At 37.6% G+C, this 70,743-nt stretch overlaps 2 protein-coding genes and 1 long non-coding RNA gene across 3 annotated transcripts; 2 read left to right on the top strand and 1 right to left on the bottom strand.

Moving 5' to 3' along the window:
• Positions 1-23,712: 23,712 nt before the first annotated feature.
• On the bottom strand, positions 23,713-27,146 carry LOC115921222. Its single transcript, XM_030978481.1, has 3 exons — positions 26,755-27,146; positions 25,384-25,531; positions 23,713-24,475 (listed from the first exon to the last, which is right to left on the bottom strand). The coding sequence occupies exons 1-3, from the start codon at positions 26,936-26,938 to the stop codon at positions 24,448-24,450; spliced, it is 360 nt and encodes a 119-aa protein (XP_030834341.1). The 5' UTR covers positions 26,939-27,146; the 3' UTR covers positions 23,713-24,447.
• Positions 27,147-55,802: 28,656 nt separating this feature from the next.
• On the top strand, positions 55,803-57,771 carry LOC115921525. The gene is made up of 3 exons (XM_030979016.1): positions 55,803-55,917; positions 56,258-56,497; positions 57,277-57,771. Exons 1-3 carry the CDS (start codon positions 55,827-55,829, stop codon positions 57,564-57,566), a joined length of 621 nt encoding a protein of 206 aa, XP_030834876.1. The 5' UTR covers positions 55,803-55,826; the 3' UTR covers positions 57,567-57,771.
• A 1,321-nt stretch (positions 57,772-59,092) lies between these two features.
• On the top strand, positions 59,093-62,582 carry LOC105441004. The gene is made up of 3 exons (XR_004062931.1): positions 59,093-59,552; positions 61,720-61,800; positions 62,500-62,582. It is a non-coding gene; the product is annotated as an uncharacterized LOC105441004 (long non-coding RNA).
• Positions 62,583-70,743: the final 8,161 nt, after the last annotated feature.

The following is a 70,743-nucleotide window of genomic DNA, read 5'->3' as shown; positions in this document are numbered from 1 at the left end:
ATTATTATTATTAGAAATAGCGTATTACCGCTAAAATCTTTGAATGCATGTTAGGTATTATCATTCTCTTCAATAATACATTTATGTTAAAAATAACAAATTTTTATCATATGATAATAGGTGGAAAAACATTTTGTTGCTTTAAGTTTTGCTTTTTCTGTATACCACCATGTCCTGTATGATCAGTTATATTTTTCTTTTTGATTCTATTGTTTATATTATGTATGTATATATATATATATATATATTGTTACCGGTATGTCTTTGCAAAGTCGAGAGCAATAATATTGAATAACGCGATGAGTTTATTTATTTTAAAAAGAAAAAAAATCCAAAATCAAATGTAAAGAAAGGATTGTTTTGAGCCTGATATAATTTGTTTAAATTGGTAATACGTTTGTCAGTTTATCTAAAGTTCTTGGTGAGTTTGTCAAGCGATATGGAACTCGGGAACGTGTGCCCCTTTAACTCTCTGCCCTTACTAGCGTATATACTGCGCAGTTCGGGAAGCAGTGAGTTATGGTATTACAGCTGACCTGAGATAGCTCTAGAGGGAATTTGGCAGTAGTGCTTCTAGTACAATATGGCTTTATAATGTACTGTTATAAATACCCTTCGCTGAAGGGCTTTATTTGCCGAGTGTATTCATAATTTTTCAATTTTGGCCATGCAATTCCTAACAAAAGACATTGAATTTTCATTGATAGCAATTAGAAGCGATGTAGGTCTATACAGGCCTAAGTGACATAAAACCTGTCAAATATTAAAGCCTACATGATTAATGATTTGACGTGCAAATAGAAATAAATTTACATGTACATTTATATTCATAGAGACATTGCCAAACATCAATTATTTTGCCTGTATTAATTAAGTCCATATTTTGGGTCTACATCTACATTCTAGGACAACACCTGGGGCAAGCCTCCCTGCTCCCCCCCCCCCCCCTGGTTAAAAAAGAAAATTGGACCCCCCCCCCCCAAAAAAAAAAGTGCCTCTTACACCCCCCCCCCCCCCCCCCTTATTCACCGGCTGGCTGAGTCGCAACTAAATATTTTCTCACGGATTGCCCCCCCCCTCTTGCCGCCGACTGGATCCGCCACTGCCCACCCCCCCCCCCCCCCCAACCAAAAAAGTGGGGGGAAAGGAGGTAGAAATTAGAGTACTAGAACTGCTGATAAGTTCACGTGCCAAATGTACATACGACTTCATATAAACGTACAGTAATGTAGTGGACCTTGCTAATGGAGTACTATGTCTCGCGAAATACGTGAATTGAATTTAAATACAAAAGTAAATACAAAAAATATTTGATGGACCTACATGTATATTGATGTTTTCTAAAGACTTCAATGGTTGTTAAATTCATTATGATATTGTACATGCCATTATTTGTTTACTTTTGATTACAGCTTAAATTAAATTATAAGGCTGTTTATGTTTGGTCAGCCGCATATAAGGAACACCTACATTCTGACTGCTACGAGCCTAGCTAAGCGATCTGTTTTTAACGATTTGTATTCATGTTTTTTAAATTGATTCTGTGTTTTCCTGTGGTTATCTATGTTAGTAATTGTAATTGTGTGATACTTTTATTCTGCTGCTTTTTTTTTACCCTGCATGTTTTTTATTGCTTGGCAAAATAAATTGAATTGAATTGCAAAAATGAAAAAATTCCCCCTCTTTTTGGTTGTCATACTTCATTAAGACTTAGTAATGTTCCTTAAATTACCTTCAATTTACTTACAATCGTGTACCAATGTATGTATTTTGTCCTAATGTATTAATTGTATTTTGTTCGTGTCTGATGACAATCCGACCTTGTGGATTTGTTTCAATAAACTTGAAACGTAGAATGTTGTAGGCGGACTGTTTACCAAAATAGACTTGTGACGGCTATGGGGCACACCCCTCCCCGGTCCCCTTTTCCCGGCGGCTCTACTGAATCTTACGTCACTAAAAAACATCACATCAGACTCGGATTATAATTATGCAGTTATGCTTCAAGGAATGACAGGCTTCAGTATTATCATCCAAATGAATACAAGCATGAAGTACTAAGTTGGGTATGACGCCTTCAAAGTAGAACACATCATCCCTTATATAGCCCCTGTCAAATAGTATAATAATAATAATACACAATATTTATTAGGCGCTTAATACTGGTGTCCCTAAGCGCACCATAGTCTGACTAAAAAATGATTTACCAAAACTTATAATATAGTATAAGTGAAATTGACGGTATTTTCAAACGTTTTGGGACATTTTGGAATGTTTTCCATCAGCTTCAAGTTATAGTCAAAATGTTGGATACACAATAATGACATTAAAGTAGGTAGTCTTAAAAACACCTTCAAAAATGATATGCCTTTCATTCTATATCCCGATTATCATAGTCATGAGGGCCTGCCTGCATGTGCTAAAACTTATTAGTGAGTACTTCTATGTAAGTTATCAATATCTTGAAAAAGATATTTAAAGATAGAAATAAGTTGACCATCATGATTTTGGACCTTCGATATTAAATCGGGAAAAATGATTACACAGCAATGCGATTGATTACACTTCAATTTTTCATCTAGGTTTCTACAAAATGCACAACTAGTACGGTACGATCGTATTAATAAAAACATGTGTGCCATCTTACGTGCCTCTTGATCTGAAATAATAATATTTATGAATAAAAGGTATTATATCCCTTATCGTAAGATTGTTGCATTAGGAGTGTACACAACAAGAAAAAGAATAGTTTTACTATAAAAGACGTATAGTCCGAGGGCGAAAAAGGAATTCAGACAAGGATTAAGAGTCGAAAACGGTACAACGAATCTTCTTCTTTCTCTAATGATTTAATGAAACGTTATAGCTTCTGCGCTTTGCGCGGGAGGGGCGAAACAAGAATTAGAGTCGGGAACGGTATACAACGAATTGTCATTTTTCTCTAATAATTTAATGAAGTGCCAAAGCTTCCGCGCTTCGCGCGGAGGATGGAAACTGCATGAAAAATAACTTAGTTCCTAGCCCCTAGGTTTATAGGGTTGAATTTGTAGACATTGGGACATTGGCATTATATATTTGTCGGTAATTGGTGGCTAGTTCTGTCGGTAATCGGTGGCCTCTATATACACCCCCCCCCCCCCCCCCCACTGAAAAGGTTTATAAAGCGACGCCCCTGGTAACAACAAAGTTTATACTACTGAAGTGAAGTACCAGACCACTCTCTTTGTGCATTGTGCAGCAATGAAGCACAGCGTCTCGCGACGTGACAGATCACTTTTCTCTAACCATCAAAAGGCCTTATTTTTGTCCACGAAGTGCATGCCGGTGGACATTAATGCGCCAAATGTGGTTCTCAAATTGCAAAAGATCCCTTCTCTTGGAGGGGTTAGGAGAAAGCAATTTTACGTCATATTATTCCAGGAAGTGCCTGAAAATGCTCCTTATGTGGTTCTAAAGGTGCAAATATTTCCTACTTTAGGTGGGGGTTGTTTGGGAGAGTGCATGCAAAAATCGACTTGCGCCACCTACTCGCTGTACACAGTATCAAAGTGAGAGAACTAATTGAATGTATCAAAATGATATAGATGCATTGCATATGCTTTTTGCAGAAGCAAAGTCACACACACACACGCGCGCGCGCGCACAATGCTAGCTGATATTTTGTATTTGATATTTGTTATGCGTGGCATAATTTATTTTGTTAGGGATGATATTTGGATCTGCAAAGACCGATTTAATACCCAAATCCCAATTGTTTTATTCAAACATCACATAAGCAACTTTGGCGCAAGTCGATTTTGACACTCTCGCAACCAGGACCAAAATCCAGTTGAAACCAAGTGGAGCAAAACCATTGAAACCAGTTGCCAACTGGTTTCAATAGGGAAATTGGAACAACTGGTTCCAATTGAAACCAGTTGAAACCAATTGCCAACTGGATCCAATTGAAACCAGTTGAAACCAATTGCCAACTGGTTCCAGTTGCCTAATAGGTTTCAACTGGAACCAGTTGTTCCAATTTCCCTATTGAAACCAGTTGGCTTCGACTGGTTTCAATTGGTTTCAACTGGTTTCAATTGTTGGATCCAATTGAAACTTACAGTTGGCATAAACTTAATTAGTTATAAGTTAATTAGCTCTTGCACTAATTATCGCTCATGTCACACAGAAGCATTGTTATATGTGTCTACATTAAGTACAATGTAAAGGGAATTATAATATGCAGATCATATAATATACTTAACAAGGAAGGCATTGGTTATATATGTTTGTATTTGATGTATTTTGTACATGGTTAGTGTTTTACTAATCAACTTTTAATCTGTGTAATTAAAAAAATATGTTACTAATGAACATGCTCATCATTGCTAATTAATCTTTATATTTATCTAAAACAAATGCATTACTTGCAAATGAAAATTAATTAATAAATACATTGTAAATAAAAATAATAACATAAAACATTGATCTGCACACAAGCAGATAATATGCAAATTAACTGGTTTCAATTGGATCCAGTTGGGTAACTGGAAATATTTTCCAATTGGAACCAGTTGGGTAACTGGAAATGACTTCTAACTGGAACAATTGGGTAACTGGAACTGGAACCAGTTGGGTAACTGGAAATTACTTCTAACTGGAAATGAATGCTAACTGGAACCAGTTGGGTAACTGGAAATGAATTCTAACTGGAACCAGTTGGGTAACTGGAAATGAGTTCTAACTGGAACCAGTTGGGTAACTGGAAATGAATTCTAACTGGAACCAACTGGGTAACTGGAAATGACTTCTAACTGGAAATGAATACTAACTGGAACCAGTTGGGTAACTGGAAATGAATTCTAACTGGAACCAATTGGGTAACTAGAAATGAATTCTAACTGGAACCAGTTGGGTCACTGGAAATGAATTCTAACTGGAACCAGTTGGGTAACTGGAAATATGAGTTCTAACTGGAAATGAATGCTTACTGGAACCAATTGGGTAACTGGAAATTAATTCTAACTGGAACCAGTTGGTTAAATGGAAATGACTTCTAACTGGAAATGAATGCTAACTGGAACCAGTTGGGTAACTGGAAATGACTTCTAACTGGAACCAATTGAGTAACTGGAAAAATTATCTTACTGGTTCCAGTTGCACTTCTTATTGGTTTGAACTGGAAATGAGTGCCCATAAAAAAAAATTCCAGTTCGGCAATCGGTTTCAACTGGAAATTTTCTATTCCAATTGAAACCAATTGAAACCAATTGAAACCAGTTGAAACCAATTGAAACCATTTGGAGGTTTCAACTGGTTTCAATTGGATTTTGGTCCTGGGATATAATTAAAATGCCTTTTGTTCATCCAAGCGTGAACACATATATACCAAACAAAAATAATACTAAATGACTGATTTCGGGTAAAACAGTCTTTCATGAGATGAATAATAATTTACTATTCATAGTCGATTTTTAAAATAATTAGCAATTGTCTAGGTGTAAACTTTTGTTTGACTCGCACTGTTCATATAGACCTCGTGGGTCCACTATCTCCTTCTGAAGGTAATAGCTATCTCTTGACTTGTGTTGATCGCTTTACCAGATGGCCAGTAGCCTATATATAGTGCGTTCCGCGGAGCTTCACTGCACTAAATAGGCATGCTTCAGATGTGTAAGTTGTCCAAGAAAAAAGTTGGGGACGCGATTATTTTTTCCGTACCACTAACGCGTCACATCGGCCAATTTTATTCCGCAGAGCGACTTGGTCAAAGACCACTTTCGAAAATCCCTCTCACTGTACTGGTAGTTCCTGGGTCTCAATATTACCTTACAAAGCTACTGCGCATGCGCTGTATGCGTGAACCACTTTTGTGCAGGACAGAGCTTGCCAAAGAAAGAGATATTTTCCAACTTTTCCTTCATTTCTTTCTTTCTCTCCTTTCTAATTCGATATTGTTTCATTCTTTCTTTCTTTCTATCTTTCTCAATTTGTTTGTTTGTTAGTGTGTTCGTTTGTTTGTTTCTTCCTTTCTAGTTCTTCTTTCCTTTTCTGCAATGCCGTATGCGAGAAAAAACTAATTGCAAGCATAGTCACTTCATGATGGTTTTATACTTCAAATCGTCTTCAACTCCCCTTATACTAGGCATTTGATTCCCTCCCCTTAACCCACCTCTATTCACTTTTCAAAACATACCTATATTGCGGTTTTTTAAATTATTTCAAAACATATTTTATATTGCTTGTTTTATTATTTGAAGGTAATATTGAGACCCAGGAACTATCCTCTACCCACTGTACTCTACCAACAACTTTGACAATAACACTTCTATAGCCTCAACACAGGCTTTTGCTAGTTTTCTTTTTTTCGTAAGAGGCAGCAGAAAAACTTTTACGAACATATAAATGATTAGTCCTGTAGAAGTCCTAAATTATTCCTTACTCCTCCCTAAGAAAGGGTCTGAGATTGCTGTTTACCCTTATTAAACGAATGGGATGATTTAGCACTACAAGGTAATGATTGTGCGAGTACAGAATACCCTGATACCTCCTTGTAGCTAAACTAGTACCACCCACCCAAACGGTAGCATATATTGGCACCAAGATTAGTGGCGATATGAATATTCATTATTCCCTACGTCACAGACGTGCGGCGTGCGTACTCTGTCTATGGATCTGTCTTATACACAGGTACATGTACTGTACTAGTACAAGAGTACGTTCGTAAGCATTAGTACATACATTGCTCCGGAATGAAGAGAATCATTATAAAGGACGAATTACTCCGTGAAGCCAAGTACAAGCAGGGAATTGAAATAGCAAACGTTCCTCGGAGCGGCTATACAATCCCTAATCTAGCTAGTTTTGTAATGACAGTTTATAGGAAAATGGACATTTAGTAGGCCTACTGTTTAGTTGTTCAATAAAATCACTCAGTTTGATTTAATTCGAGATCTATCTCATTAATAAAACGGTATAAAGGCTGTATGAGTCTCGAACGAACCATCCCCACTAATCTTGGTGCCAACACCGTTAATCTATGCTCCAAATTTAGTAATACATTTTGTGTGCCCTATAATGACCCGGGGTTGGATTATTTAGGAGAACAGAAGATTGATATTGTTAAGTTGTTTCATAACATCGCTCAGTTTGATTTGATTCGAGATCTATCTCATTAATAAAACAGTATAAAGGCTGTATGAGTCTCACACGAACGATCGCCACCAATCTTGGTGCCAACACCGTTAAACTATGCTCCAAATTTAGTACTACCTTTTTTTGTGCCCTATAATGACCCGGGGTTGGATTATTTAGGAGAACAGAAGATTGATATTGTTAAGTTGTTTCATAACATCGCTCAGTTTGATTTGATTCGAGATCTATCTCAATAATAAAACAGTATAAAGGCTGTATGAGTCTCACACGAACGATCGCCACTAATCTTGGTGCCAACACCGTTAAACTATGCTCCAAATTTAGTACTAACTTTTTTTGTGCCCTATAGGCTAAAGACCCAGGGTTGGATTCTTTAGGAGAATGGAAGATTGATATTGTTAAATTGTTCCATATCATCATTCAGTTTGATTTGATTCGAGATATATCTCATTAATACAAAAGTATAAAGGCTCTATGAGTCTCCAAGAACGATCGCCACTAATCTTGGTGCCAACACCGTTAATCTATGCTCCAAATTTAGTAATACATTTTTTGTGCCCTATAATGACCCGGGGTTGGATTATTTAGGAGAACAGAAGATTGATATTGTTAAGTTGTTTCATAACATCACTCAGTTTGATTTGATTCGAGATATATCTCATTAATAAAACAATATAAGGCTGTATGAGTCTCGAATGAACCATCGCCACTAATCTTGGTGCCAACACCGTTAATCTATGCTCCAAATTTAGTACTACATTTTGTGTGCCCTATAATGACCCGGGTTTGGATTATTTAGGAGAACAGAAGATTGATATTGTAAAGTTGTTCCATAACATCACTCAGTTCGATTTAATTAGAGATATATCTCATTAATAAAATTTATATATATAAAAGCTATAGTCTCAAACTAACTTACCTGTACACCATTAAACTTGGTGCCAACACCATTAAACCATGCTCCAAATGTAGTAATACGTTTTGTGTGTCTGCAAAGACCCGGGGTTGGATTATTTAGGAGAACGGAAGATTGCTATATTGTAATATTGTTCTACAACACAGGCGTGGTTCCAGGGGGCAGCGCCCCCCCCCCCCCCCCGCAAAAATAAAGAGAGAGAGAGAGAGAGAGAGAGAAAGGAAAAGAAGGACAGGGAAAGAGGAGAGAAGGGAAAGAAAGAAGAGGAAGAAGACAAGAAAAGGGGGAAGAAGGAGATTGGGGTGGGGGGACCGAAATGGCCTTGCCTTCCAGGCTGTTGCCTCCCCGCCCCCCCCCCCCCCCCAAAAAAAAAAATCAAAAGAAATATGAGCGAAGGAAGGAAAGGGAAGGGAAAAAAGGAAAAGAGGAGATAAAGGGAAGGGAAATAAAAGAGGAAGAAGAAAAGAAAAGAAGGAGGATATCAGTTTTTCCTGCCAATACGTTGTGGTTCGGGGGGGGGGGTTATTTCTAATTCCATAACGGTGACTTACAAATGTTGCTAAAATGACATCATTTTCCGAGATTGTTCCTCACTTTTTATTCAATTATACTTTTTTATGCGTTTGTTGGAAATGACATATTCCGAAATTTACAGTCAGGCAAGAAATATGCTTATTGAGATGCCTACATGTCGGGGCCCGCGGAACGGTCGGGATCGGGAGCCTCGAGCTCCCTCGCTATCCCCCTCTTTTTTGAAAAAGTATATTAAAGAGAGCAAGAAATAAAGAATAGTAAACTGCCAGTGTCACAGAAAAAAATGAGGTATCAAAATATGCTCTGACCGTGATTAAATGCCTAAACCCCTCGAGCTTTCGGGGTCTCTACCCTCTGGATTCCACCTAGGGCCCAAAGGTCGGCCCTTAGATGCTCATCTGACGGTAATTTAATGCCTAAAACCCCTGGAATTCTTGGGGCTTCGCCCCCTGTACCCCAAGCCAAATAGTATCCTGCAAATGTCACAAAATAATAAGGTATCAAACATTGCTAACCTGACCGTAATAAAACACCTAAAACCCCTGAGCCTCCGGGGGCTCTGCCCCTGAACCAAACCAAGGGCCGTAAGGCGGGCCCCTGAATGCTTATCTGACCGTAATTAAACACCTAAAACCCCTGAGCTTCCGAGGGCTCTGCCCCTAGACCCAACCAAGGGCCTTAAGGCGGGCCCCTTGATACTCATTTAATTTAATGCCTAAAACCCTTGAGCTTCCGGGGGCCTCGCCCCCTGAACTCCACGACAATTGGTGATCTGCCAGTGTCACAATAAGGTCCCCCCCCCCAAGAAAAAAGAGAAGAGAGTCATTATAAAATGACTCAAATCCCTGAGTTTCATGGGGCTCAGCAAGTAAGTTTTGAAAAAGAACAAAAACGAGTAATCCAATTGTATCGGCAATTGTGGTATTGCGAATGTCATCAAATATGTTTTTTCCTTTTAACACAGTAATTGTTTTGCAACTCAATTTAGGCCTGACTAAATATATACATTTTCGTGAGGCCCCAGACAAGTTATTTTATCATATAACTGATTAACATTTGAAGTTTTCCTACACTAGTGCCTGGCCGCAGTGGCGGATCCAGGGGGGGCAGGGGGCCCGGGCGCCCTCCCCTGGGGGAAAAAGAAAGAAAAAAAAAGAAGGGGGAAAAAAAGAAGGGAAAAAAAAGGGACAAAAAAAGGAGGACAAAAAAAGAAAGAGAAAGAGAAAAGGAAAAGAAGGGAAAGAGGAGAGAAAGGGAAAGAAAGAAGAGGAAGAAGAAAAGAAAAGGGGAAGAAGTGATCGAGGGGGGGGGGCGAAAGAGCCTCGCCTCCCCCTCCCCCCCCCCCCCAATCAAAAAAATAAGAGAGAAGGAAGGAAATAGAAAGAAGGGGGTATCAGTTGCAATTTTTCCGCCAACAAGTTGTGGATCGGGGCGGGGATGGGGCAAAATGCCCTTGCCTCCCCTGCCCCGCTAAAAAAAAGAGAGAAAGAAGGAAAAGGAAATAAGGAGAGCTAAAAGGGACCGAAAAAAAGCTGAAAAGAAGGGGAAATAGATCATTTGCAGTTAATCCCGCCAACAACATGTGGAGAAGGGTGGGGGCCGAAATGACCTTACCTACCCCTCGCCCCCCCCCCCCCCCATTAAATCTTACCGAGAGAGAAGGAAGGGAAGGGAAAGGGAAAGAAAAAAGAGAAATAAGAAAGGTAGGGGAGATCAGTTGCGATTTTTCCGCCAACAAAGAGTAGATCGGGGGGGGGGGGGGGAACTGGCGTATTGATCGGGTTGGGGGCTCGGGGGAAATAAAATTTAAACGTGGTTTATTTCTAATTCCATAACGGTGGTTTACAAATAATGCTAAAATTACATAATTATCCGAGATTTGTCATCATTCTTTAGTAAATTATACTTTTGTATGCGTTTGTAAATTAACAGCCAGGCAAGAAATATGCTTGTTGAGATGCCTACATGTCAGGGCCCGCTGAACGGCGGGGATCAGGAGCCTCCAGCTCCCCCCCCCCCCCCAATTTTTTTTTTTGGAAAAGCATTTTAAAGAGAAATAGAAAGAAAGAGAGCAAGAAAGAAAGAATAGTTAACTACCAGTGTCACAACAAAATAAGGTATTAAAAAAATTGCTCATCTGACCGTAATTAGACGCCTAAAACCCCTGAGCTTCCGGGGGCTCTGTCCCCGGGACCCAACCAAGGGCCCTTGGGCAGGCCCCTTGATACTCATCTGACCACAATTTAGTGCCTAAAACCCTTGATCTTCTGGGGGCTCCGCCACTGGACCTCACGCCAATCAGTGTCCTGCCAGTGTCACAAATAAAGTATAAAAATATGTTCATCTGACCGTAATCAAATGCCTAAACCCCCGAGCTTCCGGGGGCTCTGCCCCCTAGACCCTACTGGATGCTAATCTGACGGTAATGTAATGCCTAAAACCCCTGAGCTTCTTGGGGCTCCGCTCGCTGGACCTCACGCAAATCAGTGTCACAAATAAAGTATAAAAATATGTTCATCTGACCGTAATCATATGCCTGAAACCCCTGAGATTCAGGGGTTTCCGCACCCTCCACCCCACCAGGGACCCTGAGGCGGGCCCCTGAATACTTATCTGACCGTAATTTGCCTTCAACCCATGAGTTTCCGGGGGCGGACAAGGTATCAAAAGATGTTCATCTGACCGCAGGCACGTAGCCAGGGGGCAGTGTGGGCGGCCCCCCTCCCAAAAAACAAACCAAAATAGAGAGGAGAGGAAGAGGACGTATGAAAAAAAGGAGCAGACAAAAAACATTTTCGAACTTCAGACAAGGATTAAGAGTCGAAAAAACGGTAAAACGAATCGTCTTGTTTCTCTAATGATTTAATGAAACTTAAAAGCTTCCGCGCTTTGCGCGGGAGGGGAAAAACTGTATTCAGACAAGGATTGATTTCGAGAACGGTACAACGAATCGTCTTGTTTCTCTAATAATTGAATTAAATGTCAAAGCTTCCGCGCTTGGCGCAGGAGTTGTGGATTAAGAGTCGGGAACGGTACAACAAATCGTCTTCCGCGCTTCGTGCGCGCGGATAGGAGGGGGGGGGGGACTGAATTCAGACGAGGATTAAGAGTCGAGAACGGTACAACGAATCGTCTTCTTTCTCTAATGATTTAATGAAATGTACAAGCTTCCGCGCTTCGCGCGGGAGGGGGGGGGGGGGACTGAAAACAAACGAGGATTAAGAGTCGAAAACTGTAATCAGAAGAGCAGGCGCGTACGAAGGGGGGGGGGGGATTTGGGGTTGAACCTCCCCCTGTTCGGTTTTTTGTTATGTGTGTATCTTTGAGCAACCCCCCCCCCCCTTTTTAATTATTTTTTTTAAAATTATGCCAATGGCTGTCCTAAAAAAGGTGACCTCAACCCCCCCCCCCCCCCTACGGAACTAAATGTCAAATTTTCAAATTTCGAGACCAAAAAAAAAGTGTCCTCTTACCCCCACCCCCCCCCCCCCCCGCTTCCTCTTTTTTGTTCCCTTTTAGCTCTCCTCTTTCCCCTCCCCTTTTTCCCCTTCTTTTTGGGCGGTGGGGGAGGGGGGGGAAGAGGCAAGGGCCTTTTGCCCCCCCCCCCCCGGATCCACAACTTGTTGGCGGAAAAAAATTGTAACTGATATTCCCCTTCTTTTCTTATCTTCTTCCTCTTTTTTTTCCTTTCCGTTATCTCCTCTTTTCCTTTTTGCTTTCCCTTTCCTTCTTCTCTCTTTTTGTTTTGCTGGGAGGGGGAAGTGGAAGCAACATCATGGGAGGCAAGGCCCATTTCGGCCCCCTCCCCCTTTTTCTTTTCTTTTTCCTCTTCTTTCTTTTCCTTTCTCTCCTCTTTCCCTTTTACATCTTTTCTCTCTCTCTCTCTCTCTCTCTCTCTCTCTCTCTCTTCTCTGTTTATTTTCTTCTCTTTAGAGACTTTTACACCATTATTAAGAGACATAATGCGCAATCAAATCAAACTGAGTGATGTTATCGAACAACTTCTCAATATCAATCTTCCATTCTCCTAAATGATCCTGGGAAGCCTCGGTCTTTATAGACACACAAAATGTATAACCAAATTTGGAGCATAGTTTAATGGTGTTGGCACAAAGTTTAGTGGCGATGGTTCGTTTGAGACTCGTACAGCGTTTATACTGTTTTATTAATGAGATAGATCTCGAATCAAATCAAACTGAGTGATGTTATGAAACATCTTAACAATATCAATCTTCCATTCTCCTAAATAATCCAACCCCGGGTCTTTATAGGGCACACAAAATGTAGTACTAAATTTGGAGCATAGATTAACGGTGTTGGCACCAAGATTAGTGGCGATGGTTCGTTCGAGACTCATACAGCCTTTATACTGTTTTATTAATGAGTGTCACTACATCAGGATGTAGTGAAGAAATGTGCATTTCTTATATAGTTTGAAGAGTCTTATTATGAGACTACCAGTGTCTTAATATGCCTACCAGCATATCTTGGGGGCTATTGTTTACTTTAAGATTATACTACTAGTCACAGAGACAGGAAGTTCTTTGTTCTTCTCCACCTATGTTCTGGGAGAAGCAAACCCCAGTCATTCTGAATGTTGAAGTGATGCAGTAAGGTCCGAGTTACATAACATTGCAGCAGAAAGTTTTTAGTGATTTTGTGGAACAAACTACAGGCCCAATTCGGTAAGAATACGATATCTATTTCTATATATGTTATTTGATATATACTAGAATGCTAAGATGTATCTTAATATAATCTCAGTTGAGTTTGGTAGAATTTTATAGGAGCTTCGTAAAGATGATGTTAGATGTTGTACCTAGCTTTTAGGAGTAGACAAAGAGATGAGTGTGTATAATGTATAGTGTAGAGAGCCGAGTTCTTTGTCTTTGTCAGCAGAACTTACAGTACATTTAGTGTTTCAAAGTAGCATATATTCTGCTACTATGTAGATGATAACTTGTTTATTATATATAGTTCATGTCGAATTTAGAGCAAAACTAAGTGTTTAGGAAAGAAACAATTTTCTTTGTTAGTTATTTAGCATAGGAACTTAAGTGACGAACCACGTCTGAATGCGGCCCTGTTCACACTCATGTACGTTTGCTTGGGTGTACTGTTAATAGTTTACTGCATAGTTTCAATGCAGGGTGTGTTCACATAGATATTTAATCCAGTTTAACTTTAATCTTGTGTCATATATTAATGTGTTGTAATCAGTATCTTTAATTTAGCTATAGGGTTTTTACATGCTTACATGCTGAAACATTTATTCATTATTTGTTTGTTTGTTTATTATCATTACAGATTGTTATCTGAAGGTTTACCGGAGATAGTAATTAACCTGAAGGTACGTTGTACCGAAGATATGAAAGTGAAGTTACGAGTTGCTGAATAAAACAGAAGTTGGTTGGACTTTAGCAAATTGTTTCCAGTGTTAATTTTCATCGGTGTGCCTTGTGAATAACAACAGTTGGATTTATTGTTAGACGAAACTCCTTCATATAAAGATTTATGAAGGCAGCCACAATGAGATAACTATATCTCGAATCAAATGAAACTGAGTGATTTTATGGAACAACTTAACAATATCAATCTTCCGTTCTTCTAAATAATCCAACCCTGGGTCTTTAGCCTATATAGGGCACAAAAAAGGTATTACTAAATATGGAGCATAGTTTAACGGTGTTGGCACCAAGATTAGTGGCGATGGTTCGTTCGAGACTCGTACAGCTTTTATACTCTTTCATTAATGAGATATATCTCGAATCAAATCAAACTGAGTGATGTTATGGAACAACTTAACAATATCAATCTTCCGTTCTCCCAGATAATCTAACCCCGGGTCTTTTATAGGGCATGTATTACTAAATTTGGAGCATTGTTTAACGGTGTTGGCACCAAGTTTAGGGTTCATTTGCACTCATACAGCCTTTATACTGTTTTATTAATGAGATATATTATCTCGAATCAAATCAAACTGAGTGATTTTATTGAACAACTAAACAGTAGGCCTACTAAATGTCCATTTTCCTATAAACTGTCATTACAAAACTAGCTAGATTAGGGATTGTATAGCCGCTCCGAGGAACGTTTGCTATTTCAATTCCCTGCTTGTACTTGGCTTCACGGAGTAATTCGTCCTTTATAATGATTCCCTTCACTCCGGAGCAATGTATGTACTAATGCTTACGAACGTACTCTTGTACTAGTACAGTACATGTACCTGTGTATAAGACAGATCCATAGACAGAGTAACGCACGCCGCACGTCTGTGACGTAGGGAATAATGAATATTCATATCGCCACTAATCTTGGTGCCAATATTTTTTTGTTTTCAATGATATTTTATTTTCTGCTTTTCACAAACAAGAACAAAATTTATAATAACAAACAATAACAAAATCAATACATAAAATAATCTGCATGTTCATATTATTCCATAGAATATGATTTTACATTCACAGCTAAATAATACAAAAGAACTTTTACTATTTACATCGATACTTACACCAATGTTCAAGACACTCCTATAATGTTTTAAACAAAAGATGGCGCTAGACCGCATTTGACAAGTTTTTTTCCTTTTCTTCCTTTCCCAATAATATTTCATTTTCTCCATTGCTTTTCACAAACAATAACAAAATCAATACATAAAAAAATCTGCATGTTAATATTATTATATAGAATATGATGTGAATATCATTCACATCTAAATAATACAAATGAACTTTTGCTATTTACATCAAATAAAGGATGAAACATGCATGCATGAAAAAGGCATGAACATAAAAAGACATTTAAGAGAAGAAAAAAAATGAAAAAATGAAAAATACTTACATACACACATACACACACGTGCACAGACACCCACTTAAAACATGCCTACATTTTGTGGGAATCTCGACCATTATATCAGCCATGTCCATTCCATTGCTTCTATTCGCTTTCCTTATTTTATCTATTCTGCACGAAGCTATTCTAAATTGTCCCACTTTCTAAAATGATATGTGAGTGTACCTCGGTCCCCAGCTAATTTCTTCTCCTCCTTTCTATTTTCTAATAATCTTTTCTTAATCTCCAAATAAGTTGGTGGTTTTTGTCTATTTTTACTATCTATAAATATCATATATTTTATCAAAATTATGATATGATTTAATAACTGTTCCTTCCCTATGTTAAACTCAACTACCCCTACATGGATACCTTTCCAATTTATATTTGTAATCTCTACTAAATTAAATAAATTCCCACACTCTTCCCAAATTGGTTTTACTTTCTCACAAAGACAAAATAAATGCTCATAAGTTTCTTCATATTTACCACAAAAAGAACATAAATTACTATCAACCATTTTAAATGTATATAAATGTAATTTAGTATATATAATATTATAAAGCATTTTAAATTGAAATTCTCTAAGCTTACTATTCAATGTGCACTTTCTAAGTCTTAAAAATATTAGTTGTATATCTTTTCCATGAATATTATAAGTCTGTTCTAAATGTCGTTCTGCATACGATTTTTCTACTCTCTTATTTAATAAAAAAGCGTATATAATTTTTGAGGTTATTTGATCTAACATATATACCTTTTCAAACATAATAATATCCATATCTAATTCCCTATCTATATTTGAGTGAGTATTTTTATTTAAAAATTGTTTCCATGAAGACGGGATGCCAAGAAAAATATGTTGTATTTTACTAATTTCTAAACTATTTAAACCTTTTCTTTGAAATTCCTCATTAGATTTTATATTACCTTCCTTATCAACAATATGATGCAACTTATACACATTTTTGTTAAATAATCCCTCATCAAAAGGAACATGACCATCGATAAAAACAAATCTATTACTATAGATAATCTCATTCCTCCTAGAAACACTTTCCTTTAACAAAAATATTCTCGTAGCCATCCAAACATCCAACATGTCTCTATAAAATGCTGGTAATACTAATTCAGATATACCTACGGTTGCATTATTATAAAATATCAAAATTCCTCCAGCATCTTTAGTTAAATAATTAAAATATTGTTTCCATCCCATGTTTGCATCCCCCGTTAAAAGCCTCTTTACCCACATAATCCTCTGCACTAAAATAAATAAATGAAAGTCCGTTAATCTTAGTCCACCTCTACAATAATCCAAGAACATTACATTTCGCTTTATCTTATCATTTCCTTTCCACAAAAAGTCAAAAACCAGTTTATCCAAATCTGTAAATACCCAATTTGGTACTGGTGTCAGCGCCGATACATAAATCAATTTTGACAAAATAAATGTTTTTATCAATTGAATTTTCCCCATTAAAGTTAAATCTCTTTGTTTCCACCAAGACAACAACTTTTTTATTTTACTCAAAATTTCCTTATAATTTGTCCTTTCCTGAATTTCAACATCTAAAGAAAAATATATACCCAAAATCTTGACCATTTGTACTACTTTACCAAATGGAAGAGCAATATTTTCATTTTGAGAAGGGCCCAACAATAATATAAAAGTTTTTTCTTTATTAATTTTTAATCCAGAATTTCTAGCAAAATTTTCAAACAGTTCCCCCACCTTTTTAAATGAATTTGAGTCCCGAATAAAGAGAGTCATATCATCTGCATAAAGAATTTGTTTTACATGTACGTTATTAAAAGTAAATCCTTGAATTTCAGGGTCTTTATATATTGAACGAGCTAAAATTTCAATACAAAGTATAAACAAATATGCGGACAGGGGGTCCCCCTGTCTAACACCTCTCTTAATATCAAAGTACCCAGTAGATGAGCCCCCATTAAAGACACAACTTTGAGCATTATTATATATAGTCTCCACCCATCTACAAAATGATGGTCCAAAACCAAATGTAAACAAAACCTTCTGCAAAAAAGTATGTGAAACTGAATCGAAAGCCTTTTCAAAATCAATTATCATCATATATCCAGGTATTTCATTGACTGATGTATGATGAATTATATCATCTATCATTCTAATTGCTTCACCTATATTTCGATCCTTTAGATAACCCACCTGGTCGACAGAAATTAAATCATTTAAAACTTTTTTAATCCTTATAGAAAGCACTTTAGTCAAAATTTTGTAGTCTACATTCAATAAAGATATTGGTCTATAATTTTTTATAAATAAGGGATCTTTTCCTTCTTTATGAATCAAACTAATGACCGCCTGCTTTTGTGATGAGGAAAGTTCCTTCTTTCCAAAAGCTGAATTTACAGAATCTACAACTAAATTTCCTATCAATGGCCAAAAGAGTATATAAAATTCAACACTTAATCCATCATTCCCCGGGGATTTATTTAATGCCATTTCTTTCATGGCTGCAATACATTCACCGTTTGTTATTTTACCTTCACATAATGCACGCAAATCTGAATTTAATTTTGGTAAGTCCTGAAAAAAATCATCCACAAAATCAATTTCCTCTTCTGATTGAGCATAAAGCTTACTATAAAATGTATATATTTCTTGCATAATATTTTTTTGATCAAAACTTATATCTTCATCAATATAAAGTTTATTTATCAATGTTTTCTTTTTATTAGACTTCATTAATTGGGTAAAATACCCAGTGTCTCTTTCTCCGCATTCATAGTGTGATGCTCTAGAACGAATTTTAATACCTTCATTTATATAATTATAACAATCCTGTAAGTCTTTTTTGTTTCGTTCTAAGTCATCAACTTTTTGCTGGTCTATTCCATTCAGCAATTCATTTTCCAGCTTCAAAATATCTTCTTCCAAATTTTCAATTCTTTGTTTTCGTTGTTTCGCCTTTTCTTTTGAATATTTTCTACTAACATTCCTAATTTTCATTTTCAAAAAATCCCATAAAACTCTTTTATCTTCTATCTCTATTCGAAATTCTTCTTTTAATTTAATAATTTCCTCTTTAATACAATTGATGTATTCATTATCTTGACATAAACTATTATTTAATTTCCAATAGGATCCCTGAAATTTAAATGAATACATTAACTTATCGTAAAATTGCAATTGAATGGCTGAATGATCCGGAGCCGTAGAAGGTATTATATCACATTTTAATACTACATGTTCTATTTGCTTAGAAACAAACCAATAATCTAATCTACTTTGTATACATGAATTTACTTGCCTATACGTAAACTGTTTCTTCAATCCATTCCTTACCCTCCAAACATCCAGCAACTCAAATCTATCTAAAAATTGTTCAAATAAAATATGAAATCGAGACTGAACATGGTGTTTACTACTTCCAAAATAATCTAAATCATTGTTTAAAATAATATTAAAATCTCCCCCAATAATGATTGCATTATTTTCTTTATTAATTTCTTTTACTATTTTTTCAAAATTGACCAAAAAATCAATCCTTTCTGATTCCCTTCCTCTTACTGGCAAATAAACATTAGCCATTATCAATTTCATCCCCTGAATAATACATTCCATTATAACATATCTACCATTATTATCTGAAATAACATTTAACATCTGAATATCTAATTTATTATCTATTAAAATAAGCACCCCTTTACTATGGTTTGTCCCATGACTAAAATATGAACTCCCATTCCAAAGCAATTTCCAAGTCTCCTCCACTTCATTTGTACTATATGTTTCTTGTAAAAAAACAATATCAGCACCTTTATCTTTACACCACGTACAAATTTTTGCCCTCTTTGACTTTTCTCGAATTCCTTTGACATTTAAAGAAAGAAGATTACATTTGATAAAAATATCTTTACCTTCCATAGCTATATATGAATATGAACATGTATTCTTTCCTCCCTATATAAGGTTCTAATACACAGGATGGCAGAAGCAGGCTCAATAATATATAATTACTAACAAAATCAACATACTGGTCGAGATCCCCAACTACGTAGGCAATGCAATTAACACTCACATACAGCTCACACAACACACATACTAACTTAACTAAACGAAATTGTAAGATGTATACATTCCTTTCTCGTAACTTACAGTGTAATTGTATATTACAAAGCTGGCTTACATTCTTAATTCCTGGCCAAGAGGCAAACAATTTCTGCTCCTTGTCATTAGCGTACTGTATAGTGACCTTACATAGATATTCAAATAAGTTAAATCTTGAACTGAAATGTAGTCTAGTGCAAAACACAATATGCATCATGGCAAAAGAGGACAATGACCTGTCATTCGAACAAATGCTTTCTTGTATTAATATGATTAGGTGTTTAATACCTATGTAAAAACTAAAGACACATAAGAAATGTTTATATAAATTGCGTTCAGATAGAGCTCTCCTATTAATATTCTGACAAGAATAATTTATATTCATCATAAAGCCATACAAACAAAAGTTATAAAATATCCTACGAGAGACAGACATTATGCTGAAAAAAGATTGTATCAAAATCATCCATCCTGCAACACATGCTTGCAAAACAAGTCCTTTAAGAACTCTTCTGAAACATCGAATATGGTCAATATACTTGATAAAATTTGTGTCAAGTAGTTGGAAATATAAGAACATGCATAGTGTATACCTTTGGAATCTATCCTTTTCATTTTGTCTCTTGCCTTTATAAAAAATTTCAAGTAGATTGAATCTTAAGCCAATCTGTGCTCTGGTGCTAAAACCTGTATGCATCATGAAAGAAGACGAAAATTGCTTTATATTTGAACAAATTAATTCTTGCATTAATGAAATTAGATGTATAACTCCTATGCATAAAGACAAAACACATAACAACTCGTTATTTGTACTATGTAATAACACTCTCTTAAATACACAAAATAAATGTTTACTCATCATTAAGCAAAATATTATCTTACAAGAGATAAACATCATGTTGACGAAAAATTGTATAAAAACCATCCAACTTGCAACACATGTATGCAAAATAAAAAGTCCTGTAAGAGCTTCTATGAAACATTTTTCCTCCATATGGTCAAAATACATGAATATTGGTTCAATAACTTCAATCTGTAATAAATCATGAAAATAAAATATATATAGGCATATCACTTGATAACTTGATGATATATGCTTCAAAATGAAAAAAATCTTGTTGTTTCGTACACATTGCTGCAACAAAATCACATATAATTCAAAAATAAACAAAGCGAAGCAAAAGAACATGGTGCTGAGCGATTTCTCAGATCATCTGTGGGAGCTCAATCCTTGAACTGCGCTATAATTAGACCCAAAGTGTTGTGATAAGAAATATGCTAGCAAGTTAGGGACCATCATTGGTGTTCGCATGATCTTCTGAGTGGACTTGAGCAGTAACTACGCGAGTCGAACTTCTTGAAGAGTGATCTTGGACAAACGTTTGTTGGCTCACAATATCGTCGGTAGCTGCAAGGGCCTGGGCCAGGTTGCTGCTCAAATCCAGGTCAGCGGGTGGGCTCTGCGTGGTGTCGGTAGCTAGACTTCGGTCGTGAAGAGGAGATGCGTGTTGTGTAGACGTGCCTTCATGGAAGGGTGTTGCAACTGGGGCCGGGGTTGGGGATCCGGTATAGAAAGGGGCAAGCATTCCACGGCTATCTCTCCATTTACCAGCAGAAAAATGGTAACGCACTTTGTTGAGAAATGCTCTTTGTACTGTATCCTTCCATTTCTTTTTCTCATCTCGATCTGACTTGGTAAGATCATCAATCACAAACATGCTAACCTTCTGTAACTTCAACCTTTGTTGAGAAAGGACGTATCGCTTATCCTGGTATGACAGCATTTTCACCAGCATATGTCGAGGAAAATCTCTTATCTTAGGACCATCTCGATGAGCCCTCTCTATCCCTCCTTCCAGACCAAAGTGAAGCTTAAGGAAGTTTCTAGTAACCTCCATTGGATTTTCATTTGCATTTTGGTGTAGCCCAACTATACGAAAGTTGTTTCTGCGCGAAAACCGCTCTAACCTGTTTTCAGCAACAACAGCTTGCATCAAACGTTGATCATGCTGCTCAATTTTGGACTCCAACATTGCAACTTTCTTCTCAAGTGGGTCCATCCCAGATAACAATATGACGTTACGCCAACGTGGGGCCAACGTAAGCTGTTACGTTGGTCCAACGTCGCCAACATGATGTTGGGCCCACGGCTTTCTTGCCGGCGGGCCAACGTTGGCCCGACAGTGACAAAATGACATTAAGCCAACATCGGGCCAACGTTATGCCGACCCCTATCCGACCATATGTGCCGATGTCCTCCCGACATTGAACCAACGTTATGCCAACCTCTTTCCCACCGTATGCCGACGTCTTTCCGACATTGGACCAACGTCGTCCCAACCCTTTTTTAACCATGTGCCGACGTACGACCAACGTTATGCCAACCCCTATCCCACCATGTGCCGACGTTGTTCCGACATTGGATAAACGTTATGCCAACCCTTATCCCACCATGTGCCGACGTCTCCTCGACATTGGCCCAACGTTATACCAACCCCTTTTCAACCATGTGCCGACGTCTCCACGACGTAGGGCCAACGTTATTCCAACCCCTATCCCACCATGTGCCGACGTAGTTCCGACATTGGACCAACGTTATGCCAACCCCTATCCCACCATGTGCCGACGTCGTGGGCTGTTACGTTGCGCCATCGTCGCCAATGTGATGTTGGGCCAACGACTTTCTTGCCGGCGGGCCAACGTTGGCTCGACAGCGACGAAATGACATTAAGCCAACATCGGGCCAACGTCCCCCCGACGTATGACCAACGTCATGTCAACCCCTATCCCACCATATGCCGACATAGGAAAAACGTAATGCCAACCCCTTTTCCACCATGTGCCGACGTCTCCCTGACGTAGGACCAACGTAATGCCAACCCCTTTTACACTATGTGCCGACGTCTCCCTGACGTAGGACCAACGTAATGCCAACCCCTTTTACACTATGTGCCGACGTCTCCCCGACGTTGTCCTAACATAATGCCAACCCTTTTCCCACCAAGTGCCGACCCCTCCTCCACCATGTGCCAATGCTAGACCAACGTTATGCCAACCTCTTCTCCACCATTTGCCGACGTAGAAGCAACGTTATGTCAACCCGTATCCCACCATGTGCCGACGTTGTACCTCCCCTTTCCAGTTCATGCCAACATCCTTCTGACATTACCAACACCAACTCAAAAACATATTCACACCAACATCAGTCGTCCGTTCATAAGAACATCGTCAAGTTCATACTACATCGGACATGTACAATCATTCAAACACATGCATCACAACGTGACAAGGAAAAGCCAAGTAGTTTAAGATTGGATTAAATAAATAAACAGAGCAAAATCCACAAAATGAAGATAGTAACAATTTCATCAAAATTAGACTGAATTTGAGAAAAGTTCATTATAGAACTCGACTTAGATCCCTCTGGAAGATATGTATAATAACAATATTGAAGCAAGAGGGACATGTTATTTTAATTTCGTCATGTCTATTATCTTGTACATTTTAATCACTATCAAAACTTGATAACAACTTTATTTGTCCCATTTTAATGAATGTTCACCATCTTGCTTCTTAGAATTTGCTCTGAATACACCCCCCCCCCTCCCTCCAAAACAAAAGAACAAGGAAAATAAACTGATTTTGTGATAAAACATACTTTATTTTATGTGTAATAAACAAACTGTTGTAAATGTGAATACAATTATTGTACATCTTTCTTTTGTATTTTCGTTTGAATTCGAAAAAGATGTAAACATAGTTTCAAGTTCAAGGTATCTCAATGTGTCACAATATAGGCCTACTATCAATGAATGCTAGGACGATAGGAGCTGTTATAAAAATGAATTGTCGTTTACACGTAACACAACATAACATACTGAAATTCATTGTACGAATATAATAAACAATCCTCACAACTTCCCGAGTAAAACAAAACAAACTTTCTGGCAGACTAACACGATTGCTTATGACAAGATTCCTCTACATATGTACAGCACAAAAATATAAAGAAATTAATAAAGTGTCCACCATTTGCATACCAAGAACTAGGCAATTAATGTAAACAATGTTCCATAAAAAATAAAAAATAAAAATTCAGAGAAATTGCCAACATTTTTTATGCTTAAGCATTTCAGAGATGCTGATACATTTCGTCGCCATATCTATTGTTAACACATCTACAAACTGTTTTTTTTTAGGAGGGATAGTATACATTGCTTGAATGTGTGAAGTAAAGCAATCGCTAAATGTTTATATAACAAGAGAGGAAATTTGAAAGTGAAGTAAGAAAGAGCAGAGATTGTAAAGGGAAAAACACAAGTTTCTTCACTCTGATATACCACTTTCAATATTTCTTTAAATTGAGAAGAAGGTAATGCGAAAAACATTCAGTCACTTAGATATATGAAACATTTTTTTCTTACCTTTGAAATTCTTTATAGCATGCATTTATAGTTGACACGTTATACAGGCATTCAAATCAATTACGACCTTCTTCGACTCATGGTATAGCTCTCTTTTTAAAATTGGGCCATTAGTGAAATTTCACCACAATAAATAACAAGTAAAGATGCATAGCACACTATTTAATAACAAAAGTTATTGTTTATGTTTGTGTACAAAACATAATGCCTGCAGAGCTGGCTAGCAAGCACCGTAGCTTGCCTAAGCGGAGATCGTTCTTGATATAACATCACTAATCCTTTGGTCAATCATTCCGAGGAACTCTGAGAATTGTAAGGGGCGGGGTCCACCATTAGACGAGCAACTTGGAGAGGTTTTCAAAAAATTGTAAAAAATATAAGGAGGCATTTATTTATGAAACAATTGTTATTATGTTGCTTTAAAAGGGTCTTGATACAAGACATAAAAGTTTTAATTTCCTAAGGCAATGGACCTTTCAAGAATGGGTTAGTCGGAATCAAAATCTTGTCTAGCTTGTGGTGGTACAGCTTCGACATCTGCGGCAAAAAAAAAGAAGAAGAAAGAAACCAAACAAGATTTAAAAGCAGATCACGGAAACATCACCTTGAAATAGTACGGATATTAATCAAATAGTACGGCATTCAAGGGAAGTAGTCCTGAGTGGCACATCCTCCCTAGTTTTGATGACATTTCATGGATAGAAGTACTTTGTCATGAAAATAACTTCGTTCAAACTTTAGAGCGAATGACCCAGACGTATGGAAATTAGAAAGGAATGTATTTCTTTTATTTTTGTCTTGTTTAATTAGAGTAGCATCAAACACTCTTCTTAACAAAGGAAATATACATTTGAGGTAAAATGGCAGTAATATTCTTCAATAGAAAGAACCAATTTATAGTATCTGTTTGCTCAGTGTTGAGATGCTTGATTGATAACAGTTTAAAGCCCCTCTTAAGTGTTGGATCCCAAAATTAGCCAAAGAATAGATGGCACAATCTCACTTAAATGGTATGATGTAAAAGAGGATGTCATTAACACCTGGACACTTCTGCAAATAGAATATTGCCCTAACAAATGTGTTTGAAGTAGAATATGGATGAAAGAATACAAAATTTGCGTTTTCTGCATACAACACAAAACCCTTAGTTAGTAAGTTTGTATTCTTTCTAATTTTAGGACAAATGTTTGAAGAAGAGTGGCATTTTCTTTCACATCATTATAACATTGAAGTGAATAGTTTTGTAAGTGATCACAATGCAGTTTCTCAATATAATCAGGAAAAAGATTCTAGCATCCGTTAGCAGCTATGTCCTACACAAACGTACATTAATCCAGTACATTTGTACTTTGTGTGCAGGGCACAACTATAACGAATACTAAGAAGTGCTATCCTGTCTACATGTATAACTAAATACAAAATGAATAAAATGCCAAATGACATACCCATATTTCTGAATGTTGAGGTCAATGGGGTCGTTGGGGTCGACAGTGTTCTGGAGGTTGATGGGGTCGATGTCGAAGGGGTCCTTGGTGCTGTTGATGCTGTTCTGGATGATCGAGGTAGTAGCTGGATCTGAACGGGTAGAGGAATCTGGAATTTGTTGTGAAGTTGACGATATGGAATGCAGGATTTAATATTTAAATTTCAGAATTGTAGGGATTATGGGAGAAAAAAGTATTGGGATTTGGAAGAGCTATATAGAATTGAATGTATTAATAAAGAACGTCAGAATTTTAAAAATAAATAATTAGAATATTTACCTTCAGTTCAAATTATAGCAATTTAATATACATGTGCATAAACAATAAAAACTAATTTGAAAATGAGAATAAAAATGCAGCAATAATCAAATTTGCGAATGAAAATTGTGAATGAAAATTATGGGATCGATCAGTGTTACCCCCGCCCCCAATAGTTTTTCCTATTTACTATTTGATCAAATTGAGGTTGGCCAATTGCGACTTTAAATGATTGCAAATGCTAAAATGAGGGTAATTCCCACCAGCTACCTCTTTCACATCACACTCACAATCCACTAAATGTGTTGATACAAAGTTCTTGCATATTTTGGCAGACTTGGCACCCTTGTAAGATTTCAGGAGGCTACAAGCCTACAAACATGTACTAGCGGGATATCTTAATTCACAGCTCAATCTCGTAATTATTCCTTTTCGAACTGAATCATCATCAGCATATATTGAGCTACTACAGAGTATAATATAGACCTACTTCTAAATCTGAAAGTATCAGAGACTATAATATCATTTAGATATGCATACAAAAATGATGCGTCTTCCCATTCAGCTCTATTTGATTCAATTGGTCTTTCCAACAATGCATCAGCACCTTCAACACTTGTAACACCAACAGATTCACAATCATTTGATTCATGGTCGATATTGCATATTGGGATGAACATCATCACTGTCACGGACGCTGCAACATGATGCATCAATACATCACCTAGGTCTAACTCTAAGTCAGGAACATATTAACATTTATCACGGCAAACACTCAATGCATCTGATGCCGACACTTCGGCCCCCATCATAGCCATCATAGCCATCATAGCCATCACTCACACTTCAATTGCACGCAGCGGGTGTGCATGCTAAGCGTACGACGAGCGGTACACTAGCTCGTACTCACTTTCACTTTCATTTGGACAGGGAATTATCAATGATTACTTTAACAATTTCTCATGCTATTTCCCTCGCTTTGTGACGGGGAGTTCTCACACTATACAATTTATCAGTTTCACGCGACATGCTCACAAAAATAACGTTGAAAGAGAAAGAAAATCATTCATTTACCATGCAGTGTTGGTACTCCCCGGCAACTGATCCAGACAAATGGACAGGATATGGCTGACGTACGTTGCAATTGCATGAGCACATGGGCATGCGCACGCATGCAATTTTTTTTACCCGGATGTAGCGGTACTAGGTCGTATTTGCTACGTTGGCCCAACGTCATATAGCCAACCAATATATACATGCACTATTTATCAGTAAAGATGGAGACGATATAGACCAACGTTAAGCCAAGGTTGGCCCCCGGGTTGGCCCAACGTCGCGTATATTAGCCAACATATATCCACCATTTCTCAGTAAAATTTGAAACGATGGACCAACATTGAGCCAACGTTAATAGCCAAACGTCGAATAGCCAATTAACAGCCACAATTTATCAGTAATAATTGAGACGATGGACCAACGTTTAGCCAACATTGGCCCAACATCGAATGGCCAGCCAAAAGCCAACATTTAAAATTTAAAATTGAGACGATGGACCAACGTTCAGCCGACGTTAGCCCAACGTCGAATAGCCAACCCAAAGCCACCATTTAAAAAAAAAATTGAGACGATGGACCAACATGAAGCCAACATTGGCCCAACGCCGAATAGCCAACCAATAGCCAACATTTATGAGTTAAAATTAAGACGATGGTCCAACTTTCAGCCCACATTGGCCTAACGTCGAATAGCCAACCAAACGCCAACAGTTATCAGTAATATGTGAGACAATGGACCAACGTTCAGCCAACATTGGCCCAACGTCGAATAGCCAACCAATAGCCACCATTTATCAGTGAAAATGGCAACAATGGACCAACGTTGAGCCAACTTTAGCCCAACGTCGAATAGCCAACCAATAGCCCACATTTATCAGTAAAAATATTGACAATGGACCAACGTTCAGCCAACATTGGCCCAACGTCGAATAGCCAACTAATAGCCACCATTTATCAGTGAAAATGGCGACAATGAGCCAACGTTAGCCCAACGTCGAATAGCCAACCTAAAGCCAACATTTATCAGTAATAAATGAGACAATAGACCAACGTCCAACCAACATTGGCCCAACGTCGAATAGCCAACCAATAGCCAACATTTATCAGTGATAATTGAGACGATGGACCAACATTTAGCCAACATTGGCCCAACGTCGAATAGCCAACCCAAAGCCACCATTTATCAGTGAAAATGGCGACAATGGACCAACATTGAACCAACAATAGCCCAACGTCGAATAGCCAACCAAAAGCCACCATTTATCAGTGAAAATGGCGACAATAGACCAACGTTCAGCCAACATTGGCCCAACGTCGAATAGCCAACCAATAGCCATCATTTATCAGTGAAAATGGCGACAATGGACCAACGTTCAGCCAACAGTGGACCAACATCGAATAGCCAACCAATAGCCACCATTTATCAGTGAAAATGGTGACAATGGACCAACGTTCAGCCAACATTGGCCCAACGTCGAATAGCCAACCAATAGCCACCATTAATCAGTGAAAATGGCGACAATGGACCAACGTTCAGCCAACATTGGCCCAACGTCGAATAGCCAACCAAAATCCAACATTTATCAGTGAAAATGGCGACAATGAGCCAACGTTAGCCCAACGTCGAATTGCCAACCAATAGCCAATATTTATCAGTGATAATTGAGACGATGGACCAACATTTAGCCAACATTGGCCCAACGTCGAATTGCCAACCAATAGCCAATATTTATCAGTGATAATTGAGACGATGGACCAACATTTAGCCAACATTGGCCCAACGTCGAATAGCCAACCAAAAGCCACCATTTATCAATGAAAATGGCGACAATGGACCAACGTTCAGCCAACATTGGCCCAACGTCGAATAGCCAACCAATAGCCACCATTTATCAGTGAAAATGGCGACAATGGACCAACATGAAGCCAACATTGGCCCAACGTCGAATAGCCAACCAATAGCCACCATTTATCTGTGAAAATGGCGACAATGGACCAACGTTCAGCCAACATTGGACCAACGTCGAATAGCCAACCAATAGCCACCATTTATCAGTGAAAATGGCGACAATGGACCAACGTTTAGCCAACATTGGCCCAACGTCGAATAGCCAACCAATAGCCACCATTTATCAGTGAAAATGGCGACAATGGACCAACGTTCAGCCAACATTGGCCCAACGTCGAATGAGCCAACCAATAGCCACCATTAATGGCGACGATGGCCCAACGATTAGCCAACGTTGGCTTGCCGACTGCGACCCTGCCGACCATGGCCGACGTTGGCCCAACGCCGTATTGTTATCTGGGATTCGTTTCTCCAAATCAGCAGTACGCTTTCCCTGGAATTCCAGGGCTTCTTCAAATCCTCCTAGAGTGGCCTTGATGTCAGTTATCCCCTTTCTAACGAAATCTTCAAAGTCCGACTTACTCGAATCCACATACGTTGAAGAGGGGATTGGTGGACTAGTGTCCCCCGAGACTCCGGGGACTTGCTTAGCTACAGGTCCGCTCCGAAGATTCAAATACATGGTTGATTGGTTATCCCTCGTGGCCATACTGATTACTGTGTATTATAAGAGCTCCCACGTGCACACGTTCTTACGCTTCAGTCATGTGCTACCACTTAAAACAGTTCTCTATCGATAGATGGCGCTAAAGATGTTATTTCACAGTTCGATCTGTGCAACGAGCTTTGCGTTATAACATAGAGATATATATTAGCAGTATATAGCTCTATGGCGTATAATTATCTCAAGCAACAACTGAATTGAAACCCGGGGGGGGGGGGGGTGGGGGAGGGGGGGGGTACTCACATATTAAGACATATACAGAGGTGTGCCGTTCTAATGGGTTACTTCCCCCCCCCCCCCAAAAAAAAAAAAAAATCCCTAAACATGGGTACCACTTTTAACAAAAATATACTTAAAAATGGGTCCGTTTTTTTTCAAAATTTCGTCTTTCACCCCGTCCAAACCAAACCAAATATGAGTATCCCCCCCCCCCGGGATTGTTGAAACAAATAGTGATCAAAATCGTCACGGGGCCAAAAGGCCCTTACCCGCCCCCCCCCCCCCCCAAAGGAAATAAAAGAGAGAGGAGAGCTAAAAGGGAACAAAAAAGAGGAAGAAGAAAAGAAAAGTGTAAAAAGAAGGGGAGATTTATCAGTTGCAATTATAATTAACCCAGCTAACAACGTGTGGATCGGGGCTGGGGGCGAAAGGCCCTTAATTTCCTCCTCTAGCAAACTTAAAAGAGAGAAAAGGAAGGGAAAGGAAATTAGGGAAAGAAGAAAACAGAGGAAAACTGGGTATAATTGAGATCAGTTGCGATTTTTTCCCGGCCGGTGTGGATCGGGGGGCCGAAAGCGACCTTTGCCTCGGCCACACCCCTGCCCCCCCCCCCCCCTCAGCAAAAGAGAGAGAAAGAGAGAGAGAGAGAGAGAGAGAGAGAGAAGGGGAATGGGAGGAGGAGAGAAAATGATTTTTTTTTTTTTAAAGAGGAATAAGAACAATAAGGGGAAAAGATATGCTTTTGCGCCAGATATGCCACTGTACACCACTGCGGTACTGATGGGAGGGGGGGGGTGGCCCAAAAGAAATCAAATTTTGTTTATTTTTAATTCTATCTATCAGGCTATAGTTCATCCAGACGTTAGACAAAGCCTTCCTAATAACATTTCCATTTTCTTCTGTCTCTAGCTGTCCTAGTCCAAGCGGCCGTTCCCATGTATGATGTTAGGTCATCTCTTCATCTTCTCCTCTGCCTTCCTCTTCTTCTCTTTCCAATCATTGGTTGCCATTCTGTCAAATGATTTGTCAATCTATTGTCCTGAAGTCTTGCTAAATGCCCAGCCCATCTCCACTTTGATTCTCTGACTTTCTCCATTATGTCTTTAATCTTTGTTTTCTGGCGTATGACTTTGTGATTTGTCTCGCAGAGGTAAATGCGACATCTTTCTCTCCATAGCTCGTTGAGTAGTCACACGCTTCTGTTCTAGATCCTTTGTCAATGACCATGTTTCTGATCCATATGTCATAGTTGTTAGAATGCATTGGTTGAACATTCTTCTTCTTAGTGACATGGGTATGTTTTTATCGGTCAACATGACATCTTCCAAAGTTCATCCACCCTGCCTTTACTCTCATCGTAACTTCTTCTTTTGTGGTGTCTTCCATTTTCAAAGTTTAATTCTATTTCAGTCAAATCAGTGATTTACAAATAAGTTATGGGAAAACTTTCATTTTTCCGGAATTTCCCTCACTTTTTAGTACTTTTGAATGCGTATGTTGGAAAATGACAAATTCCCAATTTACAGTCAGGCAAGAAAACATGCTTATCTAAAGCCATGTCAGGGCCAGCGGAACGGCGTGGCTCGAGCCCCCCCCCCCCCCACCTCTGACACACTTTTTTGAAAAAATATATGAAAGAGAAATAGAACAAAAAAGAAAGAGGGAAAGAAAGTGACCTCCAGTGTCACCAAATCAAAATACGCTCATCTGACCGTGATTAGATGCCTAAAACACCTGAGCTAACGGGGGCTCTGCCCCCTGAACCCACCTAGGGCCCTAAGTCGGGCTGGATGCTTACTGACGGTTATTGATTGCCTATAGGGCTCCGCCCCCTTGACCCCACGCCAATTAGTGTCCTGCCAATAATGCTCATCTGACCGTAATTAAATGCTTAAAACTCCTGAGCTTCCGAGGGCTCTGTCCCCTGAACCCACCTAGGGCCCTAAGTCGGGCCCCTGGATGCTCATCGGACGGTTATTTAATGCCTCTAACCCCTGAGCTTCTGGGACTCCGCCCCTTGACCCCACATAGGGTTCTAAGGCGGGCCAGTTGGTGTCCTGCCAATATGCTCGTCTGACCGTAATTAAATGCCTAAAAACCCTGAGCTTCCGGGGGCTCTGTCCCCTGGACCCCACATATATATTTTGTTTACTTACACACGTATATTATGCACCTGCACAACAAGAACAACAAGTTAAAATGTGGAATAACAGGACATGTGAAAGTCTCCACATAATTATACACACAAAACCAGTGCGATTATCTTCATCACCATGCATGAAGTGGCACTTAACTGGAAGAAGAAGAAGAAGAAGAAGAAGAAGAAGAAGAAGAAGAAGAAGAAGGGTCCTAAGGCGGGCCCGGGGATGCTCATATATCTGGCGGTAATTTAATGCCTAATTAAAGCCCTTGAGCTTTAGCCCCCTGGACCCCAAGCCAAGGCTACGCTCTACCTGATCGTACATTACTTTAGTCTCCCCCACCCACTTTGAAAAACGTTCAGCAGGGCCTGCACGTAACAGCGGGGTGATGCGGATATTTTTTGTCTGCCCCCCCCCCCCCCCCAAAAAAAAAAACGTTTTTGTTCATCATTACGCCACTGAGTACTAGTATACGAGTTGGCAAATCTATGCAAAACGGACCCCAAAACGGGTAGAGTACCTATATAGACGCTTGCCCTCTACGGTTTGAAATTGACATTCGGGGACTCCCCTGTGACGTTATGCTGGAAAAACCCTGTTTCGTGTAGATGGTGGTCGATGGAGGATGCTTGGTGATCATTATTACCACACATCACACGATCATGACCAATCAAGATGGACCCTCGTAATGGCAATCTCTGGGTTATCGCGACATGTGTGGGTATTGTTATGATATCTTGCTACATTTCAGGTAAGAGATTCCACCATTTTAAACCAGGGCCAGGCTGTCAACTTTGGGGAACTGTATAATTGGCCCATGGCCATGATGGCATGGGCATGGGTACAGTGCATGAAGTTTAAGCCGTGAAAGGGTGCGGTTACTAGTCTTCCACATCAGTCGTTTATAATAGAATTTAAGGAATAATTCAGTTTCAATTCAGAACTTTGTTTATTTTAGACTCAGCTGCACAAGGCAGAAGTCCATAAAACATATGTTACATAGATATATAGGGAAAAGAGCTGAGTATAAACATGATGAGTATAATAACAATGAATCTGTCAAAGAGTATAACAAACTATAACTATACTAGGGTCTACGTATATACTCTAACTTCTAAGCTGTACCTGTACTTATTGTAAAATTGAAATAAGTACATGTATAACAATTATGTATTGAAGTTGTTACTTGTAACAATCTCTGCCCAACAACCAGAACAAACTAATAATAGATAACTATTATAACAAACAACAAGGACTATACTGCCCCCATGAGAGGCTGGATACTGGATAGTCACACCAACATGATCAATTCCAGCAGCTAGCAGGCTATTCAGCAAAAAAATTCCAGAGTCCTGATGTGTACCTAAGACAACTATAGAAATTTAAATAATTTTAAAATTTAAATAATCAAAGTTGTAACAGATTGATTATTAAATGATGTTGTTTTAGTTTTTATTGGTTTGTATCATTTATTTATGAATATCTACGCCAAATTCAAGTTGCATTAACAAAATTAAATGGAAGCAGAAAAGAGAAGAGGACAAAATCTTAGCTGTTCAATTTTGCGCATTTTACAGAGATTCCAGACAGACTGTCTACACAAAATCATTGACCGTTTTGTGTGTATCTTCTGGCCAGTCCGGTTCGGTACACTGAACAGGCTTCTCAGCTTGCATGTTCAAGGCAGCCGTAATAAACTAGCTACTTTTGAGTAGTCTTGTAGATCAGGCGTTTATAAGAACTAAATCAATAAATAACATGAAACATAATCAAATAATTTACTTAAATATTCTAAAACTTCAAATAAAGGTGTTTACCTAGTCTTGCATATCGGGCGTTTATTTATTAAAATAACACACAATAATATCCAATTCTTTATAATGTATGGAATTCCTTTTTTCATGTAAAATAGTCTTGCATAATTAACAGTCCTTACAAATAAAATTAGAAATAAAAAATAAGTCGCCAATTTACTTCTTCTATTTTAATCAGACACACGTTTATGAATTTATCTTACATTCAATTTAATTTGATTAAAGAGAAAATTGAAGAAGAAAACTAGGGGTTCACAATATGTTTTTTTCTCACTTTGCCAAAACAAATTGGGGTTCAAATCCAAGTCGGTGCTCTCATGCCCTTTCGTAAAGCTTTACTCATCATCAGATGTTCTCCTTCAATATTTCATTGATTGTGTTTCATGTTAGTCCTATTTATTGATTTAATTCTTATAAACGACTGATCTGCAAGACTACGTAAAAACTAGTTAATTTTCAATCTGTTTCAATTTTGATTATTTCAATTTAAATGACTTGAATTTCTATTCCTTAAATTCTAATATAAATGACTGATGTGGAAGACTAGTTAACACACTCTTTTGCGACAATGAAATCAACAGGTTTTTTCTTTCAGATAATGTACAATTTGTGAGACCCAATGGTGAATGGAGTGAAAATTAGTTTGGCATGGATTAACTTGAGCATTTAATTAACCAAACAGTATTTTAGTTAAAAGTGTTTTTCCTTATGATGCCTTTGGAACTGTTATTTGATTCCTCTTTTTTTGTTAAAACAACTATACCACCTCCTTATATAAAGCTTTTCGGAAAACAAAGAAATGTCTTAGGCACAAGAACAGTCCATTTGCAAATCTTATAAACAATAATAGCATGTCTATCAAAAACTTTTTTCACTTTACCGTTCTTTCATTTTAGAGCACTGTCATTAATAGAATTATAATACAGCCCGAAAAGTAGTCCTGTTTGTCATCAGTTCACTGCTATTACCTAAACGACCGATGTATTGTCCAAATTAAGCCAGCAAAAGATCCTACAAATTTACTTTGAAATTGCCATTCTCTTTCATGATATATGCCGAAGAAGGTGGTGCTGGGCCCCATTAATTAGTGCTGTAAGTCAGACGCTATGTTCGTGTTCGGTTCGGTTCGGCAGAGTTCGGCAATTTTTCAACCGAACTTGGTTCGGTTCGGGGTTTGGTAATTTAATAGCAAGCAGCGTTATAGCCACGGAGGTCGGGACAGGGCAGGCCGCCCGCCCTGCCAGGCCCGACCGGCATGGAGGACTTCTGCACACTGCTTCCGACCAGCACAAATTTCACATTAAAAAACTGCTCTAAACGTAATTATTTGTGAAGAAAAATACTACTTACATTCGTATTTCCGTCTTGAATCGTGTTTTATTTTCAATTTTAAAAGAATCATGTTTTCAATTTGTCAATAAATGATATTTTTAAAAGATTTTCCGAGACGGTTGTTGTTTAATGTTAGAGTCATACAAGGTGCCATCTTGAATAGAGACTTTCAGGCTCGCCAAGAACTGTTTTTTATAAGTTTTTATTTTCAATAGGAAAAATATAAAATCCCTATTTTTCCTGAATAAATAAATACCATACTATAATATATATTTAGTTCATTATTTATATTGTAAAATTTGTCCTATATGGTTACAATTAAAATATTAATTTTTTGTTAAATGGGTTTGAGCAAATTGAGCTGAACTTGTTTTGATCACGCACATGTATTCTTGTTTATGGCTTGCGATCGCGACGTGGCGTGGTCAGGATTTGGGATTTAAATGGCGCCAGTGAAGTTGCGCCCACTACTGGATAGGCATAAATCACAAGGGCGGAAAATGGGAAAAAAGTAAATATAATATGAGCAATCATAACATGAAAATTAGGTACAAAATGAAAAGTTTATTAGCTTGCAAAAACGTTTACATTTTTTTTGCCGAACATCCGAACCAGGCCTTTGCGTTCGGTTCGGTTCGGTTCGGTTCGGTTGGGAAGTGCCATGTTCGGCGAACTTCCGTTCGGTTCGGCGGTTCGGCTACAGCACTACCATTAATTACCCTTTTCCAAACTTCTTCCCAAGACGAAAATCCAATTGAAACCAATTGAACACCAATTGAAATTTTGATTGGTTTTAAATGGTCTCAATAGGTTTTAACAGGTTTCAATGGGACCTTAATAGGACTTCAGATGGTTTCAATTGGTCCAGATTGTCCCTATTGGACCAATTGACTTCAAAATTGGTCCAATTGAAACCAATTGAAACCAATTGAAAACCTTTTAAAGTCTAATGGGGCCGATGGGTCCAATTGAAATCCCATTTAAGTCTAAAAAGGCCAATTGAAACCAATTGAAACCAATAGAAACTAATAGGACCAATGCTAAATAGAAACCAATTGGACCAATAGAAACTAATAGGACCAATAGAAACTAGACCAATAAAACCAATAGGGCCGATAGGAGCAATAGAAACCGATAATTAAGACCAATCGAACCCAATAGGACCAATAGAAACCAGTATGACCTGTGGAAACCAATAGGACCAATGCTAAATAGAAACCAATTGGACTAATAGAAACTAATAGGACCAATAGAAACCAACAGACACCAATAGAAACCAACAGATCTATACATCTCATGAATTTTCCTTCGGCAATTATTAACCAAAAGATTGTTTTGTCTGATCATGTTACAATTACATTCATGTTTTAACAATTTTGGTAGATATATTGATTTTATGATTACTAACCAAGAAACAACATGCATTCTTAGTATGTGTACGAGCCTGTGTCACTTTAAATGTGATGGAGTTAATGCAATTGAGATTAGAATATACCTAATTGGTGGACAGTTGCCAATATCGATTATCTATAATAATAATACGCTAAGGCTCCGCGGGGGGCGCGACGTCTCGGCGAGCCTTTGTATTCTATTGTTTTTTAATGAGATCGCCGACCGAAGTTGGTGCAGCTATCTCCTCCTGAACCCTCACCTCGGGGTACCCGTGCCCGGTGCCATCGTCCGCGGGAGAGTCTACTCTGTGGAATTGGCTATACTCCGCCCGAGGTCCTCCTCCGTGTCGACGTCCAGGGCGAAAACAGACGCGATATGCATAATGCACGATATGCGTGACAACAGAGATACCTCATGGATATTCAACATTACATCCGTAGACACACGACCGATGACTATCCACTCACATTAAGTTGCGTATTAAATGCACCATGCACAGGGTCGGGATTACCCGAGTAAAGCGTCTTATTATAGGATGTGCTTTGTTGTAGCTAGGATGTGCTTTGCATGTAGTAGCTGCACAAGAGATACACGGGGCTTCCCGTCGACGTCCAAACTTAGAGACCTATTTCGATCATGATTGCCGTGATTTTTATATAGTTTTCGTGAATGGAGGTATGAAATCAAAGCTTATTTTGTGATTATTACGGCCATGTATACTCAATTTTGATTATCATTTTCTAAAGGAAAGTTTTGACAAGAAAACCATTGGACTGACAGTTCTGTCGCAAGCTAACTTCAGTCAACACATACAGTATACACGGTGCTGCGGCCGGGGCGCTTTGACCAAGATGCTTTGACTGAGCTGCGCTAGAGTCGAAGAGTTTGGGGGGCCAAGCAGGCCAATATTCGTATAACTATAGGCCTACAACTACACACACGTCTATCCATCCATCGAAGAACCCGTCAACACAACGTAGAGGCCAAAGTGCCATTAACTTTGTTTCTTATATTTACAGTAAATTACAAGAAAGCATTAAATAAGGTTATGAATTGTACATTTACATATTAATAGTTCAATATCATGCAACCAGACAGTATGTGACTTCATGCATTGCAAAACAGTCAGTTACGTATTGAGTAAAATCGTTGGGGTGGGGGGGATGCAGAAAGAAAACCTGCATCACCATGCACCATTCTTCCATGTAACATGTAGGCTCCAAGAAACGTTCTTCAAAGTTGGGGGGGGGGGAGATCAGATCGCAGCGAGTTGAGTGTAGACCTCTATATATAATATAGGCATGGGGTCCACGGGTTTCAAGGGGCCAAACCCCCGAAAGCTTGAGGGTTTTAGACATTTAATTAAGGTCAGATGAGCATATTTTTAATACTTTATTTGTGACACTAGCAGGTCTCTAATTGGCATGGGGTCAATACGTAGAGTTGTGTAGTATTGCGTACCAACTACGCTGGCTTACGTTAATGCTGAGGGGCGTAAAGGGGTACGCAAGATAAACGAAAACAATTTGACATGTTTAATTTTTTTCGCATACTTTTGGTGTAGAAACTTGACGCAGAAAGTACGCCTTTTTACGCAACAGTATGCTACCCTACGCCAGATCGACAAAGCAGTAAAAGCTTTCCACACAGTAAGCAACCATAAGCAAACCTGTACGCCAGCTTACGCATAACCTACGCAGGGACTATTTTCCCATTAATACGCAGCCTAATTTATGCGTAGTCGGTACGCCACACTACGGAACTCTACGCAGTTCCAGTGGCTTAAAGAATAACTACCGGTACAGTTGGATCGTTTTTTTTTTTTTTTATATAAGGCCAAATTAAAAAAAACATGTTTAGCATCCTGTTTTTTTTTGGAGGAGGCCCTTTTTTTTTCTTTTTTTTTTTTCTTTCAAAATGGCCACTCCGTACATTTTCCCTGACGTTCGGGCTATTTTTCAAGATGGCGGCCTACAATTTTTTTTTTTTTTTTTTTAAATCAGAAATACATCTTAGCAGTGCTTTTCATGTTTTTTTTCTTTCAAAAAAAAAAAAAAAAAAATTTAAAAAATAAAAAAAAAAAAAATATAGGAGGCGGCGCCCAAAAAGGAAGCGGGCGGGGACGCTAAACATGTATATTTTTTTAATGGCCTGAATGGCATATAAAGTTCTTGGTGGTTTTAATTTAGACAGTCTCTATAAATCTATTTACACTCCCGCCCCCCCTCTAGAATCCCGCGGATTTCCGCAGGTCCTGCTAGTGAACTTGGTACTTGGTTGGGTAATCCCTTTGGCAGCTCACTCAGGAAGCTATACTGGGATGGTAGGTGAGGCAAGTGACTACAAGGAGTGTCATGAATTGCTGGAATGGTGTGTGGACAAAGCACTTGTCAATTTACAGTAAAATATGCTAAGTCCAGTGCAAGTAAAAACCAAGCTAGTAAGCTTATATGATGTGAGAACCAACGGGGGGCTGCATCATTCTGATGGAGGGTAGAGCAGCCTCCTTGAAGTTGGTTATTCCTGTTGCATTGACTGCTGAGCCTGGCAGATGGTTCCAGATCCTTATTGCTCTTGGGTAGTATGAGAACTTGAAGGAGTCGATAGTTGCAACAGGAATTACATACTTCAGGTTGTGGTCATGTCTTCCGAAGTATGTAGCAGGGATAACAATAGTTGGTGCAGGTATGGAGACAAGTCGGTGATGGATCTTGTAGAGAAGGGTGCATTGGTCGAGGATTCGACGTGTGTGAAGCGTGTCCCACCCTAGAGCTGCCACAAGAACTGATGGTGATGTGGTGTATCTGTAGTCACGGTACACAAAGCAAGCCGCTGTTCTTTGTACTTGCTCTAGCATTTTTGTGACCATGACGCTGTGTGGGTTCCAAGCCTCCGAGGCATACTCCAATTGGGGGCGCACTAAGGCTGTGTAGGCCCTGGACTTTACATCCCTGGTACAGGGTGAGAGAGTCCTGCGAAGAAGACCTAGGGTACGGCTTGCTTTATGCCGGATGGTTTGGCAGTGCTTGTTCCAACGGAGATCAGCAGCAACCGTTACTCCAAGGTACTTGTACTCTATCACTCTCGGAATCAGTCCATTTGACAGGTGGTATTCTCGGATGCTGGGAGTACGCTTCCGTGTGATGGTGAGGATAGCGCACTTTTTCACGTTGAAGTCCATCATCCAGTTTGAAGACCACCTGGACAGCTGTTGGAGATCGTCCTTTAGGATTTGATGGTCCTCAGGGCATCGAATCTCACGATAGAGGGTGCTGTCATCTGCGAAGAGACGCATTGTGGACTGGATGTTGTCTTGGATATCGTTGATATACAACAGGAAGAGGGTAGGGCCGATGACGGATCCCTGGGGGACTCCAGATGTTACATCCCTCCATGTTGATTTGGATCCATCAACTACGACTGCCTGTTGTCTATCAGTGAGGAGAGACATTATCCACTGGAGTGAGTCACCACTTATTCCATAGTACTGAAGTTTGGTTGACAGGAGAAGGTGTGGTACTCGATCAAATGCCTTCTTGAAGTCCAAGAAGATTATATCAGCTTGGCTACGCTGCTGTAGGATGGAGGACCAGTCGTGGACGGCTGTTGTCAATTGAGTGGTTGTTGACAACCCTCGTCGGAAGCCAAGTAGAAATTTATCACTGGTTCTTCTACCTGGATCGATTTACCGATTGAATCCCCATTGAATGTCCCCATTGAATCACAATTCGATACCAATTGGCAATTTGGAGTACATGGAAAGTAAAACCAGGGATATGTGAGTTTAAATGGATACCCCATCTAAGAGGGCCCTTTGAAGCACTGCGAGGCACCGAGAGTCTTTTTTTCCCCTATCATAATCCCCTTAATTCCCCTCCCGGACCGCACAGCTCGTAAATCTCACTCCCGAAACTGAGTGACATAGGGCTCGCGAAATGCATTGTTGGAAATACACATCGGCTGCTATCAACAAAAATGGCGGCATACAGTAGGGATGAGTATTTGCTAGGCGACGATTTAGACTTTCTGACTGGTTTTGAGGAAGACTTAATTTATGGGAAGTTGGAGACCAACACAAGTTTAATATGCACGTATGAAAGTCCATCAACGGAAAATCTTAATCGTTGCAGCAAACCAGAACGTATGGTTAAATGGTTTCATCGTGAATGCGTAGGCCACTCCAGCAAAACATAGATAGTTGATGCGTATTGACTACTAGCACTGCAGTACGTGTAAATAGGCAGCATTTGAATACATGAATAGTCAATACACTCACGACATACAAATGCACATAATTATACCGATGCGGTTGATCGGCAAGTTTGACAGTAGACTCACGATTTTAATTTTTAAATTATTCTTTCTAACATCGGTAAGTTTAACAAATTGTATTTTAATGCTCTTTAGGTGTCATCAATCGTCACTAAAGTACTGACTTTGAGTGAAATCAGTTGAGTTTTGTACAGTGGTGTTTGAAATGTTGAGAATCAATAGCACAATTTTTAATATACGGCCAGGGTAGTAATGCAGCTATGTGTGTTTCCTCCCACAACATGCAGCATGTACAGCCCAGCGAGCACGGCGGCTTGCGCGTCGCCTGCCCGTACTCGGGGTGAAAAGTGGTGATGAATTGACAACTTCTAACCCTCATTAAACCAAATGCACAAATATACAACACAATTTCATTTAGTTATTTTAAGAGATAAACGTATGGACTACCTTCCTAGCTATGTGAAAATTTCGGAAACTTTCGGAAAATGTCAATAATTAGAAGAGAACACGGTGATGATGAGAAACTTGCATTCACTCTAACTCACGATTTCCTTGGTCGATTTCGCTGGTTCAGATGGCTACGTCTTCAGTAGAGTTATCCGAGCACAGCGAAAGCATTTGATAACCAATAGAAGGTTGTATTGCGCCATAAGTTGTCGATTTTTGTATTTTATATGGTATAGCTATATACATCTTCCATGAGTATGACGTCATTTTCTCGGTGACTCGCATGGCTTCAAAGCCTTTTTTTACGACCAAGTGTTTGGAGAGCTTAGGGAAGCAGACCGTGTTGCGTAACATTTCGTAACATTTGGATTGCCAGAGGGCATCTGTGGTCTGATAAGGGCGGCTGTTGATGGATTTGATGGCTGAAGAGGGTTACATTACTTGTTGTTAAGCCAAGTTAATCTTGAATATCTTTCCCTCGGGAAATTCTTTCGAGACGGAATATCCATTTAACTCACATATCCCTGGTAAAACAATGGGTTCCAATTGGAACCAAGTGGCAATTATTCCCCATTAAAACCAATTGCCAGTTGGTTTCAATGGGGACCAATTGCCAATTGGTTTCAATAGGTACCCATGGTTTCACTTTACTCCAAATTGCCAATTGGTATTCAGTGGGGACATTCAATGGGGATTCAATTGGATTTTCGTCTTGGGTTAGAAGTTTGGTCATTAATTGATCCCATATTTTTTACTCAGGTGTTGCTTGTGATGTTCCTGATGATGTTGTGTACACTGATGTACATAAAACAGTAAGAATCGGGGACAACGTTGTCCTGAAATGTCAGTTTCGTGGGACACCTTTAGCTGTCTACTGGAAGAAAGGAGGTGACCCTGAAAGAGCACCAAACCTTGTGTCATGGATTACAGGAGACCCTGTGACAGGATCATGTGTAGGTGAAAGGCTGTGTTGGATCATGGAGATGAATGCAGAGTTCTCCTTAATCATCAAAGAAGTCAGCATTGCAGAACAAGGACAATATGTATGCAGGGTAGCAAACTACAAGGGGATATGGATACACAACTTTACAGACATCACTCTTTTTTGTGAGTAATGGGTTAGACATGTTTTACTAGACTATAATGTATATTCCTTTGCATAATTGCTTAACTCCCTCTCACGTTTATTATGCCTCCGCTACAAAGTAGCCGGAGGCATTATGTTTTCTGGTTGTCCGTCCGTCCGTACGTCCCGTTCTCGTGATCGCGTTATCTCAAGAACCAATTGATGGATTCTCTCTAAACTTGGATCATGTATGTATCTTGCAGAGCCAATGAACTGATTAGATTTTGGGGTCACGAGGTCGAAGGTCAAAGGTCACAGGGCTCATTATGTATTCAAAAATAGCTTGTGATCGCAATATCTCAAGAACCGATCAATGGATTCCTGCCAAACTTGGGTCATATATGTATCTAACAGAGCCAATGAACTGATTAGATTTTGGGGTCACGAGGTCGGAGGTCAAAGGTCACAGGGCTCATTATGTATACAAAAATAGCTTGTGATCGCGTTATCTCAAGAACCGATCATTGGATTCGTGCCAAACTTGGGTCATGTATGTATCTAACAGAGCCAATGGACTGATTAGATTTTGGGGTCACGAGGTCGAAGGTCACAGGGCTCATTATGTCTACAAAAATAGCTCGTGATCGCGTTATCTCAAGAACCGGTCAATGGATTCCTGCCAAACTTGGGTCATGTATGTATCTAACAGAGCCAATGAACTGATTATATTTTGGGGTCACGAGGTCAAAGGTCACAGGGCTCATTATGTATGCACAAATAGCTTGTGATCGCATTATAATGAGAACCAATAGACAGATTACTATCAAACTCAAGACATGTATATATGTATCTTGCAGAGCCAATTAACTGATTAAATTTTAGGGTCATCAGGTCAAAGGTCATGGGGCTCATTATGTATGACTATAAATAGCTTGTGAATGCATTATTATTAAAACCGACAGATGGATTACAATCAAACTTGAATTTTAAAAATTGCTTCCGTTTTGGTTTGTAAAGTTGCTCTATGGCGGAGGCATCATTTTTGACTGCGCGCAGTCAAAATTCCATCTAGTTTTAAGTTGTATAGCTCTTTTGAAGCGCTGTTTAAAAACAGGGAAGAACAGAGAGAAAATAGGGACCCAGAAAGCGGACTCTTCCCCCCCCCTCCCCCCACTCAGTGTTATTTAGGATACGAATAAATATGCGTGTTCCCAGCACCACCCCCCCCCCCCTTTTCAGCATAAGTCCGGTGTGTAAAGTCAACACGGTAGACCTTTTTCTTTTGTTATACAAGCCTTTTTAGCATCCCCCCCCCCTTTCAGCATATAGTCTGGTGTGTAAAGTCAATATGGGTAGACCTTTTTCTTTTGTTACGAGCCAGAGATTTTGGGAACACGCATGCGGTCCCTCGGAGTGGGGGGGGGGGCGGGCCTCCTTCTATGATATCAAATTTCTTGCATACGAAGTTAGACAAATATTCTTAAGAAACATGCCTGTTAGTTGCCTGTTTGTAGTACCTCTTTCAAAGAAAGATATTCAATAATTGTCAACATTGTTTCTTTTTAAAGCTCCTCCCAAGGAACCCTACCCAATCATCAATGAATGCCAAATGAACTCTCCAACCGACACTGAAACTACTTGTACTATTTCAACGAACCAATCAGTGGAGATAAGCTGCTCAGCTTCAGGTTACTTTCCAGATATTGAGCTTTACTTTTTACATGGACCCAAAAGTCTTAACACGAAAGACACGATTGAAGTTACAAATCTTGATGGGACGAAAAACAAAACCCTTTCCGCCATCGCTACTGCCAGTGAAAATAGCTATGTTTGTTTTGCGTCTATTCCTGGATCGCAAGAGCAGAGAACGGCAACTGTTTTAGTTACTGGACCCAAAATTCTGATTGACAAGACAGATGGAAGTGTAGCTAAAGTTGGTAAGAACCTGTGTATAATTCTTCTATTTCATTATTTAAACCATTTATAAACAAAATCAGAAAGAAAAATAGACAGATATTAGACGCTAACAAAGATTTTCATTTTAAGGTACGTGTTATATACTATGCTTCAACACTGTTTAAAAGGGCGTACAACAATATAACAGGTTTTTTCCCATATCAATTAGACTTTACGAATGTCCACGCGAGGAGAAAACGAGATGAGTACAACAAAAAGCTCCTGTCTATTTACAATATATCTTTCATTTATCTACAGTTGTACCAGTATTCATCGTTCTATTGGCTGTGATCTGTATTCCAATCATACTGATGCGTCGAAGGAAGCAACAGAGGCGTCAAGGTATATTTATATATTAGATAGCTCTTACAGATACAAAGTTGTGATTGATCAAAAGGTCGTCACTTGATAGAGATTGAGTTGATATTGTAATTATCACATTTTCACTCCCTGTCATTTTTCGATGTAATATTGACCAACCGGTCAAAATAGTATATTTTTGCATCATACCGTATTCAAGCAATTAACCCAGCATGCATTAGCGCATACCGATTATGTGATTAGTGAGCACTAATTTTTTTGTTGGGCCCTTGAGCGCCAGGGGGCCTCGGCTCATCTAAAAAAAAAAGCTAACATTTTTCTGAGGGGGGGGGGGGGAGGCAATCCTATTATTGTATGTTACTTGCAGAGCCGATGAACTGATTAGATTTTGGGGTCACGAGGTCAAAGGTCAAAGGTCGCAGGGCTCACCATGTATGCAAAAATAGCTTGTGATCGCATTCTCATTAGAACAGACTGATGGATTCCTGCCAAACTTTGATCATGTATGTATCTTGCAGAGCCAATGAACTGAGTAGATTCATGGGTCATGAGGTCAAAGGTCATGGGCTCATTGTGTATGCAAAAATAACTTGTGAATGCATTCTCATTAGAACTAACAGATGGAATCTTGCAGAGCCAATGAACTGAGTAGATTTTAGGGTCATGAGGTCAAAGATCAAAGGGTCATATATGTATATGAGAAATTGCTTGTAATCACGATATTCTGAGAACCTATTAATGGATTACAATTGAACTTCAATTTGAAAAATTTCTTCTGTTTTGGTTTGTAAAATTGCTCTATGACGGAGGCATCATTTTCGACTGCGCGAAGTTACATCTAGTTTGGCCTGCAAATATAGGACATAGTACCTTTAAGAAAAAGAAAATAATAATAATACCAAGATTAATAACCCGTAACAATAAAACAATAACAAAAAAATCTACACTGTCTTGAGAGGTTCTGGTTAAAACTAAGAAATATCTAGATAAAAAATGAAAAAATTAAGTCTTTTTGATTAAAAAACAACAACATTTTATTAAAAAATTTTAAAAAAATTAACCTGGGGATTTTTTCTAATTTTTTTTTTCCAACTCCCAAATAGCTCTCCCAAATAGTACTTCTACTCCTAAAATTACTTCCAAATAATACTTTTTCAGAGTAACCTTAAAATGGTTGAAATATATCTGGTCATGTGAAAAGCTCTGAACCAATCAAAAACCAATACATTTTTGATGCAGGATGATCCCTTTACCGGTAACTTTAACATGAAGATTAGGATTATGAAAGTGTGACTAGTAACATGGGAAATTGTTGGTTTCAAATTACATTACCTGTTAATGTATCAATGAAAGTGATTTGATTATAGTATTATAAAATAAAACGGTATTTCATATTATCGGGATATTTCTTCCCTTAATTCTAACAAGGTTTTTTTTATGAAAACAGTAGAATTTCTTATTTTAAATTGAAATGTCTAGTAATACTAAATACTGTGTGCGCTTATAAAAGTTGGTGTGCTTCCAAGTAAGTGGAGAATGTGCACTGTAATGTACGGAGCACTGAGTAATTGAATCTAGTGACGAGGGTAATAATAATTACTGTAAAGGACTTGGACAAAGCCCTTAATAAGAAACGGGTATGATGATGATGAAATTAAGAGTTTTTGAATAACATTGTTTTTTCCCACATACTAAAAATCTTTCTCTACGATTGGTCAAAAGTAAATCATGTGATGAAAGATAGTTCGCCCATTATTGATGGGACGAGAAGCAAAAAGTTTGTTACACTGTGTAGATAGTACCTACACAGTGCAACACACTTTCACTGAAGATATAGGTACTATCTACACAGGGCAAAATACTTTCACTGAAGATTATCCAAAAGCGCACTAAAACATGCGTAATTAAGCGCGCATTACCAATGAGCGCAATTAAAGAAAACACATGCGCACACCGTACCTTCATGGGGTTGGGTTAAACTTAAACTTTTTTTGTGTGAATTTGGGCCTAGGTGTCTTTTATGTAGATACATACACGTCCTTTTCTTTTTGTAGTTGAATTGTTTTAGATGTGGAATATAAAGCAAATACTCACCTTTTGGTTTCAGGCGATGGCAAACTGTCATTTCCTCGTCGATAAGAATGTATACGCTATCTTTCCTCAGCTTCGCTTCGGAAAGATAGCTACATCCAGATCGCCTCGGAAGTGATAGTTTGTCCCATCGCCTTCACCAACGGTAATTATTTGATTACTATATTCGATGAGACGACCGTAACAGATCAGATCAAGCTGATGGTGACCGACAGCCCTCAAGACACATCGCCAATCTATTGGGCTCTATAGCCTTCCATCAAATGACCCCTCTCTATGAGATTATACTCACTTTGCAAAATATAATAATACAAAAATGCATCTTTCTATCAAATTTAGTTCAAAAGAAGCACAAACTGACAGACGAGGTCTTGAAGGAATTTGCTCTCAATATCACCAAACAACACTGCCAGAGACTTGGAAACACCTTGAACCTTTCTGCAGACGCCATAGCTAAGATGAATGAAGAAGACCTCAAGATGTTCAGGACGGACGACATGCTCAAGGTGTGGGTGCAGGATCAAAAGTGCAGTAGCTACAAAATCAGGTGCAGATTGAGACAAGCTGCAGAACAGTGTGAACGCCAGGATATTGCAGGTACATATTTGATTTGATTTTTTTAATTTGAATTTAATTTATTAACAACAAAAACAACAACATAACACAATGATACAAATGTATTCAAGTGGGTAACAAAATAACAAAAATATCCATGTACATGAGTTACAAAGAAAAAGAAAATATCCATAGTTAAACCATGTGTACAAATTAAATTAATCATAAACCATGTCATATCACACCTGTGAATTAGCTATAACTTAATAATACATACATATTTGTGGCTGGAATTGAAATTCACAGAGTTCCAATAGCGTATAAGTGATTCAAATAAAGGATATTTTTAAACTTAAAAACTTAAAATGTTGTTTAAGGGAGAACCAAAAGTTAGCACGAGTGCTAGTCAGGATTGGTTCTCCAAGTTTCGAAAACTGTATGCAAATTCATATTGATATTTATTTTGACTTAATATCATATTTGATCCTCATATGGCAGTATCGTCAGATTGTGAAGGTGTTGTGGTATAGTGGTTCATTCACTTGACTTTGAATTGGAGGGTTGTTGGTGTGAATCCACATTTATCCCTCTTCACCCAGGTGTAATTGGGTCGCTGGCAATTTCTTGGGTAATAATAATTCCATGACCTTTAGGAAGTACACCATTAAAGCTGATGGTGCTTCACTTGGAAAACAAAACAAAGTCGGAGGGGATATATATAGTAACGCTGCCGTCCGTGCTTCCGTGCTTCCGTAACAAATTTGGTTTCCGATCGATAACTTCAGTAACATTTGACGGATTTTAATGAAATTTCATATGAAGGTACATGATATAAAACTACAGGCTAAGTTTGATTTTGGAGTACGTAGGTCAAAGGGCAAAGGTCATAGCTCATTAAATATGTGAATCTGGTTTCCATTCGATAACTTGAGTAATGTTTGACAAATTTTAATGAAATTTGATATGAAGATACATAGTATCAAAACACAGCCCAAGTTCAATTTCGGAGTGTGTAGGTCAAAGGTCATAACTCATTAAATATGCCAATCTGGTTTCCAATCCATAACTTTAGTATTGTTTGACGGATTTAATTAAATTTGATATGATTGTTCATGGCATCAAAACACAGCCCAAATTCGATTTCAATGTATGTAGGTCAAAGGTCATAGCTCATTAAATATGCAAAACTGGCTTCCATTAGATAACTTGGGTAATTGTTGACGAATGTTAATGAAATGTAATATGAAGGTACATATGGTATCAAAATACATGTACAGCCTAAGCTCGATTTCTGATTATGTAGGTCAAGGCTGAAAGGTCATAGCTCATTAAATATGCAAAAACACCTAATTATTTAAGTGAAAATGTGGGTAACAGTCTTGCCTAGTAATATAATATTATAGTCCAATGGAGGTAACTTGTTCTGACATATACAGTATATGCCATTTTTACCCTGCGAGGGGATGCTACGCTTTGCGTTGACTCGTAATTATTATTTTTATTTTGAAGAATATAGTATTTGTTTTAAAGGTAAAGACCAGTTATGGTCATGCGATTGCATTGTGAAAGAAACGTTGTGGAATCGATCAGAAAAGGTTGATCATCAAGCATCTAGCATCTGCAAGGTTCTGGAATCATCAAAATGATAAGAAATTTCGCCCATTCTTCGTAAAGTTACAAGCACTATACACAGAAAGATGTATATGGGACTACCCTATATCTCTCACAGACCATGAGAGAAACAAGTTTACCAAATATATGAATTAGTAGGCGGTTTCCCGGCAAATTTTTTATCATCATGTATTAGTCAAAACATATTCTTTCACATGATTGGTAAGGAGAGCTTCCATTTTTATTTTTTGAAATTGGGGCGTTTCCAATACTGGTCTTTACCTTTAATCTATGTTCAATCCCTAAAAATCACAACTTTGATCCTTTGTTCACGAGTAAATACCAATGTATTCTAGAGTGTTATCTAAAAATCATCATTACATGGTGAATAGTAAACATGATATACCAGAAAAAATACACGCAGATAAATTTCAAATGTAAATGTAGGCCTAAACTCAGCAAGTCAAAAAAAAAATTAAAAAAAATCATACATAATAAACAAATTTTGAAAACAAATCCTTATATCTTACCGGTAGTAACGATGTCTAAACATAAGTATACATATAGTAGGAGACCAGCCTGTAGGTCCCGTGACCAATCTCTGGGAACAAAGGTTTGAAAGTGTTTTTGTGTTCCCTGATGAATACCGAACAATTTTGACTTGGGCTGCCCCATTGAAAATCCCAGGTATTTTCGTGAGGGGTCAACAAGGGTCACACAGGGATAGAAATTCAAATAGTTCTAATCGTGTCAATATGCATATCAAATTACTCGTCTGGTCATGAGGATTCCAAAAATGTATAAGTTGTAATATCTCCGACCTTAAATGAGGGCGCTATGGTAAAAAACGTTGAAAGGTCAACACACTTTTGACTGGTGGTCAAACTCACCAACACAGTGAACCTTATTAAATTGCATACTTAATTACTCGTCTGGTCATAAGGATTCCAAAACATACCTTTGACCTTAAATGAGGGCGCTATGGTCAAAAAGGTCAATGCACTTTAGAAATAACCAACACATGTACAGTTAACATCGTCCGCTTCTAATGATTTTAGTGTCTAATAGTATGTTTTCTGACATAACAAATTCAACTAAGCAACTTTTACAATCAAAAGTGGTTGCCATAACCTTGAAATTTCCCCCAAACCCATGGATAAAAAGTTGTTAGATGTTTGTCACTGAAACGGCAGCCATTTGGTCAAGGTAAGCACTTTTACTTTTGAAAGTTGTACCTACAGGCTGCATGATATGGTCTCCTACTAATAATTTGTAATTTGTAGGATAATTGTGAGAGATACAGTAATCTGTAATTGGTAAGTACCATATATTCAGACTCGATCCCTATTTGCGTATACCAGGGCTCAAATTAATTTTTTGTCCACAGGGAAAAAAAAGAACCCCTGTAAGTGATGTTTTCCTGGCATCTACTAACATGCGAAGCATCGTTGACGAGCCGCGAAGCGTCGAGGTGATTTTTTTTGTGTTATTTTGAACCCAGCCCCGTTAATCATTACAAAATGCTCTCGTTAAAACTATACCCCACCACTTTAACACAGGAATTAATGTAATCTGGTGGGGTGCCAGAACCCCAATTTCGTTTCTCTCATTAAAAACTTGGACAGAGCCTTGAGGCTCTGCGTGAGAGGTTATGATATTGGATTGCAGCTGGACTCTTCATCATCTTACGTAATACTAGTGTAAACAAAGTTACAAACTCTTACTGGGGCTCTGCCTGAAAGGAAATGAGAATTAGTAGGAAATAAGTATTTTATTTGTTTTAAGATATTTTCATGTCCTAAAGTCACTAATAATTTAGATGAAGACCAAAATGAAAGTTTGAACGAAACAAAATGACCCATAATTGGCGATATAACAACAATTTTGACTCTAGCAGTGAACCCCTGCATGTGTCTCTTTCTCCCTTCTCCCTTCCTTTCCCCTCTATCATGCTTATCTATCACCTCATCAAGGTCTCGGTGGGGTGGATTACAGCGCTAGTATTTACTTAGGGCTTATCACAATCTCAGCTCAGCTCAGATAGATTTAGCTGTTGGTTTCTATTGGTTTCTATTGGACCTATTGGTTTCTATTGGTCCCATTGGGTTCTATTGGTCTCATTGGTTTTCTATTGGTCCTATCAGTCCTATTGGTCCTATTGGTTTCTATTGGTCCTATTGGTTTCTATTGGTCCTAAATTGGTTTCTATTTCTATTGGTTTCTATGGGTGCTATTGGTTTCTATTGGTTTCTGATGGTTTGAATGGTCTCTATTGGAGTCAATTCTATGGGTCCAACAGAAACCAATAGACTCCAACAGAAACTATTAGAGACCAATAGAATTTTTCTAATGGTCTCTATTGGTCTCTATGGGATTTTCGACCTGGGGGGGGGGGGGGGGGGGGGGGGGGGGAGGGGGGGTTAAACCCCCTAAACCGCCTAGATCCGCCCCTGCAACATTTTTGGTGATCTTCTTCTCAATATTGATTTACTGGTCGAGTTACATTATTTGCTGATCTTTTAGAATAACCAGATTTCAGAGGATTCACACTTTTCACAACGAAAAACTTCTCCATGTTTCAGTCCTTGCGCGATCATCTCCAGCTCCAGCAGATATTGGGCGTCAGTGTGCCCACCGGTACTATTGGCGCAGTATAGCCATTGCTGATGGCCGCATTAGCTGCACTAGCTGCGAGCTTCCGTTATATATCGGTAATATTCATAGAGATGGGAGAGATAGTGCCATCTAAGTTCCATTTGATTAGTTTGAAAATTAATACTCAATATTGTGTTAAAGTTATATCAGAAAAGATAATCTTTATTTTAAAATTCCACGGGGGCGATTTTTAATTTTGCAATCGCCCCCGTGAGCAACCTGACGGGGGCGATTATGGAGCTCACGGGGGCGAATCGCCCATCGCCCCCGTGTATTTTGAGCGCTGGCGTGTACTATGTTTTTGGTTTTGTCTACTTTTTTCTCAAATACCTTGTGCAAAAGGATTGCTTGGTTAGGACATTCCGTACTTTACTAGGGAGGTTGTTCCAGATAATTGCACCTTCAAAGGATTATGGCCCTTCTACCATTTTCAGTTCTAACTTTTGAGATGACTATAATTCATGAGTATGAGCAATGTGTTGTTGCAGACAGAGTAAATCATGAAGATATGAGGGAGATTTACCATTTACAATATCAAACATAAGTTTACATTTCTGGAATTGCCAACGTTTTTCCATGTTTATCCACTTGAGTTTTGAGAACATTTCTGAACTTGGGGTATGTAAGAACGTACATTCATTTGTTTATGCAACTTTAATAATCAGTGTATTCTGAAGACCTTGCAATTTGACCATGAGGGCAATAGTCACAATATGGTAATACAAGTGCATTTGCTAATAACTTGGCACTGATATCGTTAGAAATTTTCATACACGTCTCAATAGTGCCAATCTTGAAGCAATTTTGCTGGAAGTATGTTGATGTGTTCATTCCAGTTAAGGTGCTGGTCCAGCCACACCCCAAGATATTTCACATTTTGTACATGTCTAATTTGCAGACCATCTATCTTTATGTCGATTATTGCCTCGATATGTCGTAGTTTTGGGGGTGTCCTTACAAGTAAGAAGTTGGTCTTATCCGTATTAAGGGAAAGTTTGCTTTGGTAAACCCCAGGAAGAACAGCATTGACGACGATGATGATGATGGTGATTATGAAGCCTCCCTTAAAATTATTACTATAAATTGTATAACATTTTTCCTCAGACGATTTCATCAGCAACGAAGAGAGTGAAGTCATGACATCCCCCATAGAACAGAATCCTGGAGCCAGTAAATCAGAAAATGGTGATGAGTCATTCTTCACTTACTAAATCTGTCATTGTAGTTATTGTATTTTTTATGCCTCTGTTACGAAGTAGCCGGAGTCATTATGTTTTCGGTTTGTTCGTCCGTCCGTTCGTCCCGTCCGTACGTCCCGTTCTCGATCGTTCTCGTGATCGCGTTATCTCAAGAACCGACTGATGGATTCCTACCAAACTTTGGTCATGTATGTAACCTGCAGAGCCAATGAATTGATTAGATGTTGGGGTCACAGGGTCAAAGGTCACAGGGCTCATTACGTATGCAAAATGGCTTACGATCGCGTTATGGATTCCTGCCCTACCTAGTTCATGTATGTATCTTAATTGCAGAGCCAATGAATTGATTAGATTTTGGGGTTACGAGGCCAAAGGTCAAAGGTCACAGGGCTTATTATGTATGCAAAAATAGCTCGTGATCATGTTATCACAAGAACTGATTGATGGATTCCTGCCAAACTTATGTCATGTGTGTATCTTGCAGATCCAATTAATTGATTAGATTTTGAGGTCACAAGGTCATAGGTCAAAGGTCACAGGGCTCATTATGTCTGCAAAAATAGCTTGTGATCACATTATCATTAGAACATATGGACGGAATACCATGAAACTTTATGATATGTTATTTATGTTATTTGTACTTACTGTCTATGATAAATGTATATACAAATGTGAGCTGTAAAACGATTTTTATGCCTTCATTTTATTTTGTGCATGACAATAAATATAAATTCAATTCAATTCAATTCAATTCAACTCAGGACATGTATATATTTTGCTGAGGCAATGAACTGATTAGATTTTGGTGTCATGAGGTCAACCGTCAAAGGTCATGGGGCTCATTATGTATGCAAAAGTAGCTTGTGATCACATTATCATTAGAACCGATGGATTGATTATTACCATCAAACTCAAGACATATGTATGTATCTTGCAGAGCCAATTAATGAACTGAGTAGATTTTGGGGTCATGAGGTCAAAGATCAAAGGGTCATACATGTATATGAGAAATAGCTTGTAATCACGATATTCTGAGAACTTGTTAATGGATTACAATCGAACTTGAATTTGAAGAATTTCTTCTGTTTTGGTTTGTAAAATTGCTCTATGACGGAGGCATCAATTTCGACTGCGCACAGTCAAAGTTCCATCTAGTTTTCTTTCGTATTGATTTGAAGAAAAAATTTCTTTCACATGGTACATGAACATTTAAGTAAACATAGACATAACAATTATAACAAAAATGAAAAAAGAAAATCATTTGAAACAATACATGAAAATGATATACTGGTAATCAAATGATCAAGTTTGAATTCTAACCTGACCGCAAGTAAGATTAAATGTTTTAAAAATGTCAATTCAATATCTACAAACATATAAATTTTCGTGTTCACTTTACCTAAACCCAACCCCCCCTCCCAGTATAGGTTAAAACTATCGCTCTGTTGTTAAATTTAAGTCATTACGTTTGTACAAATTTATTACTTGAATATTTCATTGATATGGAATAAAAAACATGGAATGAAAATAAAAGTTACTTCGAATTGAATTGAATAGAAAAAGGATATAGACATTCGATATGTTTGTCTTGGCATTCATGGTATATCTTTCTTTCCAAAGGGGGCAAGTTGAATTTAGAACTTTTATTGAACCATAACCATATTAAACACATACAAACAATAATACCAAAAATAGTATTTAATATGGAAAGGACCAATAGAAAAGCAAATGCTTGTGAAAAATGGCACACTTTTCTGTTGTTTTAATCCTCTTTGTTTTTCTGCTGCACTTTTGGCGTACACCTTCTCTTACACTGTTAGTACTTTTCCCTGCATGGTTCCTCTACTATTACCGATACTATAACTGATACTATTACTGATACTTTTCCTGTTATACAGCTTATCTGTTTACACGTAAAACACCTCAGGCCAAGAATAGTTTAACAGCAATGTTGATATTATTACTTGTACGTTATTGCTTCAAATATTGCCTGTGAAAATCCTTGAAAAGCCATTCTGAAAAAAAAAATAGTTGAAACATCTTTTACTCTGTTGCATGTCAACCCTCCATGACAAATAATATTTTTAACACGATCGCAAAGAGTTTCAAAAAGTCAACCTAAAGCAGTTTCAATAGTGTTTTGCGTCATCGTATTGAAAACGTGCGATCATGACAAAAAATATGTTATCAGTTTCAGTTTTATTTTTCATTTCCAACAGAACAGTATCAGAATATTTCAATATATAATAATATGGTACTGAAATTACTCTTGAGTTGCCTCTGCAGTTTTTGCTATCATATTTTTATTTAAATATAATTTTCCTTACAGTCTCATCTATATCACGTGATGAACTCTATGCATTGGTCTCTATGCTCTCTATGCTGGGTCAGCAGTTCTACTTGCGTTCTGTAAGAAATACGATGTGACAGCCCCAGGACAACAATCTCCAGAAGAAAAAGAACTCATTTTCGAAATAATCGATTTGCTGAAACCAACTTTAGACTCCGAATTTGAAAGAATTAGGAGAGAAAATAAGCAAAATACCCCAAGAAAAATTCTAAGACAGCTTCTGGAGAATGAACATCCATGCTATGGTAAGGCACTATACGTATTATGTCACCTGTCACCTGGATGGCACCTGTCTTTTAGACCTCAAAAATGGTCTTTTTGAGGGCTATAATGCCAATCTCTTCTAATAGTGTTAAATCTATTTTAGAACAAGATATTATACAAATGTACCAAGCTGTGAGAAAGAATAGTGGAAATTATGTATCTGTGGAGGGACTGGCGTAGTACCATTTGTTCCGAGGGGCGAAGCCCCGATGAAAAAAAAAAAAATATTGCCAGTCCCTCCGGAGATATATAATTTCCACTATTCTTACAAACTAAATGCTAATTGGTATATTTGTTTTATATGCCTTCTTTACAATCCGAACCGATTTGACACCAATGTTGAAAAATCCCTTTAAAGCTATAGGTCACTGTAAGGTCAACGTTTGACTTAATGATTGGCTATCAATGACAATGCCAAAGACAATTTAATCTCATGTCACCCACTTTGGGGTATTGAAATTGTCAATTTAACCTGCGCACAATTAACGCGCATTACTTTTGATTGAACGTGTGATGTCACAATTATCTATCTGAAAATCTCACAGAGAGCATGTACACATGCAGGAAGGGGTCGATAATTGATTTGAGAAGTATTCAAGTGATTACAAATAAACATGCAACTTCCTTGTGTTATATTATCTTTTCTAGCCTGCCTTCTTGCCAAGAAAAAACCATTCAATATCTTCGATGTAGAGCTGATCGATTTAGCCTTTCGTCTCATCATGGCCGACGTGTACCCATTTGCCAAAGCTCTGAACATAAGCGATACAGTCCTTGCTTCTTACAGATGCAACCTTGAACCCCACAATCTGACACAGGGCACTGCTTATATCATGAAGCAGGTGAACACTGATAACCGAGTGAAAATGGTTACGCCCTTGAGACAGGCAGGGTATTCTGAAGAGGCAAGGGCACTATATTTTGGTAAGTGCTGAATCTTCTCAGTTTACCATGTTTACATCTTTACAAAGACACAGTAAAAGGAAATATCTTATTGTGGCATAGAAAGGGCATATGCAAGCATTGTTTTAAGCAAAGGAAATGCTTTGCTTTTGTGGTTTTAAAAAAATTGTGTTTGTGGGTACAGTACGTGCCCCGTCACGACACTTCTGCCTAAGCTTGAGCAAGGCTTTTTTTCTACATTGCTCCTCTCCACCCAGGTGGTAAATGGGTACGGGGTAGGATGCAAACATCATTGCATGTGGATGGATTAGAATGTGCATGCATGTAAAAAGTGACAAACGGTTCTTCGTATATGTTACAGGATTTGAGATCAGCATTGGAGACATGATAAAAGTTGAAAATCGAGTTAACATGGCACAGCTGGCGAAACAACTGGGTGTTTCTGATGACGTCCAATCCACGGATCCAGACAACCAAGGGAAGTCTGTACTTCTTAGATGGAGAGACACTGTTTGTTCTTCAACATTCAACCATCGCTTGGTGTTGGCCGATGCGTTGTTCAGCATGGGGGAGGAGCAACTCGCACTAGACATCATTTCAGGTATCTGTACACCTTCATGAAGAACTTTCACAATTTTTTAATTCTTATTCTTTCAGTAATTTTCTTTTTCTTCCATTTTTTCCAGAGGACCAGTAGAAATATCCCTGATAGTGTGAAGACACATGGCAAAGTGGAGACACCAAAAAATGTTTCTTTGAGATTTAAATATAATTAAATGATGGCAAAAGCAAAACTCCACTATTACCCCCTTTTCCCAGGACATAAATCAGAATTTCCAAAAGAGTCTTTACAATCAGTTCAAGTACTAATTTAAGTGGGATAGAAATATGAACATTTACGTTAATGAAGGTACATTTAATTATGGAAAAACAAAGCCACCCTGTATTCTCAAGATAGAAACATTAATGTACCTGATTTTTTAAAAAATAAATGTAATGCTTCCTGGGAGAAATTTCAATTATTGAAACATATTTGTGGCTTACACCCAGTAAATAAGATCGATTGATCGATCTGTATTGAAAAACAAGTCAGAAAAAATCTTGGTACCAGCGGGACTTGAACCTGCATCTACTGCTTGCCGGGCAGCGACTCTACCACCAGGCCATCACTGGTCGATTGTGACTGTGCCATGGACCAGTGATGGCCTGGTGGTAGAGTCGCTGCCTGGCAAGCAGTAGATGCAGGTTCAAGTCCTGCTGGTTCCAACATTTTTTCTGACTTGTTTTTCAATACAGATCGATCAATCGATCTTATTTACTGGGTGTAAGCCACAAATATGTTTAAATAATTGTATCTGATTTGTTTTCATTTGTTGTCAGGAGTGTATAGAAATGGGGAAATAGACAAGCAAGTGACACAACTGCTAGCGGCTAACATTAGGTTGGGACAGTTGCCAACATTGTCTAAAATCCTGGACCAAACGAAGGAGAACGAAGAGAAGGGATTAATACAGAAGAGTCCTACAGAAATGAGCAACAAACTTCTTGATGCTGGATTCTGTGCTTATGCGCATGAGTTAATGGCAGGTAATGTAAGATTTAAAGATTGTTTATCAGTTAATTATAAAGAAGTACATTTGTCACATGATCATATTTTACCTATCTTCTAAAATCCTACTTTCTTCATCTTTTTAGGGCCTCTTATTCTTATTGGCAGTATTGATGAGATGTAGAGAAACAATGTTAATTTGAAGGAAATTCAAATTTTCTGTGATTCTTGATATGCTATCACCATGCAAATTGCCAGCACCCACTTTCTTATATATTAAAGCATAAAACTAAATCATTCAATTATTCAAGGATATGTTAACCCTAATAAAGCCGGGCTATTTAAGGTCTTAGTACGGCCGGGGGGGGGGGGGGGCAGCCCCCCTTAAGATCTTGGCCGTGAAACGGCCGATCTCCGCGAATAGAACAATATGATAATTTCAATTTTTTCGAAAAAATCACTCATTTGCATATTTATGGTAATTTATGCAAATAAGTTCATAAAATCACATTTTTACCCATAAATCATATATTATTCATATTTAAGAATTCTTTTTCACTACATATATTCATTAGACCAATTGGAACAATAATACAACAAATTTTTTGGAAAGAGCCTTATTCCTTATGTTATCTCTTGTTTTGATAATTTCTTATGTATTTCATTGTTGTTTTAACTTATGTATTTTATTGTTTTTGTTGTTTTATTTCATTTCTTACTACAATTCAACTATTTTGACTTTCAAAATAACCACCTAAACTTTAAACAAGACACAATAACCCATGTTTGATCTATTTTTAGGAAAAATGACATTTCCATTTGTTTTGTACACAAATCACAAAAATGAGCGATTTTCGGGCTGACATGCAAAGACAAAAGGTCACGTGACCTTGTAACTGTAGGTCCGATTTTTTTTTTTTTTTTTTTTTTTTTTTAAAGATGTGCAAGACTCTAAAGAAAAAAGTCAGCGAGCGGCGAGGCGCCATCCATATGCATTCTCGAACAATCAGAAAAATCGTGGAGGGGGGGCCTATATTTTGTAGTTGCAATAGTACTGAATCAATGGAATGTTTAAATGCAGATACATATTTATTTCACACTATGTTCTCATGTTGGTGTGTAAGGTATATGAGGTGAATCATAATCGGCTTAAAGGTACTAAGTCCCTTTTGCAGCCAACCTCAAATTCTGTAGAACTTGGCAGGAATTATGAATATGTCATGTATGTCCTATCTGTGAAATTTAAACGTTAGCAGTGTCCTAATATTCAAATTATGCGAGGAAACCCGTTACTTGCTAGACTTCACTGTCAGACACTATTGAGTGACTGACTGGCTTTTTTCTTCTCTGGTAATAACAAACATAAAATGAGCTGTAAAGGGTACATGAGCATTTGTCTACATCAATAACCCACTTCTTGTGATAGCCAAAATTAAACTGATTGAATCTTTGCGCAGCATAAAACGTCTGACCATTCGGTACAATGGTCTGAAAATCAAGACTATTACTTATTGGCTCTATAGCTCCTAAGACGATTTGACTACTAATAGTCGTTATTTTCCCACTTGAACACTTTTTCAAGCCCCACTTTCTTTAGGGAAGTTCTAAATTAGTATTATCTTTCAAATGCCGTTGGAATTTAACCTTTTCATTTTGTTGGCCTGCAAATGGGACATAGTACCTTTAAGTTGTATTAATTAATACACCAGCTTCACCCCGATAATCTACAAATATAAACTAGTTATCACCAAATCCAGAATCTCATCTGCCAATAAAATGCTTCGAATACGTGAAAAAACATCCTACTTGACATCAGAGAAGTTAATGTCTAGCCACTTTTAAAAAGATCCATTGAAACAAAGTTCTTCCCCCAGTGATAAAATGTCACATTTATGCATTTTTATTCTATGTATTTTATGTTTTGTCTTTATATTTTAGGGTTTTGCACATGTTATAGTACTCTTTGTTGTTAGCGCTGCTAAATTTGTGTTTTGTTCTTTATTCTGGTTTTGTCTGTAACATCTGGTAGTGTCCGGTCATGAAACGAAAACAAGGAACGTGGCATCTGAGGAGCTGTGTCAAGAAGGCATCGCCATTAACGAGCCAGGTAAAGAACTCCACACATTTAGGGAAATGCCTGAGATGTACATGTATATCTGCGCATTTGAATGATTTTAACACAATCATAAGTGCAGTGAATCATAATCATCATTATCATTGTCGATCACCATACATCGTTATCATCACTACCACATACCAAGTGGCGATAAACTAATGTGAACCCTCAGATGGGCTTGGTTAAATGTTCAAATAACCTTGAGCAGCAGGTGTCTTGAGAACGAATTGTTACTTGACCAATATGATTCTATTACCTATCAGGCTGATAAGGCGTGATATTGAAAATTTCGCCACTACTGCCACATAATTATTATGTAATACTCCCTTGTTAACTGTTTATATTTTGACCTAGTCAATTCATTTTAGGGTTCCTTGTGCTGACAACGTAATAAGACACAGACAGGAACTCACACACGCCCACACCCATACATATATTGATATAATTTGTCCTTTTGCCACATGGTTAATTGATATATCATGCACGTGGTAGTACTTCATATAATATAGTTAGTTTAGTAGCATGTTTTTATTTTAATCCATTTATAATTTTAGTTCTAATCATCTCTTAAGTTGTTTTTGTTTTTATTTGTTTGTAATAAAGGTAAAAGGTGGGGTAAAGAGGAAAGGAAGGTATGAAAAAAGCCAAAAACGATGACACACTCGTTTAAACATATTTGTGGCTTATGGCGATAAAAACACACAGTCTCAATGAGGGCGGATAGATCACATAATGAACATATGAAAACATGCATCGTTTGTTTTAAACTACAAAACCTTTAGATCCTTGTATTTTTATGTAAAAAGAATTCATTCAAGATTGTATTGTGACAGTACGGCTGACGAATGAATCTCTAGTTTAATATGCTTAGTACGCACACAGAGATAAGTACACTAGCTTACCTCTATGCGCATTTACGCATATAGTGCTGTGCAAGAATAGGCCCATGCACACGCAGTATAAGTGCTCTATAACCTCTACGCGCACTTTTGCACATCATGTACATCATGTACATGCACTCAAATTTTGTTTGGATAGTACTGGAAACTATAGCACACTTTTTCATGAAAGATGTGGGATAGTCTCGATAAATGAATCACACGTGACAGCGAATGACCAATCATTTAATTAGGCTCTAGGAGTGAGTTGTATAAAAACAAATACCAAAGCTTGCCTGATTCATTCTGACTTTTTAATATTCATTAGTCTGCCATTATAGGACAATAATTTTTATGAATGTATTCCTGGGAGAAATTTAAACATATTTGTGGCTTACAATTACCGGTAGATAAGATCGATTGATCGATCTGTAATTGAAAACAAGTCAGAAAAAATCTTGGAATTAGCTGGATTTGAACCTATCTGCTGCTTAAGGCCATTATTGGTCCATGGCACATGAAGTCACGATCCCCCCTATTTCCCCACATTGGTTTATCGTTTTCGGGGAAGGTATAATATATATTTGATGTGTTATAATACACCTCGTTTAACAATTTATCTTTGCTTTAAGTAATGCATCTTTACACTTTCATTGGTTTTCTACACAAAATATTTCATGATTTCATATTAATATTGTTTTCCTCCATATTATTTGTCAATTGTTCATTCCTTCATCATATGTAATACATTTAGACTGTAATCACTTGTTCTTGTCCAAAGAACAGAACTAGAAAATATTATGCCAAGTGGGTTTTTTTTTTTATTTGCCTTTCATTTTTTATAGCACAAATAATTTGTGATTAAGGAACATACATTTCGTTTTTGCCTTTTTTTCTAAGGATGTGACTGCCCGAAAGAGATAAGACCTGGGCCCTGTTTCATAAAACTTGTTACCAGTAATGCAAATTGATATGACAAATTTGCTCTCATTCAATCAACTGGCAGGATTTGATATCAATAACAATTTTCAATAACTGTTATGACAGTTATTGAAAATTGTTATTGATACAGGAATGTTTGGCTAAACTTGCTGATGACAAGTTAGCAGAAAGGCTCTTACAGGAAATATATATGATATATAATATAAATGTTATAAAAGAGAATATGATCGACAGGAGTTATGCTGGTGCAGCTTTCCTCCTTTTATTAGCAAAGCCTCTGCATTGTAAACTCTGTCCTAACCTTCTTATTTTCATTATTATATTTGATCTAACTTCAGAAGTGATGCAAGAGAAGAGCGGAGATGGAGCTACAGAATCAAAAGAGAACACCACTGAAAACATTGACACTAAGGAGCAAGGTAACTTTCTTTACGACATATATCCAATACATCATTAGTTATGATATAGGCCTACCGGTACTAACCGCATGTGTATATAGGTTCATGCAATCTAGCTATGAACCATGCAAATACACTTTTATTTGAATGTTCATGTTTTGGAAGAACGTCATGTAGTGAATGAATTTTATGTTGTTAAATTGTTGCTCTAATATTGCACTGCAGGGCCCTGTTCCATAAAACTTTTTATCATTAACATATGATACAATTACTGTTATAAGCTATTATAAGATGGGTTCTAGAATCTAAGCAATCTGATTGGTCAATTGACATCACGTGGGTGTGTATTAGTTTGTCCCATCGTGCAAAAAAGCTCCCATGCAACAGTGCATTATTTGTATACTGAAATTGTGGCCTTTTATTGACTGAGAGCAAAATTGTTGTATAATAAGTTTTATGAAACAGGACCCTGTTCTGCAATATATTAACTCTTGCACACTCCTGTAGAGAGAGAGAGAGAGAAGGAAAAAAAAGGGGGAAGGGGTGGTAAGGAGCTATACTATCATTTATATGTTATATATATATTATTGATTCACCCAGGGCTTGTAATAAATCTCACCTCCCTGATTCACCATTATTATACATGATAGTGTAAATGAATATCTACATGTGGGTTTCAATCGCTGTGTTGACGTGACACATTCTTACTTTTTTCTGCAGGTAACACACCCGACGGGTCGGACGAGTGTAAGCAAGATGAAAGTTCCAAACTCCTCATCCAGGCACGAAACATAGACCATTGGGGAGATATTAGTCAGGACATGGGAGCAAAAGGGGTGTCAAGATCCCAGGCTTTCATAGGTGACTTCACAATCCTCTAACCCTCATAGGCTGAATAGATCGGGTAATAGACTAGGAGAGTCATATGAGAGTGAGAGGAACATGAGAGACGAAAGTTCCAAAGTTTGTCTTCCACACACACAATATTACATAATATACGGTCGAGTATCAATAGTTTGCTTATATACTACAATCAGAAATATTGAAACTGATAATGTGCATGCGGGATGTTAAGGAGAATTGCATTGTTAGAAGTTTGGTAGTTGATGGTAGTTATTATGTTAGGTATTTATTTGACAAATTTTTTGTTTTTCCTTTCCATTTCATGTCAACTACATGCTCTTTTTAAGAATATTTTAACGAGTTGATTTTATGACCGTTTTGTACTAATACCTTAAAGATTAAAACACTCAAATTTAGAGGGCATCACATCAACGCTCTATTAGTTTAGACCTATTGCCGCAGCAACAAAAAAGGCTGATATATAATACATCCATTTCATTTTTCAGTTCTAATATGGTCTTTAAGAATTGCCAAGTTCTCACAGTTTTCATGAAGTGTCTGAAAACGCATCTTTTCTAATTTGTTGTAATATTCCTCTCTATTTGTAATTAATGTCAGCTTTAAATAGTAAAATAATGTTCTCTGTCTAATTTTGTTCGTTTGTATTTCTTGTTTATGCACTTTGTATATAATGAAAAGGGGCTTTATAAATGAAATATTATTATATTATACTATGCCCCACTCTACTGGGTTTAAAGCTGGCCTATGAAAGTTATTTCATTTAAAGAAAATTGTATACTACGTCACATTTAAGAAAACTTAAAATAATGTTCTCTGTCTATTTTTGTTTGTTTGTATTTCGTGTTTATGCACTTTGTATCAACCAAAATAATACTTCCAAAACAAAAGAAATTATTTTTGATTTCAGAAGTTCCACCTGTTCAGTTGTATTGCCTATCACGATAAAAGAAGAAAATATAGAAATTGTTGAGACATACAAGTATCTAGGCACCGTAATTGACAACAAATTATCATGGGCTGATAAGTGTAAGTCCGTCAAAGGCTCAACAAAGGATGTATTTTTAAAGAAAACTTAAATCGTTTCATGTAGATAGGACCATTTTTACTTTGTTCTACAAATCCATTGTAGAAAGTGATGTGTTATTTAGTTGTGTTGGCTGGTACAGGAGGTGTAGAAAGAAAGACTTAAGCAAGTTCCAGAGAATCACCAAACAAGCAGGGAAGATCACGAGTGCAATTCAAAATCTAAATGAAGCATGCGAATCCAAAATAATTCTAGAGGTACAACAAATTATAAAAAACGAAAATCATCCACTCTTTCCATACTATGTTTTTATGCGTTCTGGTAAACGATTTCGTTCAATGAACTGTCGCACTCAACGTTTTCTAAATTCTTTCGTTCCTTTCTCAATCCGCAAATACAATCAAAATGCTACCTGAATTTTAAGTTCTTTTTTATTTCTGTGATTTCATTTTTGTAACCTTTGGGGGCAATCCCGTTCACTCGAACAGTTTAAAATATTTCACTTATTTTGTTTTATAATAACCTAAGAACATTTCTGTATGGCAATATTCTGAAGAATTCTATGTCAAGGTATATGATATATTGTGTATGTAAACTTATTTTGATTCTTTGTACGCTTGTAACATGTGAGCAAAACAAATTTCCAATATTGGACAATAAATTGCAATTGAATGAAATTGAATGAAATTGAATTTATAAATGTAATATTATTATTATTATATCATATTACACTCAGACAGGGTTCAAAGCTGGCCTATGAAAGATGCTTCACGTTTAAAAAAAAGTTGTATTTTAAGTCACATTTTAATATTATAGATCAGGTTGTAGTTTAATGTACATAATATACAGTCAAGTATCAATAGTTTGCTTATATACTACAATCAGAAATATTGAAACTGATAACGTGTATGCTGGATGTTAAGGAGAATTGCACTGTCAGGAGTTTGGTAGTTGATTGTAGTTATTATGTTAGGTATTTATTTGACAAACTTTTTGATTTTCCTTTCCATTTCATGTCAATTACATGCTCTTTGTCAGAATATTTAACGAGTTGATTGTATCACATCAACGCTCTATTAGTTAGACCTATTGCCGCAGCAAGAAAAAATGTGCCAGATCTGTAAAATAGAAGGTCTTACAAAGTGTAAAATTTAAATTTGCAGTTAAATTTAAAATTTCAATTTTTGTCTTCCTCAAATATATAAATTACTATTAAGATTTTTTTATTACAAATGTTACTATGTTTTGTATACATTTTTCATTGTATTCGTTATTATGTATTGTATTTTGTTGGAAATGAAAAAATAAAAATGAAATGAAATGAAAATGAAATCTAGGAAAATTGAATGGGGACAGGTGAATTGACAGATTTGGCGTTTTTCACTGAATTTATTTAAAAGCTAGCAATATGATGGGTAAATGTGTAGTGTAGCAGACAAATAATTATGATTTATAATGTTTCTTAGTAAAATCCAAAATCCATTTAAGAGGATAAATTTACTTTGAATAAAATTAATTTCTTATTTGGATTTTATGGAAACGTTGGATTTCAATTTAATTTCAATTTAATTTCAGTATGCCAAATACTATATATTTTCCAACAAATGCAAAAATAGCGTGTATTATCGTTCTCTTGAACAATACATTTATGTTAAAAATAAAAAAAATTGTATTATTTGATAATATAGGTGGAAACATTTTGTTGCTTCAAGTTTTTTTTTCTTCTCTGTACCACCATGTCCTGTATAATCAGTTATATTTTTTTGTTGATTCTATTGTTTATATTATGTATGTATATATATATATATATGTTTATGCAAAGTTTTTTCAAACTAAAACGTGTTCTGTGTTAGTTTTATATCTAGTAGTAAATAACTGTGTATTATGTATTATTTATGTTTTTATTTGTTGTAATGTTTACTATGTAATTTGTCACCCTCCTACAGGGTTCCTTTGAAAAGCAGGCCTTGTGGCTCTGAAAGGACTACCCTGTATTTTAAAGAAGACTGAATAAATAAATAACTAAATAAATATCTTGTCAGGACAATAATTGAAATAAATATGCTTGAAAAAATGGAATCTTCTGACCTTGCTCTCGAGTATGTGATGAAGAACGTTGTTGATTCTTAGACCTAGAAATACATGTACAATTATTTTGCCTGAATTAGTAAATTAAGTACACATTTTGGATCTACATCATTTAATGGCGAGTCTAGGACAACACCTGGCGCCCCCCCCCCCCCCGACCAAACAAGTAGGAGAAACAGAAGGTAGAAGTTAAAGTACTAGAAATGCTGATAATTTTCACTTGCTAAATGTACATACAACTTCATATAAACATACAGTATAATGAACCTTGCTTATGGAGTACCATATCTTTTGAAATATGTGAATTGAATTTTGTTAAAACTTTTAAAAGTAAATACAACAAGTATTTTATGGACCTAAATTGGTGCTCTCTAAAGATTTCAATGGTTGTTAGATTTGTTATGATTTTGTACATGTAACTGTTATTTGTTTTAATTATAGCTCAAATTAAATCATAAGGCTCTTTATATTTGATTATTTTGGTCAGCCACATATAAGGGCCAAATCCTTTCTGGCTGCTACCAGCCTTGGTAATTATTTCCCTTGTGTTTTTAATGATTTTTATTCATGTTGGTAAATTGATTGTGTGTTTTTCTGTGTTTATCTTTGTTAGTAATATTGTAGTTGTATACTGTGTACATCTTGGGTTTTTTTTCACCCTGTATGTTGTTATTGCTTGGCAAAATAAATTGAATCGAATTGAAAAAATGAAGAATTTCCAGCCTCTTTTTGGTTGTCATATACTTCACTAAGACTTAGTAATGTACTTTAAATTACCCATAATTTACTTTACAACCATGCTTGTACCTGATATCTGAGGTGTATTCTTACCTAATGCATGTATAGAATGGTGAAGTGTGACGTCATCGAAAATCTATTTTTAGAATTTCTCAATTTGTTTTTAATTTTCCGAAAGAGCATCAAAAATAATGTCCGAATGTCGAAAACCAATTTAATATTGGCTGAGATATGACCATCTGAATAAATATATTCCGTAATATAGGAACTCAGTGTTATATGCTCTGGCTCCTAATGGTTATGACGTCACGGCTTCGGTGCTCTATTGTGTACCAATGTATGTATAGTAGAGTCAAAGTGTGTAGACCCCGCTGATATTTTTCGGGGACAAAGGTTTTTAAGTGTTTTTGAGTTGTTTGGAGGTCAATGATTAAAATTAGCTCGGGTAGTCCCCTCCTAACCCCCGGCAACTCTTGTAGGGGTCAAAATAAGGTAAAAATGGGGTCAATAGGGGGTCAATTTTTTTAAATGCCCTGATTATGTTAAAAGACATGTCAAATTGTTTGTCTCGTCATACTGAACAAAAAAGTGCACATGATCATATACCCCTGACCTCCCGTTAAGAAGTTATGGCCGGAAAAGTCAAAAGGTCAACAAACTTTCATTTGAGGGCAAAATACACTAAAAGTGTTAGGATCGATCAATTTTCATGTTTTTTGTGTCTATTTATATGTATTTTGATTTAGAAATTTGAATGAGACAATTTCTACTTAAGAAGACCGTATTCAAAAGATATAAGGGGTCAAAATAAGGTCATTTGGGGTCAAATGAGCTCCTTTGGGATCAAAATACACTAACAGACTTAGGAGTTATTTGTGTCAAATTATGTGTAAATTGATGAATAATAGTTTATGATTTTTTTTTTTTTTTTTTAAATTTAGAAAACCATATTCGATTGATGTAAGGAGTCATTATAAGGCCAAAATGGGGTCATTTGGGGTCAAAAATGTTTAATTGACCTAAATTGTGCTGTAATGCACTCTCACACTGAATGAGAAAGAGCAGTTTCATTCTAGGGTTAAAATACGATAGGAGTGACAACAAAGCCATGTTCATTTTTTTTAAGTGTCACAATGCAGTTTACATGTAATTTAACTGGTGGCCACAATGTCAAATTAGCTTGATTGTTTTTATCTGCCCATCAGTTACATACACAACCCTGCGCTCTCTTACTAGGTATGGTAAATGTCTTAATTTGTTGCAACATACCTTTAAGGACGGATAGATGTGACAAATCAGAGGTTCTACGCATAGTCGGAATCTTCAGAGACAGAGTCTTGATCATTATCGATATCCGAATCGGAGTCAGACTGTGGAGATTGGTCATCTGCTGGTATTAGGTCGGTCAAACGTGTAGGCAATGCAGGCTTGGTGTATCGAAGTGGGATGCAGTTGCCATCTTTCATGTGCCATCCATGGTGGAGAGGTGATGGAGGAGCATCTGGACTCCTGAAGTTCAGGAAGATGTATGCCTGATAGTTGGCTCGTCTGACCTTCATCTGATGTGAGTCGCAATCAGGTGGCATTCTCTGTGTTGCTTTTTTCTTCATACTCTCCCACTTCTTTGCTCTTGCCTCTGCTAAACTTGTACTAGTTTTGTCTTTGTAGATGAACTTAATTGTGAATTGCTCCATGTCGATGTGGCTGTTTCCCAAGTCCTGAAGTGGCAGATGTCATTGTCCCCTTTCATGTTCATACTGGTGCAGACGCTGTCTCTGGCTTCTATGGCCATGGCAAACCATCCATCTTTGAATCGGCAATGAAGTCAGAGGAAGGAAGGAGTTTGCTCCAAGGACTTGGGGAAACAGCTGCCTGTATCAGAAGACACCCACATCGACATGGAGCAATTCACAATTAAGTTCATCTACAAAGACAAAACTAGTACAAGTTTAGCAGAGGCAAGAGCAAAGAAGTGGGAGAGTATGAAGAAAAAAGCAACACAGAGAATGCCACCTGATTGCGACTCACATCAGATGAAGGTCAGACGAGCCAACTATCAGGCATACATCTTCCTGAACTTCAGGAGTCCAGATGCTCCTCCATCACCTCTCCACCATGGATGGCACATGAAAGATGGCAACTGCATCCCACTTCGATACACCAAGCCTGCATTGCCTACACGTTTGACCAACCTAATACCAGCAGATGACCAATCTCCACAGTCTGACTCCGATTCGGATATCGATAATGATCAAGACTCTGTCTCTGAAGATTCCGACTATGCGTAGAACCTCTGATTTGTCACATCTATCCGTCCTTAAAGGTATGTTGCAACAAATTAAGACATTTACCATACCTAGTAAGAGAGCGCAGGGTTGTGTATGTAACTGATGGGCAGATAAAAACAATCAAGCTAATTTGACATTGTGGCTACCAGTTAAATTACATGTAAACTGCATTGTGACACTTAAAAAAAATGAACATGGCTTTGTTGTCACTCCTATCGTATTTTAACCCTAGAATGAAACTGCTCTTTCTCATTCAGTGTGAGAGTGCATTACAGCACAATTTAGGTCAATTAAACATTTTTGACCCCAAATGACCCCATTTTGGCCTTATAATGACTCCTTACATCAATTGAATATGGTTTTCTAAATTTAAAAAAAAAAAAAAAATCATAAACTATTATTCATCAATTTACACATAATTTGACACAAATAACTCCTAAGTCTGTTAGTGTATTTTGATCCCAAAGGAGCTCATTTGACCCCAAATGACCTTATTTTGACCCCTTATATCTTTTGAATACGGTCTTCTTAAGTAGAAATTGTCTCATTCAAATTTCTAAATCAAAATACATATAAATAGACACAAAAAACATGAAAATTGATCGATCCTAACACTTTTAGTGTATTTTGCCCTCAAATGAAAGTTCGTTGACCTTTTGACTTTTCCGGCCATAACTTCTTAACGGGAGGTCAGGGGTATATGATCATGTACACTTTTTTGTTCAGTATGACGAGACAAACAATTTGACATGTCTTTTAACATAATCAGGGCATTTAAAAAAATTGACCCCCTATTGACCCCATTTTGACCTTATTTTGACCCCTACAAGAGTTGCCGGGGGTTAGGAGGGGACTACCCAAGCTAATTTTAATCATTGACCTCCAAACAACTCAAAAACACTTAAAAACCTTTGTCCCCGAAAAATATCAGCGGGGTCTACACACTTTGACTCTACTAGTATTTCGTCCTCGTTGTTAATCGTGTCTGATGATATTCCGACCTTGTGGATTTGTATCAATAAACTTGAAACTTAGAAAGTTGGAATGCTGTAGGAGGACTGTTCACCAAAACATTGATAGTGTTAATATAATTTGGCGCCCGGCGCCCCTCTGGGGCACACCCCTCCCCTTTCCCGGCGACGCACAGTGGGCCAGGGAGGAACCAAAGTGCGCCAAAACTCATGTTTGGGGATTTCTTTTTTATAAATCCAAAGGAAATGTTTGGATTTCCAGGGATTTTCGCTTAAATTGTATTACCAACATTTTCTCTGATGTCTAAGCTTTAAGTTGATACCAGATTTGGCTGCCCGATTCTGCCCGTTATTATGTTAGAGCTGTTTTCCTTGCAACATTGCCCCGAAAAATGTGTTTATTTTGGTCCGCGGTGTCAGAACAAGTGTCACGCGCCCCCTCGCGCCGTGATTTATGACCACGAATCCTTCATGATTCATCCGCGGACCCCAAAAACCCACATTTTCGGGGCAATGTGGCAAGGGAAATCGGCTCTAACATAACAACGGGCAAGATCGGGCAGCCAAATTTGGTATCAACTTGAAGCTTAGACATCAGAGGAAATGGTGGTATTAAAATTTAAGCGGTACACTGCGGAGATCTAAACATTTCTTCTGGATTTATAAAAAACATGGATAATTAGTCCATTTGTCAGTGAATTACCCTATAATATATCATGAAGATTGTGTTTCTATTAATTTTAACCCATTCATTCAACGAAATGAACTATCAGGAATATGTGAGAGCAATTTCATATCAATAACTTAAAAACTTCATGTTGAATTGAAAGATTTATAAAATAAGTCACTTTTGCACTAAAACTGTGAATATGTAGGATTTTGCTGTTTGAAGTAGTAAATTTATACCCTTATTGTGCATACCGGAATTAAACATTTCACTGAGGTATTCCTCTATGTATTACCTTTCAACTGGGCAAGAAAAAAATTGAAA

The sequence above is a fragment of the Strongylocentrotus purpuratus genome, unplaced genomic scaffold (assembly GCF_000002235.5).
Source record: "Strongylocentrotus purpuratus isolate Spur 01 unplaced genomic scaffold, Spur_5.0 spur5_scaffold_1, whole genome shotgun sequence".
NCBI lineage: Eukaryota > Metazoa > Echinodermata > Echinoidea > Camarodonta > Strongylocentrotidae > Strongylocentrotus > Strongylocentrotus purpuratus.
This window is presented reverse-complemented; position numbering and strand designations above follow the sequence as displayed.

Bases quoted from the DNA above. Each gene is read 5' to 3' on its own strand.
- LOC115921222 (XM_030978481.1), bottom strand. From the start codon at position 26,938: ATGTATATATTGGTTGGCTATATGACGTTGGGCCAACGTAGCAAATAC. The intron at 25,532-26,754 runs GTAAATGAATGA...AACAAATTCCAG, and splicing joins GGGAGTACCAACACTGCATG to ATTCCTCTACCCGTTCAGAT. The intron at 24,476-25,383 runs GTATGTCATTTG...TTTTTGCCGCAG, and splicing joins CTCAACATTCAGAAATATGG to ATGTCGAAGCTGTACCACCA.
- LOC115921525 (XM_030979016.1), top strand. From the start codon at position 55,827: ATGAAGCAGGTGAACACTGATAACCGAGTGAAAATGGTTACGCCCTTG. The intron at 55,918-56,257 runs GTAAGTGCTGAA...TATATGTTACAG, and splicing joins GGCAAGGGCACTATATTTTG to GATTTGAGATCAGCATTGGA. The intron at 56,498-57,276 runs GTATCTGTACAC...ATTTGTTGTCAG, and splicing joins CGCACTAGACATCATTTCAG to GAGTGTATAGAAATGGGGAA.